The sequence below is a fragment of the Lytechinus variegatus genome, chromosome 1 (assembly GCF_018143015.1).
Source record: "Lytechinus variegatus isolate NC3 chromosome 1, Lvar_3.0, whole genome shotgun sequence".
Taxonomy (NCBI): Eukaryota; Metazoa; Echinodermata; class Echinoidea; order Temnopleuroida; family Toxopneustidae; genus Lytechinus; species Lytechinus variegatus.
This window is the reverse complement of record NC_054740.1, coordinates 39,754,810-39,809,799: the sequence shown is the minus strand read 5'-3', so window position 1 is coordinate 39,809,799 and position 54,990 is coordinate 39,754,810. Positions and strand designations below refer to the sequence as shown.

The 54,990-nt window shown below is 36.4% G+C and overlaps 1 protein-coding gene across 2 annotated transcripts; it reads left to right on the top strand.

The window, feature by feature from the left end:
• Positions 1-34,544: 34,544 nt before the first annotated feature.
• LOC121413828 lies at positions 34,545-52,626 on the top strand. Of its 2 annotated transcripts, none has more exons than XM_041606795.1 (3): positions 34,545-35,282; positions 50,516-50,643; positions 51,930-52,626. In XM_041606795.1, the coding sequence occupies exons 1-3, from the start codon at positions 34,679-34,681 to the stop codon at positions 52,176-52,178; spliced, it is 981 nt and encodes a 326-aa protein (XP_041462729.1). In that variant the 5' UTR covers positions 34,545-34,678; the 3' UTR covers positions 52,179-52,626. The 2 variants fall into 2 exon arrangements, 1 of the variants encoding a protein (XP_041462729.1); XR_005969780.1 differs by having other exon boundaries at positions 35,195-35,282; positions 50,520-50,643.
• The last annotated feature ends 2,364 nt before the right edge of the window (positions 52,627-54,990 follow it).

Below are 54,990 nucleotides of genomic sequence, written 5' to 3'. Positions count from 1 at the left end.
ATGATTCACATGCTGTCATAATAGAGTATTTTTTAATGAAATTTTTGTCATCCACAATTTCTGGGGGACATATCCAACTCCAGCACTTGTGTCCTTTACAAGGCATTGATGTTCTACATTGTAAAGTGCTTTGCTATGGATTTCATGAAAAGCGCTATACAAGACTTAGTTATTATGTATTTACATTTGCCACACTAACCCAAGTGTAGTAAATGGTACCCAGGAGGAAGACATTTCTTTGAATGCTGGAGACAAGATCAGGGTAGCCATGATACAGTCAGGGTAATAATATGCAACGCTTAAAATATGATTCATAACAAGGGCTACATTAATGCTGCATATTATTATTGTTATTAAGACCACTTCTTGATTTAGAATGCCACATTATGTTGTCTGTCTATTTATACCCGATTTGAATTTCATGGAAAAACATGTTCCTCCCCTGTCTACATTATGAGGGCCATTCTCATTTGAAATACATGTACCACGATGATTTGACTCGCAATATTTTCTCCTCGTGATCCAGATTGGAGCGAAATATCACAATCAGAATTGATCCGGGTGTGGGGGGCGGCGGTCAAATGTATTGCTCTAAACTTGGATCAAATATCCCAAACACCCCCTAAATGTTTTTTTTCCTTTTGTGCAAAATAACCCCCTAAACAAATTTTTTGCGGGCTTTATTTACACATTTTGGTCCCTAAACAAGTTGTCGCCAGAATATGACCGAGGGAAAAACATACCCTAAACATGTTTGACTAGTTCTAGTCTTTGAAAAAAACATGCTTTGGAAAAAAAGATACCCTAAATAGGTTTGATCAGTCTTTCAAAACCGCACTTTTTCTTGAAAATCAGTGTTTTTGATACCCTTAACAAGTGCACGTGCAGGCCTGCGTCTAAAACTGAAAAAAAAAACCCTTTAAATGTGTTATTTTGGTCACGCCTGTGTACAGCAATATATTTGACTGCCCGGCACCCCCCCCCTTGGGGATTGATCTGCAAACACTTAGCAGTCTTTTGAACACTAATGCGCTTACGCAATGGATTAATTTACCGCACCCAGCTTGCTTTGCGTATTGGCAATGCTTGAAATTTAACATTTTTTTATTCATTGGACTTACATGAGAAAACTCAATGATAGAAAAATCCCAAGTTGACTTTCAATGTTTTGTTTTCATTCAGAAAAACACGCATGAAACTCCACGATGTTTGATTTATCACGATAAATCACTGCCAGTGTGAACGGCCCTATAATCATGGAAATTGCATTATACAGGAGAAAAATCAAATCGTGAAATAGTGCAAATAGTGTTACTTTCCAATTCCATGATATTTATATGATTTTTTTTTATCATGGATGAATTAACAAATTGTATGTTTAATTGATTTTATGATGCATTACCTTTGACCTTTATTCTTTGCAGTAATACCCAAGTCACATTTGCTCTAGGGCGGACGTACAGCGAGTCAAAAACGGCTGTTTTGATTTTTTTTTATACCAGCTATGTATAGGTGGTTTGAATAAAAATGAATGAAATGGCTTGTTTCGCCACCAGGCCCCATAGAGCAAATGTGACTTATTTTTTTATTTTTACAACAAAATTTTTGTCAGGGTGAACTTCCCCATTAAGGATGTGGTAGTTAAATGAATTGGTTTTATACATATGCAATTTAGAGATAACTTTTAGATCATAGTACAACCTGGGCTCCATCACAACAGTTTGTGATGGATTGCAAATATGAAAGAACCGCACTGATTGGTTCTCGGTCAGTATTTTAATCAGAGTGCGCATGCAACGATGATCTTGATTGGTCATTGTTAATTAGCGATTGATTGCAAACCTCTGCATTACGGAGCCCTGGATTTCATATTTATTGTATAGTTTAAGCAATGTGTATATACAAATACATGTACATAATAGCTCAGAGAATCTAAGTCTGATGTTGATGATTTTGTGGAAATACATATTTTAACTCTGTATAAAGAATAATTTATCATAGAATGTATGCACCATCATAACCTCCCCTATCTTTTTATATATTGGCAAATAATCAGATATGATGTACATCCACCAATTCAAGCAGTGACCATGAACATCAATTATTGTTTTTTTTATAACTTATTTCTGTCACAAGGTTTTGATTTGTAAACCTGTCACCAAGCCCGTACAAGCATGTTATTATTTTTGTAAATGGCATTCTATGGACTCTAGGAAGTTGTCACTTTTTGTGGGTTTCATATTAGATATTTCACCAGTGTTCAAAATTACGAGAGGCTTTTTGGTCAACCATATTTGAAGAGTTTGTTTGCAAAAGGGGTTAGATCCACGTTAGACCATTGTGAGAAAATCAAGCTTTGTAAATTCTCCTATCTTGCAATATTCTTATGCAAAACTAAATTGTCATGATACACTACCCTACAATGTGAACATGAAATTGGGTAGATAAGAAACCAAGCTGTCTTCATATTTCTTAGATATTTGCTTAGAAAAATTACCTTAATGGATCTAGCCCCTTTTGCAAACAAACTGAAATGGATTTAACCCATTTTGAAAAAAAAAAGTGATTTTCTTTTTCCATTTTTGCTCACTTTTTAATGGGAATTTCAACTTTCTGTAGTATCATATAGGTTTACTGAAAATCTATACATTGGGACAACAAACTCAAATTTGATGAAAATTGGATCTAACCCCTTTTGCAAATGAGCTCTTCATTTCATGAGAAAGGTACATGATACATGAGTAAGAATTGAAAAAATACAGACACATTGAGCTGAACAATGAATTCAGGGAAAATAAGGATTTATCAGAAGAAATATGAGTGAGAACCCATGAAACCTGTAGTTTTTACATGAGGTTTGTAATCAGTGTGAAAGAAGTCTGTATAAACCACTGATTGAAAACCACCTTTGTGGATTCAGGCTATTAAGGTTGTGTAAAGGACAAGGCATCAAGATTAAGGGGAAATCAAGATTAAGATTTGAATGGAAAGATAAAAAATCAGACTAGCATACTGCTGAAAATTTCATCAAAATCCAATTTAAAATATTAGTTATATTTTAAAATTTAAACACATGCATACGGTGCACATTATCGGTGGTATGCAAATAAGGGAACTGAAAACATGGCTTATTTACGGCTTCTCTTGTATGTAATCATATGAAACAGTGAAATATCCTGTTGTCCTTATTATAATGTGAAACAAAGCGATTTCTTACTGATTGTTTGGATCGCAATTTCCGTAACCTGTTTTGATTTGATGAAGAGTCTTTTTTTTTCAAATCTGCAAAACATTGTATTCAAACATTGATATATATATATATATATATATATCCACTTGGTATGGGATTGGTTGAAGTTTCCAAAAAGTGCTCAATGCAGGGCAGAGCAATTATACATTCATACCCTGGTCAGTTCCGTCCACTACCGTCGGTTTCACGCTTTCGGCGATCTTCGGGCAGACTGATGGTTTGACGACTTGGTTGTGTCTGCATGCTGCGATGGGTCGTCACACAAATCAGTCTGCCTGAAGATCGCCGGAAGCGTGAAACCGACGGGAGTGGACGGAACTGACCAAGGTATGAATGAATATACACAGCATATCACTGTGTGCTGTGCATTTAACTGTTTTGTGAAAAATAAGCAAAATTTTAAAGTTGTGATAACTAATCCAATTTTGATAACAATTTTCACGGTTTCACTTTGTTTTATTTTTCACTTCTTATTTGAATCAACTTTTTTGGGGTGGGCTTGCTAGTTCCAATATCCATTTCATCATTCAATGTGTGCTAAAAGTACTTGGTTAACAAATGATATGTGAAATGTATTCTGCAAATTTGTTTTATATTCACTAATCGACTTGCTTTGAGTATTTGTAAAGTACATTTTTCTTGTCAACTCTTGGTTTTGAAGTGGAATAAACTAGAATAATAATGTTAGTCATCCAAGCACGAATAAAATATATATATATATTGCCAAGCAATAATATTGTATGCTTTCTTGTCTTTAAACAGGTTTGATTTGCATCTTTTGTGTTACCTTTTGAGAAAATGCTCATTTTTCACAATCAAGAAATTTGAATGTTTTTAGTTAAGTTCCACTTGCAAGTCTGCAAGCTCAATCAAACTTTATTCATCGATGGCCTAGCTGCACAACGAAGCGTGAGAATGGGATTGTGTTGTATGTGGGTAGCAAACCTCCCTGGTCCATCTGGGAGACTTTTCTCTTTTTTCTCTCTTCTCTCCTTTTTTATGATAGAAAAAATAATATCAACATAAATATGCATCTTTCTAACAAGAATTTCCTTGTTGACCATAGTAGATTGCGAGACAAATGAATACCCTCTAGCGATTAAAAATATACAATTAACATTTCCATATCATATTCAAGGGGGGGGGGGTCTCTGCAAGACTAAAATTCATGCCAGAGAAAACAAAATTGCCTGCAAATGTGACGTTCTAAAGTCACAGCTTCGCGATGCTCTAATGCTATATTAGCAACTACCCCATCTGCGACGAAGATCTGTTGAAATCTACAACCTCGCAATCAAAAATTATACCAACAGGTAAAATTTCTTGATTGTGAAAAATATAATTTGCTCAATATACATGCCATGAAATCATTATGAATTCTTCTTTTCTCTATAATTTGTTTTCACTTCTATACTCTTCTTTTTCATTTTCTCTATCCCTTTCTTCTTTTTCTCCTATTCTCTATCTTTCTCCATCTTTCTTCTTCCCTTTCTAGTGACATGATTTTTATCCCCTTCTCTTATTTTCTCTCGTTTCTTTTTTTCTCTCCCCCTTACATCCAAATGATTAAATTTTCAGCGCTATGCTTGTAGGATTTTTAACTTTTTATTAAAGAGTAATAAATAGGTAAAGTTGGTATTACTGATTGAACGTGGCCGAGATTGTGCCCCTGTATGAATAAGAGACATTGAGAAGGTAAAGTTAATGATACTGAATAAGGTTATAGATGGAATGAAACTTGTTTCTCTATGATGGAAGGGTGTTGTCGAAGATGGAAGGTGATTTTTATCTCTATGATGAAAGGATGTTATCAAAGATGGAAGGTGACTTGTTTCTCTGGGATGAAAGGGTGTTGACGAAGAAGGAAGGTGACTTGTTTCTCTGGGATGAAATGCTGTTGTCGAGTCGAAGATGGAAGGTGATTTTTATCTCTGGGATGAAAGGATGTTATCAAAGATGGAAGGTGACTTGTTTCTTTGGGATGAAAGGATGTTATTAAAGATGGAAGGTGATTTCTATCTCTGGGATGAAAGGATGTTATCAAAGATGGAAGGTGACTTGTTTCTCTGGGATGAAATGGTGTTATCAAAGATGGAAGGTGTCTTGTTTCTCTGGAATGAAAGGGTGATGTCGAAGATGGAAGGTGATTTTTATCTATATGATGAAAGGGTGTTGTCGAAGATGGAAGGTGATTTTTATCTCTATGATGAAAGGGTGTTGTCGAAGATGGAAGGTGATATTTATCTATATGATGAACGGATGTTTTTAAGAAGGAAGGTGACTTGTTTCTTTCTGATGAAAGGGTATTGTCCAAGATGGAAGGCGTTTTTTATCTCAATGATGAAAGGGTGTTGTCGAAGAAGGATGGTGACTTGTTTCTCTGGAATGAAAGGGTGCTGTCGAAGATGGAAGGTGACTTGTTTCTCTGGGATGAAATGGTGTTGTCGAAGATGGAAGGTGATTTTTATCTCTGGGATGAAAGGATGTTATCAAAGATGGAAGGTAACTTGTTTCTCTGGGATGAAAGGATGTTATCAAAGATGGAAGGTGACTTGTTTCTCTGGGATGAAATGGTGTTGTCGAAGATGGAAGGTGATTTTTATCTCTATGATGAAAGGATGCTTTTAAGAAGGAAGGTGTCTTGTTTCTTTCTGATGAAAGGGTGTTGTCGAAGAAGGAAGGTGACTTGTTTCTCCGGGATGAAATGGTGTTGTCGAAGATGGAAGGTGATTTTTATCTCTGGGATGAAATGGTGTTGTCGAAGATGGAAGGTGATTTTTATCTCTGGGATGAAAGGATGTTATCAAAGATGGAAGGTAACTTGTTTCTCTGGGATGAAAGGACGTTATCAAAGATGGAAGGTGACTTGTTTCTCTGGGATGAAATGGTGTTATCAAAGATGGAAGGTGACTTGTTTCTCTGGGATGAAATGGTGTTGTCGAAGATGGAAGGTGATTTTTATCTCTGGAATGAAAGGGTGTTGTCGAAGATGGAAGGTGATTTTTATCTCTATGATGAAAGGATGCTTTTGAGAAGGAAGGTGACTTGTTTCTTTCTGATGAATGGGTGTTGTCGAAGAAGGAAGGTGACTTGTTTCTCTGGGATGAAAGGGTGTTGTCCAAGATGGAAGGCGATTTTTATCTATATGATGAAAGGGTGTTGTCGAAGATGGAAGGTGATATTTATCTATATGATGAACGGATGTTTTTAAGAAGGAAGGTGACTTGTTTCTTTCTGATGAAAGGGTGTTGTCGAAGAAGGAAGGTGATTTGTTTCTCTGGGATGAAAGGGTGTTGTCCAAGATGGAAGGCGATTTTTATCTATATGATGAAAGGGTGTTGTCGAAGATGGAAGGTGATTTTTATTTCTATGATGAAAGGATGCTTTTGAGAAGGAAGGTGACTTGTTTCTTTCTGATGAATGGGTGTTGTCGAAGAAGGAAGGTGACTTGTTTCTCTGGGATGAAAGGGTGTTGTCCAAGATGGAAGGCGATTTTTATCTATATGATGAAAGGGTGTTTTCGAAGATGGAAGGTGATATTTATCTATATGATGAACGGATGTTTTTAAGATGGAAGGTGATTTTTATCTGTATGATGAAAGGATGCTTTTAAGAAGGAAGGTGACTTGTTTCTCTGGGATGAAAGAATGTTGTCCAAGATGGAAGGCGTTTTTTATCTCTATGATGAAAGGGTGTTGTCGAAGATGGATGGTGACTTGTTTCTCTGGAATGAAAGGGTGTTGTCGAAGATGGATGGTGACTTGTTTCTCTGGGATGAAAGGGTGTTGTCGAAGATGGAAGGTGATTTGTTTCTCTGGGATGAAAGAGTGTTGTCCAAGATGGAAGGTGATTTTTATATCTGGGATGAAAGGGTGTTGTCGAAGATGGAAGGTGACTTGTTTCTCTGGGATGAAAGGGTGTTGTCCAAGATGGAAGGGGATTTTTATCTATATGATGAAAGGGTGTTGTTGAAGATGGAAGCTGATATTCATCTAGATGATGAACGGATGTTTTTAAGAAGGAAGGTGACTTGTTTCTTTCTGATGAAAGGGTGTTGTCGAAGAAGGAAGGTGACTTGTTTCTCCGGGATGAAATGGTGTTGTCGAAGATGGAAGGTGATTTTTATCTCTGGGATGAAAGGATGTTATCAAAGATGGAAGGTGACTTGTTTCTCTGGGATGAAAGGATGTTATCAAAGATGGAAGGTAACTTGTTTCTCTGGGATGAAAGGATGTTATCAAAGATGGAAGGTGACTTGTTTCTCTGGGATGAAATGGTGTTATCAAAGATGGAAGGTGACTTGTTTCTCTGGGATGAAATGGTGTTGTCGAAGATGGAAGGTGATTTTTATCTCTATGATGAAAGGATGCTTTTAAGAAGGAAGGTGTCTTGTTTCTTTCTGATGAAAGGGTGTTGTCGAAGAAGGAAGGTGACTTGTTTCTCGGGATGAAATGGTGTTGTCGAAGATGGAAGGTGATTTTTATCTCTGGGATGAAAGGATGTTATCAAAGATGGAAGGTAACTTGTTTCTCTGGGATGAAAGGATGTTATCAAAGATGGAAGGTGACTTGTTTCTCTGGGATGAAATGGTGTTATCAAAGATGGAAGGTGACTTGTTTCTCTGGGATGAAATGGTGTTGTCGAAGATGGAAGGTGATTTTTATCTCTATGATGAAAGGATGCTTTTAAGAAGGAAGGTGTCTTGTTTCTTTCTGATGAAAGGGTGTTGTCGAAGAAGGAAGGTGACTTGTTTCTCCGGGATGAAATGGTGTTGTCGAAGATGGAAGGTGATTTTTATCTCTGGGATGAAAGGATGTTATCAAAGATGGAAGGTAACTTGTTTCTCTGGGATGAAAGGATGTTATCAAAGATGGAAGGTGACTTGTTTCTCTGGGATGAAATGGTGTTATCAAAGATGGAAGGTGACTTGTTTCTCTGGGATGAAATGGTGTTGTCGAAGATGGAAGGTGATTTTTATCTCTATAATGAAAGGATGCTTTTAAGAAGGAAGGTGTCTTGTTTCTTTCTGATGAAAGGGTGTTGTCGAAGAAGGAAGGTGACTGGTTTCTCTGGGATGAAAGGGTGTTGTCCAAGATGGAAGGCGATTTTTATCTATATGTTGGAAGGGTGTTGTCGAAGATGGAAGGTGATTTTTATCTCTATGATGAAAGGATGCTTTTGAGAAGGAAGGTGACTTGTTTCTTTCTGATGAAAGGGTGTCGTCGAAGATGGAAGGTGATTTGTTTCTCTGGGATGAAAGGGTGTTGTCGAAGATGGAAGGTGACTTGTTACTCTGGGATGAAAGAGTGTTGTCGAAGATGGAAGGTGACTTGTTTCTCTGGGATGAAATAGTATTATCAAAGAAGGATGGTGACTTGTTTCTCTGGGATGAAATGGTGTTATCAAAGAAGGAAGGTGACTTGTTTCTCTGGGATGAAAGGGTGTTGTCGAAGATGGAAGGTGGTTTTTATCTCTATGATGAAAGAGTTTTGTCGAAGATGGAAGGTGACTTGTTTCTTTGGGATGAAAGAGTGTTGTCCAAGATGGAAGGCGACTTTTATCACTATGATGAAAGGGTGTTGTCGAAGATGGAAGGTGACTTGTTTCTCTCGGATGAAAGGATGTTGTCGAAGATGGAAGGTGATTTTTATCTCTATGATGAAAGGGTGTTGTCGAAGATGGAAGGTGATTTTTATCTCTATGATGAAAGGGTGTTGTCGAAGATGGAAGGTGATCTTTATCTCTGGGATGAAAGGGTGTTGTCGAAGATGGAAGGTGACTTGTTTCTCTGGGATGAAAGGGTGTTGTCGAAGATGGAAGGTGTCTTGTTTCTCTGGGATGAAATGGTGTTGTCGAAGATGGAAGGTGATTTTTATCTCTGTAATGAAAGGGTGTGGTCGAAGATGGAAGGTGATTTTTATCTATATGATGAAAGGATGCTTTTAAGAAGGAAGGTGACTTGTTTCTTTCTGATGAAAGGGTGTTGTCGAAGAAGGAAGGTAACTTGTTTCTCTGGGATGAAAGGGTGTTGTCCAAGATGGAAGGCGATTTTTATCTATATGATGAAAGGGTGTTGTCGAAGATGGAATGTGATTTTTATCTCTATGATGAAAGGATGCTTTTGAGAAGGAAGGTGACTTGTTTCTTTCTGATGAATGGGCGTTATCGACGATGGAAGGTGACTTGTTTCTCTGGGATGAAAGATTGTTGTCCAAGATGGAAGGCGATTTTTATCTCTATGATGAAAGGGTGTTGTCGAAGATGAAAGGTGACTTGTTTCTCTGGGATGAAATGGTATTATCAAACAAGGATGGTGACTTGTTTCTCTGGGATGAAAGGGTGTTGTCGAAGATGGAAGGTGATTTTTTTATCTCTAAGATAAAAGGGTGTTGTCGAAGATGGATGGTGACTTGTTTCTCTTGGATGAAAGGGTGTTGTCGAAGATGGAAGGTGATTTTTTATCTCTAAGATAAAAGGGTGTTGTCGAAGATGGATGGTGACTTGTTTCTCTGGGATGAAAGGGTGTTGTCGAAGATGGATGGTGACTTGTTTCTCTGGGATGAAAGGGTGTTGTCGAAGATGGAAGGTGATTTTTATCTATATGATGAAAGGGTGTTGTCGAAGAAGAAAGGTGACTTGTTTCACTGGGATGAAATGGTGTTGTCGAAGATGGAAGGCGATTTTTATCTCTATGATGAAAGGGTGTTTTCGAAGATGGATGGTGACTTGTTTCTCTGGCATGAAATGGTGTTATCAAAGAAGGAAGGTGAATTGTTTCTCTGGGATAAAATGGTGTTATCAAAGACGGAAGGTGAATTGTTTCTCTGGGATGAAAGGGTGTTGTCCAAGATGGAAAACGATTTTTATCTATATGATGAAAGGGTGTTGTCGAAGATGGAAGGTGACTTGTTTCTCTGGGATGAAAGGGTGTTGTCCAAGATGGAAGGCAAGGCGACTTTTATCTCTATGATGAAAGGGTGGTGTCGAAGATGAAAGGTGACTTGTTTCTCTGGGATGAAATGGTATTATCAAAGAAGGATGGTGACTTGTTTCTCTGGGATGAAAGGGTGTTGTCGAAGATGGAAGGTGACTTGTTTCTCTGGGATGAAAGGGTGTTGTCGAAGATGGAAGGTGATTTTTATCTATATGATGAAAGGGTGTTGTCGAAGATGAAATGTGATTATTTATCTCTAAGATGAAAGGGTGTTGTCGAAGAAGGAAGATGACGAAATACTCTGTGCATGATGTAAGGGTATTTTCTGAGAAGGAAGGTGACTTGTTTTTTTTTTGGGGGGGGGGGGTGAAAGGGTGTTGTCGAAGATGGAAGGTGCCTTCTTTCTTCATGATGAAATGCGTTGTTGAAGATGAAAGGTTATTTGTTTCTCTATTATGAAATGATATTATCAAAGATGGAAATGTCTTGTTTGTCTCTGAAGAAAGGGTGTTGTCGGAGAAGGAAGATGACGCATTACTCTGTGATGAAAGGGTGTTTTCGGAGAAGGAAGGTGACTTGTTTCTCTGGGAAGAAAGGGTGTTTTCGAAGATGGAAAATGTCTTGTTTCTCTATGAAGAAAGGGTGTGGTCGAAGAAGGAAGATGATGTATACTCTGTGATGAAAGGGTGTTTTCGGAGAAGGAATGTGACCTGTTTCTCTGGGATGAAAGGGTGTTTACGAAGATGGAAAATGTCTTCTTTCTTCATGATGAAAATGTGTTGTCGAAGAAGGAAGATGACTTGTTTGTCTATGATAGAAGGGTGAAGTTGAAGATGGATGTTGACTTTTCTCTCTCTGATGAACGGGTAATGTCGAAAAAGGAAGGGGCTTGTTTCTCCAGGATGAAAGGGTTTTGTCGAAGATGAAGGTAACTTGTTTCTCTATGATGAAAGGGTTTTGTCGAAGATGAAGGTAACTTGGTTCTCTGTGATGAAATGGTGTCGTCAAAGATATGAAAATTTCTCTCTCATATGAAATAGTGCTGTCGAATATGGAAGGTGATTTTTTTTCTCGATGATGAAAGGGTAATATTGAAAAAGGAAGGAGCTTGTTTCTCTACGGTAAAATGATGTTGTTCAAAGCTGGAAGATGACTTCTTTCTCTTTAATGCAAGTGTGTTGTCGAAGACGGAATGTGACTTGTTTCTCTAGGATTATAGGGTGTTGTCGAATACAGTGTGAGATGAGAGTTGACTTGTAATATGAAAGGTTGGCACATTCCATGGCTGATAAGTCTGGTTGACGAAGGGAAATAAAAGAAACACAACTTACATGAGCATTCACACACATGGGCGTTTACGGTTGATGATTTAGCAACTGAAAGAAGTGCGAGTTCAAATTGTATTTTGTTGACGAGAATAATGTTTCGAACTTGAAAAAGTTCAAAAATAGGTAAATCTTTTGTGTCAGGAACCTGTAAAATAAAATACTGTTTACATATTAAGTCCAATAAACAAAGGATCTGACATTGTCAGATACATCATCGTATCTTCCATACACTGTAAAAACTGTGGTGTTAAAACTGACACCAGTAGGTGTTAAAAGAGGACCACACCCTGAGGTGTTAAAACTACACCCTAGAGATTGAACATAACACCAAAGAGTGTAAAAATAACAACCAAAGGTGTTGTAATAACACCTATGGGTGTAAAACTAACACCACCAATTTAACACCGGTGTAAATCAACGGGTGTGGTCCTCTATGTACACCGGTTAACACCATAGTTTTTGCTGTGCAGCTTTTGACATTTCAATAGTCTACATATAACTCATGTAAATAATCGATCCTAACTTTTAAAATTATCTTGGAATTGCTTATTGATTACTTTATTTTCATTCTTCTATAAATAATTTATTAAATACAAATAACTTTCATTATCAAGATAGATGCAATCTCCTATAACAATGATTTTGTATGTGTTTCACACCTTAATAGCCCCCATCCAAGGGATTTTATCGTCATGATCCAGGCTTAAAAATCTTAATTTTATAAATTGCTTGCGATGTTAAAGGACAATTCCACCCCAACAAAAAGTGGATTTGAATAAAAAGAGAAAAATCCAACAAGCATAACACTGCAAATTTCATCAAAATCGGATGTAAAGTAAGAAAGTTATGACTTTTTAAGTTTCGCTTAATTTCACAAAACAGTTATATGCACATCCTGGTCGGTCTGCAAATGATGACGTCATTCACTCACAATATCTTTTGTATTTTATCATATGAAATATTATAATTTTTTCCTCATTGCCAAGTGAAATAACGATTAATTCCTCTCTGAACATGCGGAATGAGCATTGTAAAATACTAAATGGTTCAGTCAAGTTGGTCCTTATTGTCAAAATCTGTAAAAAAAAATGAAACATCGTATAATTCAAGCAATAAAAAAACCAAAAGAAATGGTGAGTGAGGGACATCATTGTTTGTCTCATTTGCATGTCACTGAGTTGTGTATACGGCTGTTTTGTGAAAAAAATAAGCGAAACTTTAAAATGTCATCACTTTCTTAGTTTACATCCGATTTTGGTGAAATTTTCAGCATTGTGTTTGTTTGATGTGTCTCTATTGATTCAAATCAACATTTTTCCCTTTTAAGGCTGTAGGGCCCTTATCTGTAAGGGTCCTTGATGAGTTACAGCCCCTTCCCCGTCCCCTTCCTGTGATCCCTAACATCTGGATGGAATCCTTATGAAACGAAAAGGAGGAGGCTTTGCGCAGAAAAACTCTTTTTTGATAATCACTTTACAAAGACCACCCGACCCTGACAAACAATGCGAGTGACCTGTAGGACGCCAAATCAATCCATCTGCAGTATCTAGATGAAGTGCGTTCTCTAGTGTCAACATATGTATATGTATATATATATATTTCACAACAATAGCAATAATAATAATGATAATATCAACAATTATAAAAAATGATAATCCTGATAATCATTATTATAACAACATTACTATCAGCTATATATCATTATATAATTTATCGACTCACATTTATCTCCTCGAAATACCGTTTTCGTCGAAATGTACTCGACAAATATAATTTTTTTCCTCTCTATATTTCTAAACTACTAGAGGGGAATCCTCCAAAACAACAACAGAAATAATATTTAAAAAAAATCCCCACCCACGCCCCCTCCCGTATGTCTCTTTCGTTCGTTTAGCTTCAGCTGACATCGATCAACTCGAGGTTTTTTTTGTTAGGCCGAAAGATTATTTTCCCGTTTTTATTTGTTTCTTTTTTCTGTAACCGTTTCCCTCTGTGACTAATTAAACAATTGTCTGGTGGCGCTTTCCAAATCATAAACAAACCTGTACTGCAGAAATGGCAAATTAGTTTAGCAGGTACAGGCCTAGAACAATCACACACCCACTTAATTTTCTAAAGTTGGTCGCCTATCCGGGTGCATCCCTTGTTCCGATAGGGTTTCGATTGAATTTCAAATCGGATAAATTAAAACCGGAGGGGATGTAAATATAAGGACGTGATGTCATTAAAATAAGCAAATAGCACAAATTATCATGTGGTAACCTTCCTTTGAACTGAACTTTTAATCTGTGAGGAAGTTATTCAGATGTATTTTGGTAACAGAGGTTGATCCCGGTCAGACGGGTTAAAAAAAACCCGGATGCACGCTTCGATATAAAGCCGCAATCCCAATTTTGTATCAGTATGATCGAAAGTGACATTCGAAGTCAACCTCCTTCTTTTATCTTTTTGGTAATAATATGCTAAAGATAAGGACAAATGTTTCCTGGTTTGTTTACAATATTGGAAACATAATGTAAATTAAAGGTTTAAAAGAAAATGTTATTTAATCAATCATTTGTGTCTTATCTGATGTAATACGATATAGCCCTAAGACCCACCCCTCCAAATATAAGTAAATAAATAAATGAATACAATTAGATGAATATAAATAAATAAAGGATAAAAACAATAAATAAATGATTGATAAAATGAAATTATTAGTAAAGAGATGTATTCCTTAATAAATGAATACACGAATATGATGAGAAAATAGATAATTATGATGACAATAATAATAATTTATAGAATGGTGATAGAATCAAATTATTTAAAAAAAATGTCCGAATAAGACTGGCTATGAAGGCTGTAAAGCTTTTAATATAAACTTTCTCTTTCGTTTACTTTTCTTTTTCTCTTTCTTTTTAATTACTTCTTGAAAAACCATAGGGGACAGGACACCAAATTCAAAACGAGGTCATGTACTGTATGGAGTATCATGATGTCCTAATAATCATAACGTTTTGTAATGAACCAGTGATTATCATTCACATCTCAAATAGCCACCATGTCGATAATATCCATATAAAATATAAGACTTCTGATGTTAATTGTAGAATAATATTTTTAATGACATTCTATCCCGGAAAGACAATCCTCCATCGACCTATCTTTGACATTTTGCTTCCTGGAAATTGAAGAATATTGATTCAGCGTTGCTATTACAGGCAGGTAGTTTCAGGACAATGAATAAAACGAATAAAAAGGTGCATATTCAGCATGTTCAGTTCATTTTGTGTCGGGTTGCAGAGTACTTTATATGGGTGAGTCAGGTCTCATCTATTTCCGAAGAAAACATTTATATTTATAGTAATCTTGGAAAGTTGGAAATTCCAAGAAAAAAAAATGCCCTAAGCCTTCTGGGATGGAAATAGATCCGACGACCATGTCCAGACGTATAGAATTCACTAAACCCGATCAATCGAAGAAAAGTACGTTGTTCAACGTGATAAAAAGTAAAATCCCCAGTAATGCCCTGTCACTATAGATGATTGAAAAAAGGTTCAAAATAAGAAATATACCCATCTCGAAATGGAAAATACGTATAGCTGTTTCTCCCTAAATGCCATGCAAGTTTGTTTAATAATCATGAAGAGAAACCTTGATTTTAATGTTTAATGTGATGTTCACTAGCAGCGTCTAATTCTAAGTTAGCAGGAAAAATGTTTTCAATTGCTATCATTTTCACAGAAAGGAAATGGGAGTTGCAAAATCAGAAAACTGCGCATGAAGTAGTATTTTATCATTATTGTAGGATGGTTATTTTGTCATTTTGTTAATTTCCTTTGACTTGTGTTTTCTTCAGGTGTTTTACATTTCTGTACTGTCTAGAGTTGAGTTCATTTGCATTTCTTTTCAGTACTGCCCTTGCAGTCTGGACTTAGGTTACTTGAGTTTAATGATATTCAGTTATCATTCATTCATTCTTCTCTGCCTTTCCTCCAATTCTCATCTTCATTCCTTCTCTATTCTCTCTTCAGGTGTTCCACTCATTCCATCCCTCACCTGACTCCTTAGTTCTACTTCTATTATTACATAATCACCAGACATCTTTGTCATCTCATCTCATTCCTTATTGGTTTATCTTATGAATTGGGTTCTTACATTTTGGTTCGATCCTTCCATTTTCTTTAGTTTGATTGGTTGTTATTTCTAATTTAAATATTTATGTAAATTATAGAATGATTTGATTTTAGCTGAGGCAAAGCAACCCAGGTATTAAAGAGTGCACTACCAGACTTCTTCGGTTACAGTTCTATTTATTTGCGTCTTAGTTTCACTATTTCCCTCTTCAGTTTGATAATTGAGTTTGCTGACGTAGAACTTTATTTTCCACTCCAAACTTATAATTTTTTCAACCTTACATTATCATATATTTAAGTCACATCACTGTATCATCATCATCATCGGGGTTTCTATTCGATTGATAAGTGGCAATCACAACACGAAAACCGACGAATCAAAGATTACGTCGTTTGCATGGTTTGGGAGGTACCGTGACTTTGACCCCTGGCTACAGACACATTCAAGTTCGTGGTTCGATCCACGGCCACATAAACCCTCAAGCAAGGCATTCAATGAGATGTGTTCTTTTTTCCTACATTGAATAAAAATGGAAATGCCACAATCATGTATGATGACAAATGTGTGCACGCGTTATTTAAGGAAACATAAAAAATAATATGCCCCCACATTTCATTACAGCTTCTCTTATACAGACCTTAATTTCAAACAGACGGGGTTTGTATTGCCAGGTTTGCGAACGCATTTATTTGACCTGTCTTTGCAGCTGTAGACTGCCTCCTTTGTCACTTTTTGTGCTGTTGTTTGTTGTTGTTTGTTTGTTTATTTATTTTCTTGAATGTTGTTTTCTTGTTTTACTGGTTGTTTCATTGTTTGTTTTTTTTTTGTTTGGGGGCGAATGGGGGGAGGGGTCATCAGTCGATTAAAAGGACAAGTCCTCACAACAACAAAAAAGTGTTATTTGAATAAAAAGAGAAAAATCCAATAAACATTACACTGAATATTCATCAAATTCGGATGTAAGATAAGAAACTTATTTTTAAAGCTACGCTTAATTTCACAACTTAATTTCATAACTGGGCGTTGTGGCGTGCGCCTGTAATCCAAGCTGTGGGGAAGTTACAAATTGATGCAGAGGTTCGAGGTTCGAGCCCTGGTCACGTCTTTCGGATGGTGACGTTAAAGGTCGGTCCCAGACGTATAAATATTCATATCTGATTGATACACGTCTGACAAAACTAAAATACACACACAAATAAACACATCTATATATATTGCACACCCCGGTCAGAATTATGCAAATAAAGTGAATGGTGACATCATCCTCTCACTATTTCTTTTGTATTTCATTATATGAAATATGTTAATTTTCTCCACGTTGTCACGTAAAACAAAGTTTTATTCCTCCCGAAAATGAGGAATTGCCATTTTGCAAATCAATTTGATTCACACTAGAAATATTGTTAATAACAATGTTAATTTTATTTTCTTATGAACACATAAGTATTTATAAGTATTTATGTTTTTGATCGAGTTAAATGAATGTTGAAAGGATTTGTTAAATTTGCATTATTTTATTAAAAAAGTAATGATACTTTATCGTTTTACTGAATGATGATAATAATAATAATAATAATATATGAATCACTTATATAGCGCTTAATACAAATGTTTCTAAGCGCTGCATACTGTACCCCGACTTTAGCACGGCTACCCTAATCGGGCGCATCGAGCATTCAAGGAATTACCGGCTACACCTGGGCCCCGTCTTACAAAGAGTTACGATTGATCCGATCAATCATAGCTCTATGGAAATCCATCCATACCATAGTTTTTCCACGAAAAATTTGCACAATGTCCTTTGTATGCAAAGAGAAGTGCAGTGAATTTTCAAGAAAACAATGAATGCTTGAATATACATCATAGCTAGAAAATATTTTGCATAAACATGCATAATAGATGTTGATGTTGCTGGCCGTCCATAGTTGCGATTGATCGGATCAATCGTAACTCTTTGTAAGATGGGGCCCTGGTGGGTGTTTCATAAAGCTGTTCGTAAGTTAAGAACAACTTTAAGAACGACTGATGATCCTTTCTTGTGGTAAATGGTATATTGAATTGGCGATGGTTTAGCGCGTAAGAAGGGTTCACCAGTCATGCTTAAAGTCTCTCTTAACTGACGAGCAGCTTTATGAAACGGCACCCAGGGTCGAGAGTGGCAAATGTAGATAAACGCCTTGCCAAAGGACGCTATTGCTGCGGTGGGATTTGAACCCCGGACCTTGTGGTTCAAAGTCCGAAGACTTATCCACTGAGTCACAACACCTCTATGAATGAATATAACATAAATAACTGAGGGGAAAAAATCATATTTGGATGGCATTCCTTCAATCGGGTTTGGACTAGGTTTGGTGTGACTTTGATTTAAAGAGATGGTCAAGACTAAATTTTTATATCTCAATAAATAAGGTCATTTCACAGAGAAATATGCTGAAAATTTGATCAAAATCGGATCACAAATAACAAAGTTATGGATTTTAAAGATTTGCATTAATCCGGGGAAACAGTTCTAGGCATGGCTTTATGAATATATACTCATTACGCACTAAGAAATCCCGGTGCAAATTGGGTGTACGATTTAATACCATCGAGGTGCAAGTTAGCTCTTATGCGAGAGTCCGGGTCTGTCGTACACCCGTGTACTCTTTTCGTGCACCCCACCAGTCTACCCCCTGACGAGTCACAACCCATGCAAGGGACGTATCCCTGCCCCCCCCCCCACGAGCTTGAAGTTCTTTTTTTTTTGCTTGTCAAATTTTTGGGCGGACGAATTTGCCCCCCCCCCCTGTGGAAAATCCTAGGTACACCACTGCTCATAGGATTATAATTATCATGTAAATAAGATCATCATAAGTAATTGTTCTCCACCCCCGTCATTGTAAATCATAAATGCATTGGTATTAAAAACTTTGAGAGCTTTGGATAAAAGCTCTCAAGTCTCAACTGCATAATTTGCTCCCGGGTTGCTGGGAAAGGGATAACTCGAATAAGTTATTAACACGCATTTAAAGAAGAATGGTGCATTAGTTACAAGATTGCTTGTATGAAAGAAGAGATATCAAAGAATAAGATCAATGATTTTCGTTTAGTATATTGGACCAGCATTAGGCATGATAAGGACGTTATGATGAGCATTTGAATGACGAAATTACTAATGCTATGGAGAACCACCGATTGATTTGATTTATTGTTTTCTTCTACATTCATGTCATTCATAAAATACATTTTTCAATAACATAACAAACATAATCGTATCTTAAAAAATGTTTTTGGCATGAATCATTGAGAAAAAATGGGATAAAAAATATCATTCCAAACAAATGTGATCTAGTACTAAATTTCTAAAACAAACACGGTGTGCAGAATTGTCATCAAGCAGATTGCTTGAAAGAAAATAAATGACAACCGTACGCAATCAAACATAGATAAAATTATCCCCTTTCTTAATTGATAATGTCACCAAAATATATGTTTGCTCATTCTAATGACAGTACAAATTATTTGTCCGTGATATATTTTATGAAACCTATATAACATGTTCTCCCATGAAAAAAAAAACACACACCTGGTCTATGGCTAAACATGATAAAAGTTGCAATTTAAGTAAATTATTTAGAAATTTAAGTAAATTATTTAGAAATATAATTGTGGAGGTTTACAAATGTGACATCACACATGCTGGTCGCGTTACCAACAGGAAGTTATCCTTCAAATTAGTGATCCCAACATCCAAATGCTCATATCTTTATTATCATTTTTTAAAAACTTTCATTGATTTATTTCTTTAATTTTTTCTGTTTTCAACAAGCTAACTTGTTCTTATGATTTCATTCTCCTGCATGCTTGCTTCATTTTACACATAAAAATTCGGATTGTCTCATGAAATATATGAAAAGATTAGGATCAAGTTTAGATGAGAAAACGGAACCCCGTAATCAAAGGCATTACATTATCTTTATTTCTTAGACGGTTAAATTACCAATAATTCCTTCATTATGTATGGATCAATTTGAGAGGAGGGAATGCAAATTCAACATCACGAGCCACATGTGTAGGATTTACACAAACAACTCCTATACTTCATTATGCTCAGCTGATTTATGAAAGTTTTGCTCGAAAAGAATCTAAAGGAGCTTCGAGTCAGAGACGGATTCATATTATGTTTGACATTTTAGAATTTAGAGTCATCGTTTGGAGATCGAGGAAAATGGTAAATGCAGAAGACCTTTCATTTCCCTATACAGAAATAGAGGCAGATGTTGACACTGTATTAAATGATATAATGAAAAAATAATAAAAAAGCCCAGGGGCCCGTTGCAGAAAGAGTTGCGTTTAAACGCAAGTCAAAAAATCAATCGCAAGTCCCAAATGCGCGCTATTGATTGGTTGAAAATCAAGTTGCGCATTATTTTTACAGTTGCGATTGATTGCAACTCTTTCTTCAACGGGCCCCAGGAATGTTTTTCTCACCCCAAAATAAATAAGTGAATAAACAAGCACACAACTCATCGTGTTATTAGATATAACTTGAAGGGAATTCTAAACCTTATATAAGGTTATTTTGGAGGAAAGAATATCAGACAAGCCACGGAGAGATGGAAGTTAAGACCTTTAAAGGACAAGTCCACCCCATCAAAAAGTTGATTTGAAAAAAAAAGAAGAAACATCCAACAAGCAAAACACTGAAAATGTCATCTAAATCGGATGTAAAATAAGAAAGTTATGACTTTTTAAAGTTTTGCTTTATTTCACAGAACAGTGATATGCACATCCAGGCAGGTATGCAAATGAGGAGACTATGACGTCATCCACTCACTATTTCTTTTGTACTTTATTATATGAAATATGATATATTTTAAATTTTTCCTGATTGTCAAGACAAGTGATACAACGATTAATTCCTCCCTTAACATGCATGTGGAATCAGCATTGTTTAATACTATATGGTTCCGTCAAGTTGGTCCTTATTGTCAAATCCATAAAAAAATGAAATATTCTTTAATTCAGACAATAAAAACAAAATAAAAAGTGAGTGACGGACATCATTGACTGACTCACCTAGTTGTGCATATCACTGTTTTGTGAAAAATAGGCGAAACTTTTAAATGTCATAATTTTTTCATTCTACATCCGATTTTGCTGAAATTTTCAGCACTATGCTAGTTTGATTTTTCTCTATTTATTCAAGTCAGCATTTTCCCGGGGTGGACTTGACCTTTAAAGATCCTTGTTGACTCCTTATTTTGCCAGCTATTTATGTTATCTGTGCGTTTAAAGGGATGGTCCGGGCTGAAAGTATGTATAGCTTAATAAATAGAGTAGAATTCACTGAGCAAAATGCCGAAAATTCATCAAAATCGGATAACAAAGTTATTGAGCTTTAAAGTTTAGCAATATTTTGTTAAAACAGTCGTCATGAATATTCATTAGATGGGCTGATGATGTCACATCTCCACTTGTCTTTTGGATTTTGTTATATGAAATTAGGTTTATTCAAATTTTTTTCCTCCAAGAACTATGAAAAATTGGATTAACATCTGATTTAGTGCATTAGATATTTATTGCTGCAGCTTATTTCATTATAGGGGAAACATTCTTCACACAAGTATGAAATAATGAAAAAAAATATGATTTTATGTAATAACATAAGAAAATGGAAAGTGGGGATGTGACATCATCAGCCCACCTAATGAATATTCATGACAACTGTTTTCACAAACTTTAAACTTCAATAACTTTATTACTTGTTATCTGGTTTTGATGAAATTTTCGGCATTTTGCTCAGTGAATTCTACTCTATGTATTAAGATATAAATATTTTCAGCCCGGACCATCCCTCTAAGACGCCATCAAGTATGCTATGCTCTCAGTTCAAAGTAAAACAATGTTTAAAATTTTATTCAGCGCTGTTTTCTATAACCTTACAGTTTCTTTATTCATAAATAATTACGTTTTGAAAATTTATCTTTGTTGTTTAAGATTTTATATACAGGATTTAGAACCACTGTAAGGTTCATTTATTGATCAGAATTGTTAAAAAAGTTAAGACATCGTTTCTACTGTGTATGGAAAAAAGGCCTCTTAAACATCTTTAAAGGGGGAAACATGGCGTATGGGTGGGCAAAATTTCTACAAGAGTCCAGAGAGAGCGAAGCGAGCATTCGATTTATTAAAAATGAGTATAATTTTTATTTTTTTTTTAAACAAGTGCACACCTATAGTTACCAATAATGCATATAGCATTTCCATTTATTTGAAAGCAAGATAAAAGAGCATTGTAGATTAAATGCTTTGCTCACGGGCATAGGTGCCGTGGCCGGGGATCGAACCGCGGACTTTCCATGTATAGCCAGGCGCCTTAGACCACTCGGCCACGGCACCTCTACCTCTATCAAGTCTATCAAGTTTTTTGTGATCGATTTTGACATGATATTCCTCTTGTTCAGAAATTAATACTACAATTTACACTTTCCCTTTCTTTACCTCCTTCTGTTTTTATTCTTGGTCGTCAACATTTTGGTGGGGGGGGGGGGCAGTGCCCCAAAGCCCCCAAACTATCTTCCATTTTAGTATAATAGAAAAAAAACTCAGCATTCCAGATCAAAGCGTTGTTGTCTATAAATATGTTGTGATATATGATCATAGTCAGTAGTCATTTCTTGTTTTCCTCTACTCATCCCTATATGTCTATGTTTGACACTTAACCACTGGCATTATCCTATATAAAAATTTACTGTCTACATTCATATAGGGCTACTTTGCATTTGTTTATATTGAAATAGTTCACATGCCATAAATACCACACACCGGTACGATCCTTTTCAAACACAGACCAAAACCAATAATTCGACGTGTCTGTATTGTTAGCTAAATGATGAATTTGGTTGAATTGTAAATAATTCATACAATAATCATCGATGAGCTGAATCAGAATAGCTTTACATAGCCCCCCCCCCTCTCTCTCTCTGTCTTACCTAGCTAGTCACTCTCACCTCACCCTTTCCTCTCCCATTTTTTCTCCTCTCGTGTTAAATTCACACTAACCACGCACAAGAGCAAATTTACTCTGGCCACTCTCTAAATGGCGACGCCTCAAACAGATATCAAACTGTATCTTCTCATCACAAAAATGAGAAGAGCAGAATAATTATTTGTATTTGCAATTACTATTATGTACTTATGGTGTCATTGACATTCTTTTCGGCTTCTTTATCTCCCTCTCTTTATTCTCACCCTTTTCTCGCTTCTCCACACCACCCCCGTGCTACAGGGGTGTTGACCAGGGCCCGTGTTTCACGGAGATTTAAGTACGAGGTCGTGCGACTACAAACTCCTCTTAAATTCCCAGTTACACTCTTAAAAATGAATGGGTGGATGGAAACTGGAAAGCCCTTTCCACCTTTTTTGTCTTCTGTGCTTTTGATAGTACAGTATTGCAATGAAGTCCTCAATTCAACTGGTCAAAACGTATCTTAAGCATGGACCACATAATATGCTAAGAAACAGCCCCCGGGCCCCCGTTTCATTCAGAGTTCCAGCTATGGAAAACTGTGACACGTAAGTTAGAGCGGAGCAGCCTTAGTTGTAGCCGAAACAAATGTCATGGAACCCAAAACGTTGCTATTGTGGCAACTGCGTATATACATTTTTTTTTAATTTTGTCGAATTTTGTTTATAATTAAATCACAAAATTTACAAATGATTATTAGGTGATTGCAAATCACATAAACACAAGTTGGTTACACAAAAAAGACAAAAAACAACCATAATAATAAAAAGCCCTACCCACTTATTCTCCCGACCCCCCCCAAAAAAAAAAGGGAATGTGGCAAAGTGATGACTTAATATCAATGTTATCTAAACAAAGATAGGTGATTTGGTAAATAAAGTAGACAAAACAAAACATACAATTAGCTACGATTATGAAGTGGTTTCCAAACAACTATTCATATAGGATTAAAAAACACAACTAGTTATCAAAGACGACATAATTATGGAGGTTTTTAAATGAACAAGTATATCAAGGAGATTGAGATACAAGTTGCATGAAAAATGGGATCTGATGTACTTTGGTAACCCCGATTAATGATTTGGCTACTGAGCCGTATCATTTCCATCGTAGTTGCCAATGCAGTGCAATCAATTATTTCAATTGCAAAGCTGGCAGCTCTTTGTGAAACCCACGCCGGTGTCTTCGGCAGAACTAATACCTCATCTTCAAAATCACTCCTCACACCCGCCCACGTTGTTCAACACTTGTAAGAATCCCTTCCAACTGTTTGTGATTATTTGTGTAAATAGTTAGAGTAAACCCTAATACCTGGTTACCACCAAAATTCAGAACGATAAATCGTTCGGTCGCATTCAACAGTGAAAGATTTCAAGATAGATTTGGAATTTGTAATTCATAATCATGATACATACTTCATGAACGAATGGTTAGCTTAAAGCATCGAGAAAGGGTACGAAAAAGGGTATTTGGCGGACAATATCTTAAGTTAAAACATCAATCTAAAAGATTAACGAGGAAATAATAATGGAATATAAAAGTTTTATTAAAAAAATGTTTGAATTTAATTTTATCAAAAGAAGAGGCTCAACTTACCAGCTGTCGGAATCACTCACCACTGTTCCCCATATAAAGTCTTTGTTAACCATAACACTGCTATTTTTATTCATACAGTAATTTATAAATTATTTATAGCCAATCATATCCATACTGCTCTCTGATTGGCTGGAAGTTGGATTGAGTCTGCCTAGCTTTCCTCTTCGCATAAGGAATCATCATATATGATTGGTCATGTGATTGAATTCAGTCAATAATATCAATACTGCCCTCTGATTGGCTGGAAGTTGGATTGAGCCTGTGATCCCTTGCGATCCAGTCGTGAAGGTTCATCGTATGACTGGTCACGTGATTGAATTCAGCCAATCATATTAATACTGCCCCCCCCCCCTGATTGGCTGGAAGTTGGATTGAGCCTGCCTTCCCTTGTTATTCAGTCGTGAATATTCATCGTACTATGAAATTCTTTCGATTGCCCTTCGACCCGGATCCAACTAGAAGGAGTCTACGACTCATGACTGACTGTGTTCAATGTCGAACAACCGATCTTCTGTCAATCCTGAATTAGTCTTGAACATTACGATGTAATCGGAGATGCTCAGAAATGATAATGACATAACTTGTGCTTGTTTGTATTGCTGCTCGCATGACACGTCACAATGAATAACAGTTTAAAAATGTTATTTTCATAATTTTCTTTCGTCGATTTTTTTTCGCCAAACCTTCAGGATTCTCATGGTTTACTATAAACTTTTATTATAATCAACCTGACACCACACTGTAAAAACTGTGGTTTTAAAACTGACACCAATTGGTGTTAATAGAGGACCATACCCTGAGGTGTTAAAATTACACCCTAAAGATTGAACGTAACACCAAAGAGTGTAAATGTAACAACCAAAGGTGTTGAAATAACACCTATAGGTGTAAAACTAACACTACCAATTTAACACCGGTGTAAAATAACTGGTGTGGTCCTCTATGTACACCGGTTAACACCACAGTTTTTGCTGTGCATGATGACCTTACATCGAGAATACCCGGATATACTATGAATAGTGACAAAATAATTTATCGGGGAGTAGATTCTTTATGTAATATATACAGGATACTAAGCGAACATAACTTGGACAATTTCTTGTTTCTTCCGCTTTGCTACTTCATTAAAACAATTCGTCACCAGGGAGATCCCCGCTTTAAGTGTTTAACACCGACAACATATGGATCCTTGTACACGGGTCGTGTGGTCCAGTGGTTAAAGCAATGGACTCAGAGTCATAATTCAGTTCGAATCCCAACTCTGCCATTGTCTCCACTTTGATTTAAAAAAAGCACAAAGAGTGATATCTGTCGTCTATTACGTCAGCCACTATGACTGATTAACCTAGACGTAAATTTTTTTCAAGTAATTGGTTATACAGCAGCTTGGCGTTTACCAGCAAAAAATACTGCTCTGTCGAGTTCCTACGGGAGTTACCACAAACAGAAACAGAACAGAAAAAGACCCGGATGTACATTGAATAGAGATAGACTAATTAATCAGGGAAGGTGCTTCTTTATACGTAGTTATATTACACAGGATATTCAACCTCACCCAAACTTAACTTTAGACATTATGCGAGTATACTATTTTTACACTGACCCGCCAAAACAGGAATAGTGCCTACACAATTGGTTTATTTTTCGCGGGCGGGTGGATAAAGATAAGTATCATGAGAGTTGCGTAGGTCCGGCGGATACGGGTCGCAAAATGCCAGTCATACCAACTAAACCGATTCCAAACCGACTGATAGGATGTAATTGGAAATAACGTACGATATTTGGTCGGTTTGGGAATCGGTTTCACCGATGGGACTGTTGCCCGATTGCAGCACTACGGCATGGCGTCGACACTCAAATTGAGTGGAATAATATGCTGTAAGGACACGCATTTCTGTCTGTGATTTGTCGCCTAATTGATATTTTCCATTCAGGATGAATTTGGCCTTGGCATCTGAAATAATCTACTGATTTCCACTGTCCCATTATTGCCGATAATGCCCTTTAATCAATCAAATCTACAGCTCCATTCGATCCTATAGTTCTTTCAATCAATATAATAAAGGCTGAATCTACGTCAGTCCATCATTATTTTTTGTGTATATTTGTTAAAAGTGGACGCATATTACACATTGGGATAAATCGAATAATTCAAGTCATCTATTCATTTGAAATAGAAATGCCAAATAATATCAAACATGTGAACGGACAATACTTACGATTTATGTTACATTTGGATTGTGTTAGCAAGTAACTGAAGTAATCATTGATTTTAATGATTACGCATTATGTTTTATAATAACTCTAAATGTAAAGTGGTCTAAAATAGAATCATGGATATTTAAAAATACTCGGGAAGTTATCGTGCTAGCTTATGAAAATAAATTGTTTGAATTTGTGTGGTACAAATAATTATGCTCTTGGCTGTATTATGATGAGAGTAAGAGAAGAGATATTTTAGCCAAATTAAGAAAAGAGCCTGAAAAGAAATGATCCTGAAATTTCAAGGGGGCAGATATGGCTTATCGGGCCAAATTTCGAAAAAAATTATTACCAAACTTCAAATTTGTGATAGATTTTGACATTATGTTATGTAGTATGTATTTTACATCCTGTTATCCTTTAAGTCATTCACCTTCACTTGTTTACAAACTCCCCCGATGTCATCTACGAATCCCAAAACCCCCAATACCATTTAACTCCTAAACTTTGAAAGACCAACTCTCAGTGACGTCAGCTAACTTCATCATGTTTAACATGTTCAAGGAACAAGTTCTAAGAAGCATGACTCACCTGGGCATACTATCACTGTTTTCGGTGGGGCAAAGGAAATGTGTTTTGACTTGATTCTGAACCTGTTATTTATGAAGTGGAGTGTTCCTTCCAAATCAGAGAGCGTGTTAGTGCCTAATATTAGGTTTATGCCTACAAGATTGATGGCGATTAGTGCTGTGATTTCAAACTTGTGTCCCTGAATTTCTAGTCTAAATGTTACTGCCTTGTCTGATGTCAGAAACTGTCCGTTGCCTAATTTGAATCTAACTGGGGATACTTTGGTTGGTGTCAATTTAGAGAGATGGGGGGGGGGGTTAATAGTCGTCCGGATATGATGGATTTGGATGCACTACTGTCAAAAATAACTAGGGCAGTTGTCCTATCTGATAGTCGTCCCTTACTTGCGTTCCGTTAAGCCCCAGTCACATATAGACACGGATCATTAATGCCGGCATGATCCGGGGAGGTCCGCGATCGTTTTGCCCCGGATCAAGCGTCGACGATCGTTGACGCAGCACACACGGCATCTTCACAAGGATCTACACGGACCATGCCAACAGAGCACGTCGTCAACACGGACCAACACGTCAGCTACACGGACCAACACGTCAGCTACAAGGACCAGCACGTCAGCAATACGGACCAACACGTAAGCTACACGGAACAACACGTCAGCTACACGGACCAACACGTCAGCAATACGGACCAACACGTCAGATACAAGGACCAACACGTCAGCAATACGGATCAACACGTCAGCTACACGGATCAACACGTCAGCAACACGGAACATCACGTCGTCAACACGGACCAACACGTCAGCTACACGGACCAACACGTCAGCAACACGGACCAACACGTCAGCTCCACGGATCAACAATTCTCTTTTTACAAATCAAATTTTCAATGAGATGGGCTTGCCCTCAAAATATAGGCCCTATGATTTTCTTTATTTTAATTGATAGTTGATGAAATAATTTCCAAGATAATGTTTCATCTTGTCTGGTGCTGAAAAGGTTCAACTTTATTTTAGTTTGGTTGTCCTGGCCTTCTTTACTCTACAGTTTTCCATTTTTTTTGGGGGGGGAGGAGGGGGATCACAAAATCAATATCTATAGGCCTATATTATACGGGGTCACTTCACTACATGTCCCACGCTATAATTACTTTTATATAGAACTTTATGTGACCCCTCCATGAATTCCGGTGCCCCGAATTTTAGTGAAAAATTGTACATCATTTCTATGAATATGACTGAAGTGAACCGATATACACAACACAAATTATGGTGTTAACCGGTTGTATACACAAATAACCGCACCGGCAAGTTTTCACCGGTGTTGAATTTTAGAGTCTTAGTATACACTTTTGTAGTTACATGTGCACTCGGAGGTGTCATCCTTAAACCCTCAGGTGTAATTAAAACACCTTTGTTTGCTACTTTTACACTCTTTGGTGTTTTTATCCTCTCAATCACTAGGGTGTATCACAACATCTTCGGTTGTGAATTTTACACTCTTTGGTGTTATGTTCAATCTCTATACACTGCAAAAACGCCAATGTTAATTTAGCACCAGCCTGATATCTATATCGGTCCACATCAGAGATGTGTTTAAACAACACCGGTTTGGCGCTAGGCTTACATCAATGTGGCATTTGATCAACACTAATTAGTTTTTAACCAATTATTGGTTTGATTCTTAACTGGTGTGGTTTCAACTCTTCTCGGGTGTTGACCGATACCAGGCTGGTGTTAAATTAACACCGGTGTTTTTGCAGTATATGCTGTAATTTGAACACCTCAGGGTGTCGTCCTCTATATGAACACCAACTGGTGTAAGTTTTAACACCCAAGTTTCGACACTGTATGGATGACATGAAGGGATCGTGCTGATGGCAATGAACCAATGATTTTGAGGGGGTTAGACCGTGCGTATGGGGAAGCATTTATAAAATTCTACGATCGAGTATGTTGACCTTTTTATTGCGAAAATATTTCTTATTATTTTGGGGGTAAATTTTGGCACAATATTCAGAAAATAATTATCACATTCACACCATTTTCACTTTCCTTTTATTTCCATTGTCTCCTTTTCTTCCTCAGTCGTTAAAGAATTTGAGAGTCCATTCCCTCCAAGCCCAAGCCCCCCCCTCCATCCGTACGCCAGTAGCAGAAGGCTTAACCCAGTAGTGATCGACTCGGTGAAATGAGGGCAACATTAGCCTATTGTTTGGACAAAGACGTTTTCTGCATAAAAAGTAACACTTTTTCGTTTGTTCCAACGAAAGATTCATATCGAAAGTTTACAATTGATAATAATTTGTTATGATGACATTTCTTTTGAACACAAGCACTAAAAGCTCCCACGCCAAAGAAGACATAGGCCTTTCCTCATTCGAGGACATCTGGATAAATCAGTAACTAAAAGTTTTCTAAAATTATCTCATCTCTATTTTTAGAGAGGGAATGTGACATTTGAGAGCAAACAATTAAGATTCCGAGAATAATACTAAAAGAGGGCAGAAAAGGTTGCAGACCTATAACTTTTGAAGATGTTCTTGTTAAAAATCGAAAAGGTTCAATCAAACGTTGGAGATTTGTTAAAGTGGAAGTTAACCTTAACGAAAAGTTTTTTGCCAAAATAAAAAAAAAACATGTTGAAAAATTAGTGAAAGGTTTCAGAAAATTCATCAAAGATTGAGAAAGTTATAAGGAATTTAGTTTTCTTTATTTGTGACGTCATATACGAGCAGCTACCCAATATATCATGCAATATAAAATGCATGATTTTCATTTTTTATGGTTCGTGATGGCTATTTTTTTTCTTTCAGGAGCATGTGTAAAATGGTTTATCTGTTGATATTCTGAAGGTAATATACAAACAATCAACAGTTGTTTTTATAGAAAACTTGCATTTCATTTCATTCACGATACATGGAAAGCTGCTCGGAAATGACGTCACAAATAAGAAAACAAAGAGCTTCTAATGATTTTTTGAATCTTTGATGGATTTTCCTTAAACCATCAGAAATATTTTTGTATCATATTTTTCTGTTAGTTTACAATTAACCTTTTGTCTGGGTGGATTTCAGTGGACCCCTCCATTCTTCTCATGATATATAGTTATATTGATATAATAATATTTATATTTAATTATATTGATTATATTGATTTAAATTTGACATGCGTGTTAATCTATATTTGAATCACTTATTGAATATGTATATCATTTACTCAATGTTGAATTTTGTTCATGCTTTTATCTAAATTGAATTTATCTTGTAATTATTTGTATTATGTTGAAGAATGAAAAATAAATTGAATTGAATTGAATTTCTCCTTATAGACAAAACACCTGCTCGCATTGATGGTCACCTGTGAGGTTGCATAATGGTATTAATAGAGTTTTTTTTCGGGGTCACTTATTTCCAATTGCCAACTCGTCTACTATCATTTGGTTCACCTTCAGTTCGTCCACTATCCACATGGTCTAATTGCCATTTCGTCTAATAACCAGTTAGTCCAAGGTCCAATAGCCATTTAGTCCACATACCATTTGATCTTCCTGGACTAAGTATTCATTGTTCAAAATGAATGAAAATGAAATGGATATTAGACCAGATGGTTATGAAACGAAATGGTCATAGACGAAATGGTGATTATACGAAGTGATGATTGGACCAAATGATTAATGTGTTAGACGAAATGTTGATGGACAGTACGGTATTAGACTAAATGAAAGTAGACCATGTGTGGAGTGGACGAGGTGGCAGTATACGAATTGGCAATTTACCTTTTCGGTTCATCATTGTCGTGAGCCCTTAGTGGAAAAAGGTATACAGATGAAATAGACATGATAGAGAAAGTGGAAGAGTGGAAAGGAAAGACTTTCTTCTGATATGAATGTAGTCTTTATAAGGACTATAAACCTGGGTCCCGTAACGCAAAGGTTAGCGATAGATCGTACGCTTGATTTTCACGATTGATTGTACATTGTAGCCAATGGAATCAATCGTAGAAAAATGTTCAATGATCATTGCCAAGTTTTGTGTTACGGGCCCCTGAACAGTTAGTGCGAGCGGATGGAAGTGTGGACACGCATAAAATCACAATTTACTGGTGACATTCACGTTTTTGTACATCGGAACTAAAAATGGGGGCTGACCCCCTCCCCTTCTCGGTTCTGTTGGCGTATGTTTGTTTATTTTGTGTAATGATTTGTCATCATGTTTTTTCCCTTTCCGCAGATATAGTTATCAATCAAACAAACAAATTCTGTATATCGTCATGATCGTAAAGATGTAATTCCATTTTGTGTTTACTGGTGACATTCACGATTTTGTACATCGGAACTAAAAATGGGGGTTGACCCCCTCCCCTTCTCGGTTCTGTTGGCGTATGTTTGTTTATTTTGTGTAATAATTTGTCATGTTTTTTCCCTTTCCGCAGATATAGTTATCAATCAAACAAACAAATTCTGTATATCGTCATGATCGTAAAGATGTAATTCCATTTTGTGTTTACTGGTGACATTCACGTTTTTGTACATCGAAACTAAAAATGGGGGCTGACCCCCTCCCTGTTGGCGTATGTTTGTTTATTTTTATTTAAATATGTTTCTAAATTCGACAGTTTTGAAAAACAAACCATGGTTCTACTCATGCGATAAAATTGTGAGAAATGAAAAGAAAACGAACATGTTCTTATACAGAAAGGAGAAGTCATGAAAAGAATTCTATTTTTTTATTTTTTATGGGCGACTTTTTGCTTTGTTCCAAATCTGCGCATGTCCATGGGTAAACTCCAAGTATTATGTTGTTCAATTCATTCACCCCAGAGCCCCTCCCCCAATCAACCACACACAGTTTGCCTGGCATTGCAATCTTATTTCACATATTAAAACGTTTTAGTAATCTAAGAGAACTTTAAAAAATGATGGGTGTGGCTAGTTCGAGATGTTCAGATGCGTTTTATAAAGTGAATACTAACACCCCCCAACTAAAGAAAAGGAATAAGTCTTGATAAATCCAAATGGGGATTTATATATTTATTACACTCTACAAAATATTGGGTAAAAATGCTCCATGAGGATAATGTGCCCAACCAACATTATGCATTTCTTTTGGGTACTTTTATTTATCCAGTGTGATGAAAAGTTTGCCCATTCTAAAGATATTGCTGCTTATTTTTTTTATACCTAATATGCTTCCCACATTGGGTAAAATACTGTCCCAAATTGATTGGACACATAACTACTCCGTGCTGGTTAAAAATTTGCCCATTATTTCTTTTACAGAGTTTGATGAAAATGATGAAATGACCTGTTTTTTGTCAGTATGTCGATTTTGAAAGATTGATGATTGGAAGGAGAACTAACGCTATTACGTCTCTATTTCCAGCAATCGTGCATAGAATACTTGAATTTCAATGTGATCGTGTAACAATATAGTTTAGTTAAGAAAAATCCTATTAAATGTTGGAGTTTTTCCACTGTTTCAAGTCACTCTGCTTTGTTCTGATAGTAAACATTAAGAAATATATTTTTTAAAGGAATATCAACTTCATAATATAACCTCTACGTGTAGAGAGGTTAATATAATCATGTCAATAGGGTTGCATACAATAGTATAATGTCAACGGAAATATAAAACAATTATATCAGAAATCAAGCTGAGGTTTTTTACCTTTTCAGTTATACAATTAGGAGGGTTGATATCTTTTTTAAAAAGTGCCAAAAACAGAAGATGGTGTAGGTGTATAATGTTAAATCTATCAGATTAATAGGAGAGACTTTGTATGGGAAGGTGAATGTATAATTAGTTTAACCTCGTACTCTAAAACTAAGTTTAAGTGAACTAACAAAAGCTTAAAGTAGCGATTAAAATTCGCAACCCAACAATAATTTTGATTATTGATAATTCATCAATAATTCACAATACGTCACTTGTTTAAAATGTTATTTTGATAATTCCTTGACTACTCTATTATTTGCAATGGCATTCCAGTTTCATTGACATCGGGATCGGCTGCAATTTTGGCATATTGCAGTCGTCTTTCCATCAAGTTTGGATATTTGCCATATTGATATTCTCGAAGAGCATGTCCATTCTCACCATAAATCCGAAGGAATTTTAGATTGACAACACTATAGATATTGATCCATTTTAATGATAACCCTCCGGCTATACATACATTGGCGTGTAAATTATTTTGGTTGGATTTGAGCAAAATAATACATGTTTTGGGAAATAAATGTACTTTATGATCCATCACATTGATAAAGCGAAGCCAGCAAAGAACTGGTGTGTAGAATAGGCGTACGACTCGACAATGACTCGAACAATAGGCTGCATTCCAACGGCAGTCCAGACTCGGTCTAGTTGTCACGGAGAAATAAAAAAAAATCTAAATTGGAGATGACAATTGTTAGATAGTTCCAGTCGCGGGTGGGTTAGTGTACGAGGCAACGAAATACAGCAAGCAAGGTATGAAGGTCGCCTTTATTTATTAGAAACTCGACCATTTCTGCCATTATTTTCTCTCTCTCTCGCTATCATAATATAATATGTGATTTGGAGTGGTGTACGGGAAAGGAAACCGTCGGCCGTCAACGCGGGGGTTAGAGCTTGATCAATGCGTAGGCCGAAAGGGAGGCCTGTCAAACGGACATCGGCGCGTCCAGTGCACGCGATCTCTCTCTCTCTCTCTTCAAAAATAAAAATCATGTCTATGATCACCATTTTTTCCCGACGCACATGGCACCGACTTGGAATACCACCCGAGAACCTCCAAGAGCTTCGTTCATTACCAATCTTAGATAATCAATCAATATCGTGATCGCCTACGCTGTAAATAGTTGGTATAAAATCATGTCACTCGTTCACTTCGCTTCATCATTCCACGTTTGGTGGCAGGTGGTGATAGAAGACTTGCAAAGGAGGAGAGAGAGAAAAGATAGTGGCTAATTTTCTTCGTTTTTATGTGGATGCATGTATTCTGGCTCACAATTCGTGCATTTATATATGCGATTCTCCGTATGACTGCAGAGTAAAGTACTGTCATTATCATAGGTGGTATAGGCCTTGAATGGTGTTGGGTGGCCTGTTCGGATAAAAAAAATCACACTGTGTCACACGTGAGGTGTGGCTTGAAACGTTTGAAGCCGGCCGCGACCAAACAAACTTTGAAGTTCCTATTCCACTACCATTCTTATAAACCCCCAGGACAGGTGTGTGTGTACTCGGTGACGGGTGAGTATGCGTCAGGTGGCTCAAGCCCTCGGGTGGGGAGGTGTTTTCCGGGCTTTCTTAACCCTCGTGGTGGTACCAAACCTTGCCGCCGATGGGTTGCCACTGAAATATAGCCGCAACTACAGAACTCTTGACGAGACACCTCGGACAACAGATAAAACGAACGATTGGAACACATCTCCGGAGATTTTGGGAAGGGTCTTTACAATGCAAGATGACCTAGTTGCGAAAGGCCTGGGCCAATCGATTGGAGATCGTAGTGCCATTGAAGAAGGTAATTCCTTGGGGATTGTAACGACATCATGGTCAGTGAACAAGGACGATAGTCATGTCATGGATGAGCTACCGACTCGAACACTGAACAAATCAACTCATAATCTGATGGGAGTGAAAAACGGACGTTATTATCTGAAATGAACAGGAAGACGAACTTGCTGTCTCTCATCGAATCACGCATTGCGCAGAGAAAGGGCGTCCAGACTTATCTTCAAAGAAGTAGGAGGAAAAGAAGTCGGACAGCTCTGCGGTTCAGACGGCGGTTGGGAACAGATGAACAAACCAGTGCTAACATTTCTATTATTTCAATCACAACTTATCAGGGATTAAATTTATCATCGCCTTCATTATCAACAATCAATGACTCAAACAGTTCGGGTGGTGCCAATTCGTCATCAGAATCGCCGTTGCGGTGGTCGTCGTCATGGTCATCCGCGTCGTCGACGTACCTGGAAGACGATATTCATGTTAATAGAACAAACAGCGTGCCTTACAACTTGGACAATCGTAGGTTGCTTAGAAACAGATCAAGCCATTTAAATATCAGCAACTTTTTACGCAACACGAGATGTCGCGTGAACATTAGCGACTTGGCGCCAGAGAGCAATGGCACATCTCGAAGTCGGACTAGAAGAGGAGTGGAGTCTGAAGGTTGTCAAGTACTTAATGTTAATCATGGTTACATCAGGGTTGATCAAACCGGCCTTGTTACAACAACCTGGGATGGCAGTGATGTAAACAGTAAGTGATGTCCTTTTCTTCAATTCACATTTTTAGTTTGACGTTTGCGTCAATGAGTTGTGTTCGAGCCATATTATATAATGTTTGGGTATACGTCTGTTTAGCCAGACGCAAAGACTAGGCCCATTCACACTGTGATTCTCAATGAATGCAATCCTATTGTTAATAACAATGTATTTCGCATCATTTCACTTTCGATTTCATTTCCCTTTTAGTCAAGCTTGCATTATCAATGTGCATTGAGTTCGATACAAGAAGGCAAATTATTTACTGTAGAGTAGGCCTCCCAGCAGTACCCTATCTGATAGGCAACGTCTCCAACACCTTCACAATCATCATCCTCCTCCTCCTCATCATCATCATCGTCATCATCAGCATCATCAATATCATCACCATCATCATCACCATCGTCATCATCAATATCATCATCTCCATTATCGCTACCACCATCACCATTACCACCATCACTATCATCATCATCATCATCATCACTATCATCATCATCATCACTATCATCCTCATCATCATCCTCATCATCGACAATATCATCATCATCACCATCGTCATCACTAATTGTCACAATCGGGGCGTGGTGTGTATGTCCCAATGGGCTCTGCACATCCGCGGAATTGAACTCATAGAAATGCCGAAAGCAACCTAAACTAGGATTGAAGTATGGAATAATTGTAAACAGAAAAGCCCACATAACATTTCAGATGTGGAGAGCCTAAACATGGCTTTTATCGTGTTTATGTCTTGCATGGTGTTTGGAGACATCTCGAAATTCCTTTTTCCGCGAATCTTCCTACAGATTCTCCATATCGCTGAATTTCGTGCCCTTTTCAAATTTTTCGCATTTCCTCGCCTCCATGGTGACGAAAAATTATACTCTTTACGCGTTTTCTGAAACGCTGCCGTAGTAGGTCCATGGTGGGACATACATCACGGCATCATCACCACCATTATCATCCCCACTATCATCATCATCACCATCATCGTCATCATCATCATCGCCACCACCGCCACCATCACCATCATCACCATCATCCCATCATCATCTCATCGTCATCATCATCATCATCATCTTATCGTCATCATCATCATCTTATCATCACCACAAACATCTCATTATCATCATCATCATCATCATCATCACCATCATCATCATCACCATCATCATCACCATCATGATCATCACCATCATCATCACCATCATCACAACCATTCTCACCATTATCACTTTTGTCGACAGTACTATAATAATTTGTATATTTCTGTAAAGGAATCTAGCTATTTCGTGAACTTGAATACCATCCAACCAAGGCTACTTGTGACTGCAAAGCAATATCAGGCGATTACAAGATACTGCAAAAATGTCTCTAGAAATGAATAATATTAAACTAAAGATACTAAACTTCGGTTAACATATGAATCTAAGGAACCATGTGAGAATAAATCTGCAATTTTCTCATTTAGGTACAATAAATAATTAAAAAAAAATAATAAAGGCTGATCCATCTCTCTCGCTGCGACTGCATGGACACTCCACCCCACACTTTGGTAATTGACAAAATAAACTCATTGATACCACAAGTCCACATCTTAATGAAAAATAAAATACTGCCCCCTTCCCCCCCCCCCCATCCACCCCGCCCGCTCCGACCCTCCCCGGAAGAGAGAAAAAAATAGCGTACGATCTCAGAATTTTATGGGACACCCTGTACGGGTCCCATCCCTATCAAGCGTAATCCAGGTGATTTTCCTTGTGTATGGTTGTCATGGTAACGATGCTTTTTAAAAGGCTTGACGGCGCAGGGCGTGAGTCAGTCCGTCATTCAGGAATCTGCATTCCATTGTAGTGAAATTGATTTGATTTGGTTAATACATGACCGTACATTGTACGCATGACCATGATGATGCCATACTTATTCACGCTGTTAAGTGTACTTAGATGAATAGATTAAACTCACACAACAACAACAACAACTACAAACAGCTTCAACTAAATCGTCCCTGGATGACACATTAGGAGTGAATCACGGGAGATTCAATTATGAGCTGTCTGTCATTATTTTATTTTGATTTGTATTGACGATGTTGACTTTGGTTTAATTTTTTTTAACACACACGGGCCTATACTAAATTGCATCATGTTTTTGCTCGAAAATACTTGCTTTTAACATGTATAAATTATGCGTGTGTGGTATAAGTAGGAATAATTTCTTTAGATATAGGGGGGGAATGATTTCGGGAGCGTTTAATGAGCAACTTTGCATTTAATGCGAAATTTTATCAGTGATTCTCACTCAGTGACAAATATAAAACTTTATTCTAATTATTTACCCATTGTTAGCCACTTCAATATCCCTTTATACTCTGTTTTACGTCACTAATTCAAAATCTCGATATCCTCAAGTCAAATTTATCCAATCCAATTCACGTAATATAATAATAATAATACTACCAACATGCTTATTTAGCGCATATCACTGCCAAATGCGTCCCTGTGCGCTTTTGAAGGAGACAGAAAGGGTAAAGAAAAGATGAGGAATTTGCTGGAAATTAATGTGGCACTAACTCATTTAAAAAGTCTTTTTGAATAAATATATCTTCAAAGTGGATTTAAACTTGGGTGGAGAAGAGTACATCAAAAATCATTCCAATCCGCTTTCTCGTATAAACTTCTGCAATTACCTATATTTGAAAATATTCTGTTGATTCATATTAACCCCCAAAGTTTTAATGATATATTTTTTCATGCTTTGTGTAATCTTATAATCCTATTTTGATACTGTGATGTTTTATGTTGTTTTTATGTAAAAGTTCTGTACAGTTCAGCTCTTGCTGCGAATAGTCTTTGAATAAAATACCATTATTTATTATAAAAAAATCTACCATCAATCAACAACAACTATGGATGGCCAGCAACATCTAACATGCAAATTAGTTCAGAAGGTTTTCGAGATATTCATCATTCTCTTGAAAATTGCAGTGTGATTTTTTTTGTTTGCTAAGGAGATTGCGTAAATTTCTTGTAGAAAAAAGTATGGTATGAATGGATTTCCATACAGTTGAGATTGATTGGATCAATCTTATCTCTTTGTAAGATGGGGTCACGATTGGCCAGGAGCAAACAATTCGGTGAAAATTACTGACAAATCTTTACATGAAACGCTACCCAGATAACAAGACAAATACAGAACCTTTTTTTCATATCAAAGATGTGATTAATATTCTATTCTTTAAGTTATGGATGCATATATCATATAACACCCTCCCCGAAAGTGAAAAATGATATACCCCATCCCTAGTTTACCAATGGACAATAACATAAAAATATGTACGCCCGACCCCCTATATGTGGGCCCTTCATGAAAATGTTCTTCTGATTTTTTGTTCGTTTGACAGTCGCTAATGTTCTCAAAGGACCATGACTTGGTCAGTCAATGAAGTGAAGTAAAACTTAAGAAAAATGGGGGTCGGACGTACAAAAAAATTGATCATTTTATGTTATTAAGTTACAGTAATACAATGAATAGGCCTTGTTTATACTCAAACTATCAATTTATAATAGGCTCATTGATTCTTCCTAGCACGCTTATATTTTATGCAGTGGCTAGAAGCGTTGATTCAATTCAGGGGGTCTGTCCGGTGGGGGCCGGGGGGGGGGGGGTGGTGGAGACAACCATAAGCTGATAAAGTCGCGACCCTCGTCTAAAATGTCGTTGGCCATGTAATAATTATAGTCACACTAGACAATACTACTACTACTACTACTGCTACTACTACTACTACTGATGATGATGATGACGATAATGATAACAATTATTATTATTATTATTATGATGGTGAGGAGGAGGAGGAGGCGCGATAGCTCAGTCGGTAGATTCCGGTGACCCGGGTTCGATTCCCCCTCGGTGCGCTAGTTCCCTTTGGTAAGGCATTAATCCTCATTACCAAGTCCCGCGGATAGGACCTTAAGCCTCGGCCCTCTTGTTTCTTGCTCAGGTAAAGTCGGGTTTAAAAAATCACTACCAAATCTTATTACCAAATGATGATGATGACGACGAAATATGTATGTATATGACGGCGTCTATGTCTATAGAAATAACATATCCCAATGTGCGCTATTATAACTTTTTTACTCGCTCGCTTTGCTCGTGAGTAAGTATATCATTTTCATGGTAGAAATAACTCCTTCAGAAAATAATGGGTTAATTCACATATTTACCTAGCTAGCCGAATTCATTTGAATGACTGAACATAAAAAAGTCGCTCTTTTCAAACATTTTGCCAAATTTGATTAAATATCTGATCATATCATGCCAAAAAGGTTAACTTCAATTCAGTGCTCCTACTAGGTGATATACTTTGGGCGTGGCTGGAAAAGGGCAAAAGAATGACATGATAAAAAGCAAAACGCGGCCCCCCGGGGGGGGGGGCACTCAGTATTTCTTCTGAAATAAATCAATTTGTAGATCATAAATTTACTAAAATAAAATGATTAAAAGAATATAAGAAATCAAATCATTGATTGCTATCTGCCCTTTTCCCAAGAATCTCTCAAACAGAAATTGAGATATATAGAGATAGAGTGAGGGGGGGGGTCCAAGCAGGGGGGGGTATAGGGTAATAGAGAAAGTTTGAGAGTGGAAAACTAAAAGAGGTGGAGAGTGGTAGGTTTATTTCCAATTCGTCTCATGCCAATTCGTCCAATTGCCAACTCGTCTACTACCATTTCGTCTATCATCAGTTCGTCTACTCACCAAATGGTCTACTTTCATTTAGTCTAATGCCATTCCGTCTAATAACCAGTTGGTCCAATAGCCATTTAGTCCATATACCATTAATTTAATCTTAAGTGTTAATTGTGCAAAATGAATGAAAAGAATTAGACCAACTGGTTATTATACGAAATGGTCATAGACAAAATGGTGATTAGACGAAGTGATGATTGGACCAAACGGTTATTGGACCGAATGGTTGTTAGACGAAATGTTGATGGACGGAATGGCATTAGACTAAATGAAGGTTCACCATGTGGTTGGTGGACGAATTGGCAATTTACCGTAATAACGAGGGACACGGGGACAAAAGAAAGCGGACACACGGAGTAGAGGTATAGAGAAGCGTATTAGGATTAATAAAAAAAAGTAAAATTGCTGATTGATTTGTGAGTTTCATATACCCACCTGCCTTCACGATGCCGTGACGTAAGAATGAGAAAGAGCCAGGTGTCTATATGAAGAATACATCAAGAAATTGCCATCCACAGTGACGTCAGTTTATTCAAATCGAACCCGTTTCTTCCCATAAATACCTTAAACTTTCAGAAGTAGCAAGCGAATATCAATCATTCGGGATATTTTCAACGTGTTCAAGTAATGTAGGTTTTAAAACGACGTGCTGCACATACGTAAAGAATTTATATTTACTAATATGGGTAAGAATGTCCACTTTGAATGCCATGGGTCCTTTTTTAAATTCGTTTATATTTTATTATATTTCATGTATATTTGAATATTTCATATTATATGATATTTCATAAATAATTGTTAAGGGGCAGACATGGCGTATGGGGCAAAATTCCTATGAAGAAAAAAAAGCCGCGACCGAGCGAAGCCCGCTAGTAAATCTTTCACATTCCTACATTACATTTTAAGACAAAAACTTACTTTTGTGATAGATGTTGACATATTTAGAAAAAATATTTTATATTTTACGTTTTCCTTTCCTTTTCTCCTTTATTTCTTATTTGTGAAAATTTTGGGGAATCCATGGCACCCCATGTGGTGTTAGGGCGTTAAGGCCACTTGAAGTGTTGAAGAATTTTTCTATGGTGTTTACAGTTGGGATAGTGAAAGGAGATTTCGTTTGATATAATATATAGAGAAAATATAGCGCCTATATTACGAGAATTACACTGGCCTCTTATATTATTTTACATTGGTAAAAAGATTAAAAGGTTTTAATTGATTACGGGATAGGATTGTTTGATATGTATTATAATATTACAACCATAAACCTTTCCTGGTTATTGCAAAGCTTTATATTCAATCCAACTAGTTCTTCTAAACTCGTGTTCTCTGTCTGCTGACTAGCGCTGTGCTTAATTTTGAACAACTTACCCGACATTTATGGAATTATTCATTTAAGATCATTTTGAAGACATTTCTTTCCAGAACTCATATTCCACCCCGTGAACCACCCCCCCTATAAAAATCACAAACAAGGAAAAAAAAAGAAATGAGAGAAGGGTGAAATAAGATATTATTTTCGGAGTATTTTTATGTTGTCAAAATCTATCATAAAGTGATTCTTTCATAAAAAAATGTCACACTTTATTTTGTCCGACACGCCACGTCTTTTTTTTGCCCATTAGGTTACTGCTAAAGAGGATGTTATTATAAATACACGCAATATAAGCACACTTTATTTTTATTTTACCATTATTATTGTTAATGACTTGTCTGATTATGCACATATATCATGTACGAGTCTTTCAACCCGGCCCATCGGGCCAGCCCTATGGTGTGAGATGGGGGAGGGGGGGGGGGTGAGGACGGGGGCAGCGCTGTCTATTCGTCTTCTTTTCCATCTCCCAAGCATGCCAATTCGAATTTTTAAAGTCTATTTATAGCAACCATAATCGTAATTGCAGCGTTTCTATTTGATCAGATCTAAGTTTCAATCTGTTTTTTTCTTCTTTGTATCCGCATGATCGGATCATGTTTGATCAAACGGAAAAATTGTGAATAGAGAGAATAGTCATGATAGTAGTTATAACAGATTGACAGGTGGCCGCGCGTGGCTGTTTAAGATTGTTCATTGAGTTTGGCGCGTGTTGTGTGTACTATGTATGTTACATGTATTTAGTCATTTTGGGAAGATTTTTTTGCCCTTCTGCCCAATCATGCAGTTGTTCGATCATTTCATAAGAAAGATTAAGACGGACATTATGTGTCATAGGTACGCACGAGTCATTGTGCATCTTTAACATTAAAAAATTACCACCCCCTCCTCCTCCGATACAGACATGACAGATCGCTCAATAAGCAAGGTGAAATACATGTAGGCTTGTAACAGGGGCTTATAATGAGAAGCACTTTTCGAATGGTAGGGTGGGGGGGGGGGGGGGTAGAAGAAATATATGAGGAAATTGTAGCTTCAAAAATCAGTTACATTACAAACTGTATGTGCCTCTGTATATGCCATTGAACTCCATGTCAAACCTTGTTCATTTTTTTTATATAGTTTGTGTGTAAAAGAATAATTGTTTTCTTCCCTTCACCTTTTACCTCCTTTTTTCATAATTTACAATAATTTATATTTCCCTCAATTTACAATTAAATCAATCAACATATCCCAATGTTTTTGTTGTTTTTTTCCTGCCATTCTATTTTCTCTTTATTCATAAAGCATTATCCCATTTAATGATATTTCTGTAATGTGTATGAATCTCATGTTCTTATTTGATTATATTTTGTTAATTCGTAGGTATAATTTCATGTATTTTCCCCTTTTTTCTGTTAACTTTGTATGCGTCTGACTTCGGACTTTATTTACGATGTCTTTTCATAACAAACCGAATTGAATTTAGTTTAACTGAACTCAGGCAGGGTCGACATTCGGAAAATACACTCTCCAAACCGGTGGGAGGGGGGAAGTGGCCATGCCAACTAATTTTGGCTCCTATATTATTTTCTATAGTCCAATATTTGTTTCGGAATTCATCAAGGTATCGTATCGTTAGATTATCAAGCGAACCATGACAGGAAGTTAGAATAGAGGTTTAATATCAAACTTTTCCTAACGAATTGATGCAAGAAAAATGTAGTAATATACATAATATACCGTAAACTGACTTAACTGAGAACCCCTTGTTAAAAATGCTTTTGTTTTACTAAACAACTAGATATAAAAAATGCCTCTAAAAATAGAAATCCAGTAAACCTAGGTCCAGAACTTTTTTCAATTTTTTTTTTTACAAAAACCTTTTTTCATGAACCTCAAAAACCTAACCTGCTAACCGCAAGCATTTTGTGTTATGCACCGTTTAGTTCTTTCTTTCCTTTCCACGTTTCACTAATGAAGCAAGCATGAATGATAAAGTCCAAAAGAAAATATAGTGAAACTGTCATTACTTATCATTGCCACACTTCTGAGAATATCATCCATACTGTGAGTAAAGTGCTGTGAAGATAAGAAACGCTGAAATGTAATGACTTTCTTTGTTTACATCCGCATTTGATGAAAACATCAGCATAATTATGCCTATGCGATTTATGTTTTATGAAAGTCTCCTTTTGGTTCATTTTCACCTGATAACATCCACACACTATATTGTAAACCCCATTTTTATAAGAGAGTCATCGTCAATACACAGTAAACAAAAAATAGCAAGTTGTTTAAGCCCGTCACTCTAACAAAAAGTTGCTTAAGCTTTAAACAATTGTTTATATAGACTTTTTAAAATAGTTTAAAATCTTCAAACAACCTGTTCAAAAGTTTTTTTTAAATGTTTAAAAATTTTAAGAAGAATTGTTAGGGTGACGGGCTTAAACAACGTGCTTAAAATTTTAAAGGACAAGTCCATCGATTGATTTGAATAAAAAGAGAAAAATGCAACAAGCATAACACTAAAAATTTCATTAAAATCGGATGTGAAATAAGAAAGTTATGACATTTTAAATTTTCGCTTAATTTTACAAAACAGTTGTATGCACACCCTGGCTGGTATGCAAATGAGGAGACTATGACGTCATCCACTCACTATTTCTTTTGTGTTTTATTATTATGAAATATGAAATATTCTAATTTTCTCCTCATTTTCAAGTGATATTCCTCCCTGAACATGTGGAATTAGCATTGTTTAATACTATATGGTTCGGTCAAGTTGGTCCTTAATGTCAAATCTATTAAAAAAATGAAATATTGTATAATTCAAAAAACGAAAATAGTGAGTGATTGACATCATCGACTGACTCACCTAGTTGTGCATATCACTGTTTTGTGAAAAATAAGCGAAACTTTAAAATGTCATAACTTTCTTATTCTACATCCGATTTTGCTGAAATTGTCAGCACTATATGCTAGTTTGATTTTTCTCTATTTATTCAAGTCAGCATTTTCCTGGGGTGGACTTGACCTTTAAACAGCGTTTTTATATTGTACGAAGGAAAATGATTATCATTGAATGTGAATTTGTGTTGTATCGCTTTGACGTTTGTTGCCTACTGCTAATTCTTTAATTTCCAATATGGTTTAATTTATAAAGACAATAAAATAAATATCGTTATTTCATGTTTACAAGCAAATCGTGTTTGGGATTTTGTTGGGTCACCTTGTAGTGTAAATAGGACAGAGGTTTGTGAAAAGAATATAAAAATCGCTGGCATTTTTCCACTCTCTATACTATACACCAACAAAAGAATATGAAATGTACCTCCAAACCGCGCGTGATGGACTGGCTATTGTTATTTGCTAATTAATTAGGTTTCCGCCCATATTGGTTGGTGCACACGCCCCGCATACAATACCCCAAATGGGTAAATAATATAGATTGATGGGGGAGCAACCAAACAGAAGAACGAAAATATTGTCACAGTTTTGTTTTTATTTAAACAAACGAGGACGCAACGTGTGTTTTTATCATAGCTGCGCACTGTCGCCTTTGGTTGTGATTTAAGGATGCGTTCGATAACGAGAGAAAATGGAATGAATTTTAATCAAAGCTGTTAACCAGGATATGTAGGGGAAGGCGGGGTAAGTTGAGCATAGAGGCAAGTTGAGCCACCACCACCAGGCCAATAATGAATGAGTCAGACATCGTGGCGGTGCCATGTATTGATGACCCATTGCATAACCCCACCACATTGTTTTCAACTTTGAAACAAAATTACTTTTTAGAGGGAAAAATACAAATTTCATCCAAAAAAGTTTTTTAAATAGAGTATGAAATAGATAAATGCCTTTTGCACGCACACGTCTTTAAGTATAATAGAGACATTGCAGTGGCGTAATTAGCCAAAAAAAATTGGCAACACATACACAACAAGTGTATGTGGGTAAATTTCTATTTGAAAAAAAAGTTGCGAATGAGCGGAAAATTGTGCCCTTTTAATAAAAAAAATCAAATGTTGTGATAGATTTTAACATAATGTTCAACCAACAATAACACCTGCCTAGCCCCTTTCCTTTTATTTCTTTTCTCCTAGATTCTATTTTTATTCTCTCGGTTTTGGTACTTCGAGGCAAAGCTCCCAAGCCCCCGCCCCCATCTGCAATCTAGTGCATTTCGTTTCCAAATGATGTATAGATGCCTCAAGGCTCGATGGAAATACACAGACTTGGTGCATTCTTACCCCCACAGATTGACTGGAATCGTAGCTTGATTACAATTGTTGAAATAATTATATTCTTATAAGCAAGATAAGCATAAGAGCAGGAATAAAGATGAAACTCCATATTTTATAGTTCGAAATACACATGAAATGAAATACTTGCTTTACCCAATTGATCGTGGGCCCGGCAGCCGCTGTGCAGCGCCAGATCGACGAGGCTCTATCCCTTTAAAGGGATGGTCCGGGCTGAAAGTATTTATAGCTTAATAAATAGAGTAGAATTCACTGAACAAAATGCCGAAAATTTCATCAAAATCGGATAACAAATCACAAAATTATTATTGAATTTTGATGTTTAGCAATATTTTGTGAAAAGTCATGAACATTCATTAGGTGGGCTTATGTCACTCACATCCCCACTTGTTCTTTTGTATTTTATTATATGAAATTAGGTTTATTCAATTTTTTTCCTCCAATAACTAGAAAAATTGGATTGACAAGTGATTTAGTGCATTAGATATTTATTGCTGCAATTTATTTCATTATAATGGAGACATATTATTCACACAAGTATGAAATAATGAAAAAAAACATTTAATGTAAAACATAATAAAACGGAAAGTGGGGATGTGACATCATCACCCCACCTAATGACCGTTTTCACAAAATATTGCTAAACTTTAAACTTTATTATCTGATTTCGATGAAAGTTTCGACATTTTGCTCAGTGAATTCTACTCTATGTAATAATAAGATATAAATATTTTCAGCCCAGACCATCCCTTTACTCGTTGAACGCCAAGCAGGGTAGAAGCAACTCCCATCTTTTAACGTCTTTTGGTCTGATCGCGGCCGGGGTTTGAACCCCACCCTCTCGGTTGTGAGACGGACGCTCTACCAACTGAGCCAACACACCGGTTGGGAAGGATTTTTCTCATGATAATATACAAGCGCAAGACCGCGCCCGAAGACGTGATTCAGTGGCTTCTGCGTGTCAGAGGAAAGGCGGTATAACGAAATTTGTAAAAAGAACATCAAAGTGGTGCAGGGGGCAGACTGCAGCCCCTTCCTTATTTCTTGAAACGATTAAAGGGGTGGTCCAGGCTGAAAATATTAAAAATAAATAGAGTAAAAATTCACAAAGCAAAATGCTCAAAATTTCATCAAAATCGGATAACAAATAACGAAGTTATTGACTTTTAAATTTCATCACTATTTTGTGAAAACAGTTATATTCACATCGTCCTGAATATTCATCAGGTGGGCTGGTGATGTCATATCCCCACTTTCCTCTTATGTTATTTCATGAAATCAACATTGTATCATTTTGTCATGCATGCGTATATGATGTATCTCCATCATGATGAAATAAGTTGCGGCAATAAATAACTAATGCACTTCATCAGTTGTCCATCCAATTGTTTTAGTTCTTGGTAGAAACAATATTTGAACAAACCTAATTTCATATCATAAAATACAAAAGAATAAGTGGGGACATGACATCATCAGACCATCTAATGAATATTCATGAAGACATGCCTCGGACTGTTTCACCTGTCCGGAATAATGCAAATCTTTAAAATTCAATAACTTCGTTATTTGTTATCCGATTTTGATCAAATTTTCAGCATTTTGCTTTGTGAATTTTACTCTTTTTGATTGAGATATAAATATCTCCAGTCTGGACCATCACTTGAATAAAATTGCAATGATCAACATCTATCATGTCTATACATTTTGAAGTTTTGAGGAACAAAATACAGGTTATCCACACCTTTTTTTAAATGGGGTCCTCCCACGAGGTCAAGGGTCCACAAGGAGGAGGGTTCGCGAAGCCAAGGGTCTACGAGGCCGATTTCTTTTTCTCATATTCTGCATGTTTTCTTTTATCATGACGCCTAACTACATTATAACCAAGAATATTGTAATTCAGTCTTCATTGATCAAAGATATACTTTAATTAACTATTTATTGCAGAGAACCCATACTAACAAGCTTTGCTTTCCAGTGGGTTCCCTTTTTTCATTTCTGTATATGCTATTTTTGTGTTATGCTTTACATTGTAACTTTTGTTAAATTTTGGAATGAAAAAGAATAAATGCAATCAATCAATCAATCAATCATTGGAGAATATGATTTTCACTGACGCAGACAAACATCATACACTATGAGGAAAATCGACCCGTGGGCACTCGGCCTCGTGGGAAAAATTCTCGGCCTTGCTTATCCTCGGACTCGTGGACACGCCCATTCATAATTTCCTTGATCGTTGAATGTTTCTCATTTGTTCACAACATGCATGTTGATTAATTACGTTATATCTAACCTATTGTGTTTTATAATTTTGTTTTGGGCGTGTTTTGTGAAAAGTCATTAATCAGCATTAAGAATTCCAAAGCAGGAAAATATATACATGTATGATGAAAATTTATGACCACCATCTGAACTAGTCAAATCTTCAAATTAACCGAAACTATAGTCACATTTCAAACTAATGGAAAATCGTCAGATTTTCAAACTAATGGAAACTAGTCAAATCTTCAGACTAACTGAAACTAGTCACGTTTCAATCTAATGAAAACTAGTCCAATCTTAAAACTCACCAAATTAGTCCAATTTTAAAACTAGTCAAATCTTCAAACTAACCGCAAATAGTCAAAAGCTTCAAACTAACAAAAAGTTGTCAACTGCTTCCAAAACGGGTCTTGAGCTAAGGAGAACTCGGAACTATAGCGGTAGGTTTGAAACCATCCGAAAATTTATTTCACTTTTAAAAAGTAAACATGGTTATGGCAAAGGAATTCACATACTGTATTAAAATTCAACAGTGGTTGATCTCTATTCAACTTCATAAATTGTCTCTGTCCTGTAATGCCTGGATATGTTTCAAGGGTTTTAACCCTAATCATATTCCATCCTTGAATAGGATATATGAACTTTAGAACAGTCAAATTGCCAAGTAATTGTTGTCCAGTCACAGTCGAAAAAACATATATATACCATCTAATATCATGCATATGTCCTAGAACTGGTTTTTCATAATTCCACCACGCCCAAAGCAGGTGTTAGCGCTCATCCGTTCAATTTATAGTCTCTAACTTCACCCATTGTTAGGCCCCTCTACTTTCATAGAAATCGCCAAACTGCGGAATAAAGTCAAAGAGAAAAGGCGATAATAGTTCTTTGTTATCTCGAGTGGATTATATTTCATCATTCTCACCTATTGTCTTCCACATCGGGCTTCATCATTCCACAGAATCTTTTTTTTTATCAGAAATCCCCAAACACCAGAACATCTGAAGGGGAAAAATGTGAAGTTTGAGAGCCCAGCGTGTCAGTGAAAACAAAAGACATTAAGCGATGCGCACCAGGACAATACGGTATTGTTAATCATAAGTAAACAATGCGCATAGCAAACCAGCGTGAATGAGTCAAGGATCATTTTGGAGTACGAGTGAAGATAGACAGCGCCCCTCCGGACCAAAGAATGCACCTGCCGCTACGCGACTCGTTGCTCCCCATAATGGCCCTGGGAAGCGGGGATGCTGGGAGTGTTGACGCACCCTTAAAGGGATGGTCCGGGCTGAAAATATTTATAGCTTAATAAATAGAGTAGAATTCACTGAGTAAAATGCCGAAAATTTCATAAAAATCGGATAACAAATAACAACGTTTAGCAATATTTTGTGAAACAGTCGTCATGAATATTCATTTGGTGGGCTGATGATGTCACATCTCCTACTCTATGTATTAAGATATAGATATTTTCAGCCTGGACCATCCCTTTAAAGATTTATGCTATCATGTATATCACTATGATTCGCTTTACTAAATTTACTCATAGGCGATAGTCACATATCCCTTTTAGGGGGGGGGAGGGATGACTAAAATCACCTCCGTACGGAAGTAAAAACTTTTTTTTAGCTTGTCAATTTTTTGTGACCAAAACCACCTTTTTTTTGGGGGGGGGATACCAAACGAGCACCCCCTCGTAGAAAATTATTCCCAGGCCCCTGACTAACAGTTCACAAAAAGAAAATGGAACCATAACGCCCATCCATATATTATGAATCCCCCCTCAAAAAACTGCAGCTTATATGCATCGATAAGGGCCCAATAATCGTGATGACAACTGCATTTGCTTTGTATTTACAGAACAAGTGCAAAACAGTAAGAGTTATGAACATTATACGCCCCAAACTAGAGCAATTAAAGACTAATCTGTGGATCACGTGTGACCTCGCCCCTTTTATTTTCATTCAATAGTTATTGTTAACGTTGCATCATCCTTAGGGCAGAAATCATTTGAACTCATTAATCAGAAGTCAAGGAAAGTTCTCACATTTTCCACCTTTGATTTGGTATTTAGAGCAAATATAAATCAAGAATACACATTATTCCATATACACATTTCTATGACAAAAATAAGATTCACTTTCGTGTTTATTGGAAATATTAAATGTATGGAATTTATATTATTTTGAATGATATGAAGGGACTACTTGCAGGGGCCGCAGAACCAGGGAGTTGAGGGCTTCAGCCCCCCCCCCCCCCCACTTTTTCTTAAGCCATGTACAAAAACGTAAAAATGACCATATGATTGATTTTTAGCATGGTCAGCCACCCCCCTTTGGAAACCGTTCCGCGGCCCCTGACTTACATGTGGCGTTACGGGTTAAAAATGAAGATTCGTAACTTTTTAATTCTTCGGACTTTGGTGAATTTTCATCACACTGTCATTTCTATTTCATTTTCATATTGTTTATGCTTGTGTATTGATATTAGTGTTAAGTCAGGCTGGACTTCCCGTACAGAAAAGGCACTATGTAGTATAATATATAGTTCGTATGATTAACAGTCTATTTCATAATCTTCTTGTTTTCCTTTCAGCTAGGTTATACATCTTTTCAATAGGACCCGGGTATTCAAGGATTAAAGGGATAGCTGCCGATAGATATATCCACATGGACGAAGCCGGCTCCGTCCGAGGTATCCCAGCATCACAGATCCCGGAACCAGTAGGTTATATTTTTTAATAATGTTTTTGAAATAAGATCTTCTGTAAATTTTCGCTATTTTGACCAGAACCAGCATCATCATCATTATCATCATCAACATAATTTTCTTCACTATATATTTTATCATTTGGGGCATATTTTTTTCCACTGAATAATGTTCAACAGAAAATGTACTCTTATTTTATATATTAAATAGGATCATACCCCTTGTATTGATTAAATAACGGTCTAACTTTTAGGCAATAAATCTATATAACCCCCATAAATATCTTCAACTGTACGGTATACAAACAAGTTTAGCTGTTCCATAATTTCATAACTACTAGTATGCTACATTAACGATAGAATATAGGATATTGTTTTATTTCAGGCAATTTATATTTTTTTAATACATTTTAAAAACAAAATGCATTCCGTTCAAAGTGACTTGGGTCAAGACTAGTTTGAGAAGGAATTTCCACTGAAAATTATATGCTTTAAAATAATATTTGTCATATTCAGCATGGCCCGCCGCCGTACGCAGACATTTTTACCGGGGGGGGGGGCAGGACGCATAATAAAAAAAAACACTCGAAAGCGAGGGAGCGAAGCAACCGAGCTTGTCATTGAGGCGTTTTTACATTTTGTGAAATTGAAAGATTTCGTGCACACCTCTGGTCATTTGTTTTTAATTTTAAGTAAAAACAATTTAGGTTTTCACTTTTCACGGCCATGAATTTTAGGGCATTGCCTTGTGAGACAAAACCAGCCAAATCTGTTTTTCAGTTTCACAGATCAAAGTTTTCTTTTAATTTTATTCCGCCTTTCCATTAGTTAATTTCAAACTATATTATACAGAATTACAAAGGTTATTTGAAATTCATTAAAAATCACAAATAGTTACTGTTTTTATTAAATTGTATACACAAAATGACTAGTTGATGAAACGGTATCAGTTGCTTGAACTCGAGAGCAAAAGCAAATGAAACAGAAAAAGCCTAAACGCTCGACCTGGAGAAAAAAAAGGCAAAAATGAAATGTAAACAATTGACGATGTCAAACTCTACACACTAGAGGGCAGTATTCTATTACCTTCGCCGGATGGTTATCAAGCATTCTCAGTTATTACCATTTTTTTTTTCAAAGCATTAAAATGATGAATAATGTAATAGATATGGAGTAAAATATGATTATTGAACCAAGACTATTGAGTGAATGAGTGGGAGTGAAAAAAAAATTGAGTGAATGAATATGAACTGAGGTATCATGAAAAATATTCCCCCATTCTTTTCATTTTCTCCTTTTAGTACGATGCGTCAGATAGTCGGGGTGCGTGGTACGAGTCGCCGGGCTGGTGCTACGAATCACAGTGGATCCAATGGTATCGCAAAGGAGGTGTCCGAAACCAGCTTAAATGGTATCTAGCGTTCAACTTACGAGGACGGCCGATTCGCGTACAACGTACACACGCCGGAATGTGCAACGCCATGTTCACGAAGACTCTATCAACGGGTGTATCATGTAATCCGAACGACGGCGGTTACACGAATAACTGACGAGGATTGCGATGACGACGACGATGTTGGAATTGGCTATAGCAGCTCATTATATGGAGGTTCGTTATACCGAATGTTCATTAGTCCGGAAAATTCGATATACCGAACGTTCGTTTGTCCAGTGGTTTTGTTATTTCGAAAATGACAGGTTGATTGAGGGGAGAAGGGCGTTAAATAATGAATTTTAAGCTGGTAAACAATCACACCGAAGATAACCAACACAGATATACACAATTGACATTGCTTGGAGAAAGACCTATAGGCCCCGTCTTACAAATCAAGAGTTACGATTGATCCAATCAGTCGTAACTGTATGGAAATCCATCGGTGTCATATTTTTTTTTCTACAGGAAATTTGCAAAATGTTATGTGTTAACAAAGGAGATCACCCCAATTTACCAAGAAATCAGTGAATATTTATGGATATACATTCATATCTAGATTTTTTTTTAAATAAACATGCATTTTATATTCTGGCTTTCCATAGTTGCGATTGATTGGATCAATCGCAACTCTTTGTAAGACGGGGCCCTGACATCGGGCTGAAATTGCGGTTCCATGGCATTATAGCTCCGGCGACAATATTGTTCCGCTCTAAAGTCCTCACACTAATCGAATGGCAAACTTCAATCCTTGGTTTAATAATAAACCTACTTTGAAATCCTATTGCAACCCTAATCCTATACGAAATTAAGCCCGGAACAATTATTATTGTCCAAGGACAAATGCTTGTTTTTGTAATCATTTCTCATCAGTTACACAATTTATTCCAGAACCTTTTGGCACATTTTAAAAAAAAATTATTTATTTATACATAAAATGACAACTTGGGTGGTAATTTGATTAGATTCTGCATGAACTCATCCTAAAATCGTCACCACGACTGGCAGTTATTATTTAACTTATGAATATACTAACTGTTGGTTCAAAGAGTGAAAAACAAATAAGGATATCTGGGCCCCGTCTTAAAAAGAGTTACGATCGATCCAATCAATCGTAACTCTATATGGAAATCCATCAGTGTCATAATTTTTTCTACTAGAAATTTGTGAAATGTCCTTTGTAAACAAACGAGAACACACCAAATTGTCAAAAAGAAATCAATGAATTTATGGATATACATTCGTATCTAGAATAAAATTTAAACAAACATGTATTTTATATATTGACTTTGCTGGCTTTCCATAGTTGCCATTGATGGGATCAATCGCAAGACGGGCCCCTGACCTATCCAGCAGTTGTAGAAAGTTCATATCAAACCAATCATCTGATAGGATGTTTAAAACAATTCTGAGTGAACGCTTTGGCATTACATCTCCGCTGATACTGTAACGATCGGTAAAACCTAAAACGTATTTTTGTTCTTTGAGAAAGAAAGAGAGTATATAGTATTGACGTATTTATGAATTCATATTTATACTATTTATTTATATAAAACAGTATCTAATCGTAGATGTAAAGTACTTTTTTAATTATTATATGAACTTTCGTTGAGTATTCAAACTGATCCGAAAGCATGTTTGTTTGTGTTCTATATATGTGTGTTTTCCAGCTTTTTCTACCTGATACAATGTATCTTTTCAATCAGATAGAGAAACTATATCATGCCATTGGTTTTTTTTTTTAACTTACTATGAATATCGCTGAACCATAATCTATTTTATACCTACGATATCTACAACGCGATATTTATGAACTTGATCCACTTTTTATCAACTTTATACGCGTTCGAATTATACGCGTCCTTTATGTTATTTTGAAAACTAAAATTGAATACGGACTAGATTATAAAGTCGCCCCAGAATTTTATGGAGGCATAGTCAATACTAAATACTTTGAAGATTTCGTGCATCATATCACATCATTTAACGTAAAAAAACGTTTTATTTTAGAAATATGAATTGTAAGTGTAGATTACGTCGCTGGCGACGTACGTTTTGATTTTCGTCGCACTCCTGCATTCGATTGACGACCAAGATTACAGAATTCCTGGGGAGCGTTTCATGAAAGGACTTGTCGGACGTTTTATCTGACAAGTCCTGTTTTATCCGACAGTTACCATAGTAACACTGCCTCTCAGCCAATCAAAATCAAGAAAAGATGACAGATCTGACAACTTGTCGGACGAAAATGTTGATGAACGCTCCCCTGATATCGTTTGGCCCAAACCCTTTTATATGGTTGATATTTCTATTATATGTTCAATTGAAAACTTCATAGAAATTAGATTCGACAGCATCTAACCTAAATGCAATATGTTGTTAAGCCAATCCATGAGCAATTTTCTCGTGATGTTAAGCAAATTTTATTAATTTTATAGGAATACTTGCCTTTTTAATAAACAACCCAACACGTTTTTATAAAAGTGAAATGCAGCATAAAAATCAGTTGCATCGCCTTGAAATCTCAAGTAATCTTATCCATTATTGTCTGATTCACTGAAATACATCATTTCAATAATGATGAATCGGAAGAAATCCGTACCTTTATTGGTCATGATTGAGTCTACACAAGTTGCCAACATTTGATCTCATAATTAAGTCACCCTTTTAAGTGTTTTAGATACAATATCAGTTATACTAAGACCAACGTTTATATAAACTCGTGGTTAATGATGAGAAACATTATGCATTGAACTAAAATCACATATCAAATTAAATTTTTGATGAAATTTTATACCATGTAACTTGTTTTTCAAATTGTGAAATATTGAATAAATTTCAAATTATTATATAACATTTGTTGTTTAATTAATTTATTACATATTTTTTGCTTTTGTTCCCTTATCGTCATCACCATCCTCCTCCTCCTC

Coding starts and splice junctions, on each gene's coding strand:
- LOC121413828 (XM_041606795.1), top strand. CDS start 34,679: ATGAACAGGAAGACGAACTTGCTGTCTCTCATCGAATCACGCATTGCG. Junction 35,283..50,515: donor GGATGGCAGTGATGTAAACA/GTAAGTGATGTC, acceptor TTTTCCTTTCAG/CTAGGTTATACATCTTTTCA. Junction 50,644..51,929: donor CATCACAGATCCCGGAACCA/GTAGGTTATATT, acceptor TTCTCCTTTTAG/TACGATGCGTCAGATAGTCG.